The 72089-nt window shown below is 32.4% G+C and overlaps 3 protein-coding genes across 3 annotated transcripts; 2 read left to right on the top strand and 1 right to left on the bottom strand.

The window, feature by feature from the left end:
• Window positions 1–7051: 7051 nt before the first annotated feature.
• Window positions 7052–13170, bottom strand: LOC134719600 (uncharacterized). Its single transcript, XM_063582590.1, has 3 exons — window positions 13070–13170; window positions 8799–10683; window positions 7052–7684 (listed from the first exon to the last, which is right to left on the bottom strand). Exons 1-3 carry the CDS (start codon window positions 13082–13084, stop codon window positions 7518–7520), a joined length of 2067 nt encoding a protein of 688 aa, XP_063438660.1. The 5' UTR covers window positions 13085–13170; the 3' UTR covers window positions 7052–7517.
• A 7324-nt stretch (window positions 13171–20494) lies between these two features.
• Window positions 20495–43358, top strand: LOC134718780 (calexcitin-2-like). The gene is made up of 7 exons (XM_063581501.1): window positions 20495–21256; window positions 23821–23937; window positions 33214–33266; window positions 37582–37719; window positions 40733–40868; window positions 41858–41955; window positions 42997–43358. The coding sequence occupies exons 1-7, from the start codon at window positions 21151–21153 to the stop codon at window positions 43114–43116; spliced, it is 768 nt and encodes a 255-aa protein (XP_063437571.1). The 5' UTR covers window positions 20495–21150; the 3' UTR covers window positions 43117–43358.
• A 2987-nt stretch (window positions 43359–46345) lies between these two features.
• LOC134717880 (calexcitin-2-like) lies at window positions 46346–49397 on the top strand. The gene is made up of 3 exons (XM_063580378.1): window positions 46346–46520; window positions 47824–47921; window positions 49246–49397. The coding sequence occupies exons 1-3, from the start codon at window positions 46346–46348 to the stop codon at window positions 49351–49353; spliced, it is 381 nt and encodes a 126-aa protein (XP_063436448.1). The 3' UTR covers window positions 49354–49397.
• Window positions 49398–72089: the final 22692 nt, after the last annotated feature.

The following is a 72089-nucleotide window of genomic DNA, read 5'->3' as shown; positions in this document are numbered from 1 at the left end:
ATTGAGAAATTACCAGGCTCTATTTTGGGACAGACAGACGCGTATTGCTATATATATTTTCGATAGAGTAAAATGTGTATATGTTTAATGTTAAGTTAGTTTTATATATTGTATTTTTTACATTCGCCTTTTGTCTTTATCTTAAATATAAAATAATTATAAGATAACTTTGTAAAAGAAGCTTTGAAAATGCCTCTCTCCCTCTCTATTGTAAATACTAAAACGTTCGCTTCTTTTGCAGCTGCCAATCATAACAGTATGGGTAGGGGCTTTAAATGAGCAACTGTAGAATGAAATCATGTTAATGATAAAGTTTTGTTATGATTTGATTTACTTTTAAATGGTAATAATTTACAATGATATTCATATTGTATCTTATTAATCAAGTAAAAACTCATTCAGAAATTTCTGTTCAATTAGAAAACTACACATTCACGACTAAACAGCATTTGTCACATACATGACATACATCTTCTCCTTGGAAAAAAAATTAACAAGGCAAAAAACATACTATTTTTTGGGGAAAAAAAGTGTTTTTAATAGACACATACTATGTAGTGCTTGTGCGGCCTTACTAAATTGCGATTTGTTTTCACATTATACCCATGTGTACACAAAGAGGTTTATGTTATTTGACCATTATGTAGTCCCCCCAAAAAATGTTTTTTTTAACAAAACAAACAAACGTTTACTTATATTTTATTATAGTTAAAGCAACCTTGTACCAATTCGTCCCGATCATCAAATTTGTCAACGACAGTCATATTTGAATCATTCCGGTTTCGACGACTACAATTTATTGGCTTAAATTTCCTTTTTAACTATTTATCAATGTGACCTCTAATGTTATTCCAATTTAGAAAATCTTACCCTTCCGGAGCACCTACTTTCATTCCCTGTTTTAAGTGGAGTTCGTGATGTTTCTTAATTATTATTTATAACTGTTGATGTAAATGTCCGTTGGTTTTATTGAGTCTTTGTTTACTCCTTGGTTTTGATTGTTATTGTCTTCGAATTTGATTCCAATGATATCATCGAAATTCGATTCCGGGGAAATAGATAGGGATTGCAATTTGGATAAAATATTAATTTGATATTCGAATTATACATAAGGGGTTATAACGGAGAGACCATGGATTTCCAGTCTGGTAGAATACATGTTGCGATTTGCTCTTTTGTATCTCTGAATGTTTGTAACAAATATCAAATCTGCATATTTAATATCTTCAAAATGGTTGTATGCTACGGAACATAGTAATATGCTGTAAAACAAAACTGTCTGATCACACATACAGATACGATAGATCTGATAATATAAAGATTGTTTTACCTGCTGTGACAAGATAAGGTTATATTGGATGTAATTGTTCTAACGCAGCTAATTTAACTATTGCACCTGCCAATTATTACACTTATAAGGGTTGAATAATGACCTTGACTACCAACGAAGGTCTTGTACAATAGATATTAAAACACTGGTGAGGGTATGATTCCTTACACAACCTGCCTTTAATAGTTCCAATCTGGTTTCAAAATTTGAAATATTACATTATAACGTACATTTGTACTTCAAGTTTAAAAGAACAATGTTTATATTATATTTTCGAACCACAGCATAATTCTATAAATACAAATGTACATAAATTAAAGAACCATTTTTCAGCACTCCAAATAATTCATGAGAGCAAAATTTAATTAAAATTCAAAATAACTATACAATCACGTGTTTTGCACAAAATGGCATCATTAACTTTACTAAAACTGTGTTTGCAATCATCTAAATATCTCACTATATTTCGAGTTATCTATCTGCAATATTTGAAATATAATTAAATGTTAATAGGTTATATGTAAGGACATACATTGTAAGATTGTAAAAGTTATAAGTTCATAAATAAATATGTGCGTATGTTAGTTTTCTATTTTGTATTTCTTGCACTTTTGTCTCTTTCGAGTAGTACACATCTCTCTCAAATACAATACACATCAACTCGTTTTGTAATAGTAGGATTGGATATGGCTCTCCTTCTTTTATAAGTACTTTAACTTCTAATCACTTCTACTGAACCTTTTATAGATAAGATCATGTACCAAGCAGCTGTAGAATTCAATTAGATAGTTTTTATGTGGGTTTTTTTGGTACTTTTTAATGTTAACGATCTACAATGATATTGATATTGTATCTTATAACACATGTTAAAATACTAAATTACCAGGCTTTATTTTTGGAAGATCAGACGAGCATTTCTATGATGAGTTTTTTCTCGTCTACCTAAGACTCACCACTGTCGCTTGAATACATATACTTTGGATTAAAAGGTAATTTCATATGTCGGATACTTTCAAATTTGAAATTAAGCAATTATAATACCCGTCTCTTTCTATTTTGATTACCCTTATTTTTTTCAAACATGAGCCTTCTTAAAAGGTTTTCATTAATGTGATTACTGGTCAATTTGATAATGGAGGACAGTATTATTATTTTTTATTATTATGATATAAAAAAACAATATTATATAAGGAAAATATTATGGTTTTGTGATAACATCTAGCCCCAATGAGGTTCCTCAGTTATATGTCACTGTAAGGCTTTTAACATAATGCACAACACATAATAAATGATAGTCAGTTGTGAAAAGTAAAATCACAAAAATACTGAACTCAGAGGAAAATCAATTTTGAAAGTCCATAATCACATGGCAAAATCAAAAAACAAAACGCATCAAAAACGAATGGACAAGAACTGTCATATTCCTGACTTGGTACAGGCATTTTCAAATGTAGAAAATGGTGGATTAAACCTGGTTCTATAGCGCTAACCCTCTCACTTTAATAACAGTCTCATCAAATTCCGTTACATTTGCATGATGCGTTAAATAAACAGTCACAATCAATAAAATAGTCAAAATATGGGAACATCAGTCATCATCGTATAACAATTTAACAGGACACAACAACATCTACTATCTACGAACACATGGATTGATTTGAGTGTCTGACGTCAGAAAAATTATATACGTCACATAAATTTGTCGTTCAATGTGCATACAATAGTTATGAAATACTCAAACATAACAAAATGTGAAATCTTAATGAACGAGACACACAACAGCGGGATGTACAACAACAGAATTGTTAAAAACAATAAAATGCGATTATGTCAAAAGTAATTAGATGTTTTGCCTTGGTGTAAAAAATGACGGTAGTACATTTTTAAATACTTTTGCTCCTATGACACAGACAAGGGACTGTATTTTTTTTATTCTGAAACTAACACAGTACCTTTTATGACTATTATTGTCATCTTTATATACGTTATTGTTTCCTCTTTGCAATTGATGTTTACGTTGTCAGGTTGTGTCAATCCGACATAAATCAGCAATATCCCAACATTGCTCCAACATACAGTTTTCCTTTTTTAAAGGAATAAACGTAATATAGCAGGTAGGTGTTCAAGAATATTTTATACTCCATGGAATTTCCAATGTCGTTTTTAATATTTTAATTATGAGTGCTAGGAGCATCCAAGTTGTTTGTGGGGTTCGTACTATTCAGTCTTTACTTTTCTATGTTGTGTTTTTTTAACTATTGTTTTTCTGTTTGTCTTTTTCTTTTTTTACCATGGCGTTGTCAGTATCTTTACGACTTATGATTGAATGTCCGTCTGGTGTTAATCCTCTCTCTTTCTCTTTAAATTGTCGATTTCTTATTAATCTTCCGAAAATTTTTATATTTTTTTTTGTATTTGTTTTGTTCATCTAGTGATTTTTAGCCTTCACAATAAAAAACATGCATTTGTTTTTAAACCTTGATAGATTGCTGTTGGTCATCATTCACACTTGCTGTTTTTGTCTACTCTGGATTACTCTGACACTGGGTCTCATTTTGTAGGTTCTTACCCGGTTTTAAGGAAGTAGACATAGGTGAAGGGAAATAACTCTTAAAATCATCAGTACGTTTGTGTCAACCATTTTTATAAATATATTATAAGCTTCTAGGTTACATAGATTATTTTCAATCTGTTTCAGGTAAATGCTTAAAATACATTGATGAAACGTGACTTTTACAAACACATAACTGATTTAAAGAGTTATCTTCCTGAACCAAGGTCTTCCACCTTAATTGAGGTTTTGTTCTCTTCTTTTATGAGTGTTTTATTTTATTGTTGTTTTGTTGTGGTTTTTTTTTTTTTTGTTGAATGGTGGATTTACAATTCTAACATATGACTTTCTCTCCATTACACACTCACAAATCGTTTAAGTTCATTAACACAAAAATAAGATTGATTTTCGTCTCGCTGAACATTTTCACAATTGTGTGCCGTCTCTGTTAATCTGTTCAAACATTGTGACATCTGTTTTAAAATAAGTTTCTTAAATGCTGACTTTGCCATTATATTGTTTATCTAATCTACTGACAGATCATGTAATTGTCCTTACTGAACCGATAAACGGGTTTTGACAGAGTGTTTCATGATGTCGATATTTCTCTCGCATTAGCATGGATGAGTTTGGTATGATCGAAGCATACACAGACACTCGAGATCAAAGAGAGACTGGTACAATTGTCTTTTTCTGTTTTAAATTGTAGGTCGTGAAAAAGATATGAAAATCCTAACATATGAAAGGTCATGCTAGCAATTATTTAGAGAATATTATATTTGATGGTTAGACATCCAAACCTAGCTCATTATAAATAAAACTTTACTCTCAGATACCTGGCATTAAGATTTCGATAGTAGCAATGTGTTGCAGCGGGTTTTATAATTTTGTTAATAAATATATATTGGGTAACTTGCATATCGCTTTTCCCCCTAATTTTCAGGCACATTGTTTCCAGTATATCCCCTGAATAAACTCCTACATTTCATTGCATTAAAGCATTTCTTAGTCATACATATGTATCTCAGGTATTTCAAAGCACCATTATTTTTTTTTATTTGGGGTTTTCTATAGAATATTTTGGAAACATGAAGTTACATGGTTACTGAAGTTTGTACGGAGGTAAAACAAAAGGTTAATATTTAATTGGTTAACTTCGAGTGATCGTTATTTTTGTTTAGCACATGCAATGAAATTTTATGTGAACATTTATCTATAGTTATGAACCGGATAAACCTTACTAATACCAAATATTTCTTTATTTGAAAGACAGATTAGTTATGCACATTTGTTTTAAGTCAAAATACAACGAAGACCTATAGTTGAAAATCGATGGTGTTATTACTATCATTTGGTTTTACTATGTATGTCTACTGTTACTTTATATTTTGAGATGATCCCTTGTTTTCTTTGTATATATCTAGTTTCCGATACTACACATTTTAATTCCTTTTATAGTTTGTACACAAAAGTCCTTTAACAATATCAACACAGTGATAAATGACACATACTTTGGGTTAATCTGATCTTGATCTAAGTAATGAAGCGTTGCGAGGAATGCGATAGACGATTGATTTACAATACTGAAAAAGTGCGTAAATATACACTAGGTGTGTTTACTTGGAATTGGTATTCGTTAGCAGAACTGTTGATATTAATAGAGCAGAACTTTATCAGACACATTTCATTGTACATATTTATAAAAAAAAATATTCCATCAATTTTATTATTCTTTCAAACGTATTCTTTTATTTCCTTTTAACTATAATTGTTATAGTTGACACGTTTGGCATAAGTCACTTTAGTGAACATATACATGTATTAGTCTTACATTGATGTCGCATTATGTTTGTAATCAGATCTTTCCCGATGAAGCTGACGATTTACGTATATGATTTTGTCTTTAATATTCCGTGGGTTTAGTTTAAACATATTTATTTATGGTGGATTGGAAAACAAGTTTTGCAACTTAGATTAATCCCTTTCCAATTTGCGAGTGCTGCCATGTAGCGTCATTAGTCTGCTCTTTTTCGAAATCTACAAGAGTGTCTTCAACGTTCAAGAGACATGGCTCTCTCCTAACACGGGCTAGCCATTTGTCGTCCCAATTCGACTGTCTATCATCGTTTCCGCAAGACCATACTCTCAAATGGTGTGAAGGAAGAGCAGACAATTCAGTCCCTGAAATTTTCATCCCGGAACGGGAATAGAACCAGGAACCTTGTGTCAGTAGTCCGATACCCTAACCACTACACCACAGCTCTCTAGATGTATCTGTTGGTTTGTGGTAATAGCTGTGATCTCTTTGTTGATATAGATAAAGTCGATTAGAGATGTTTTGGCTATCTCTGCCAAGTTTGGGCTCACAAGGAAGCTATTTAACCCAAAGTTCCAGGTGGTGAAGTTGAAACCATCCATTCGGAAGTTTTAAGGACAACAAGATGGTTGACCGTTATAAATTATCTGTTTCTCTAACGATAGCGGATATGCAGTTTTTAGTTTTTTATTTTGTGTTTTTAATATTATTTGTCTGTTTGTCTTTTTCTATTTTAAGTCCTGATGTTGTCAGTACATTTACAACTTATGAGTTTAAACGTAACTCAAAATTCTTTCGGCTCCCTTTTTGTTTTAATATGTACAGTGGAGTGCTGTCAATTTCAAAGCCAAAACTGGCATATGTGTACCAAGGGTATAAACATTTTAAAAGTCATCAGGAGCTAAACCGAATCGATTTTTTGTTGTTTTTTGTACCACATCATAAAGTTATAACCAATAGTGTAATAAATATAATTTGTAATGAAAAAAAACAAATATTTAATTTTTCGCTGAAATTTTTGACCAGCGAGCCTCCTTAAGTAACAAAATATATTGCATATTTCTCTTCTTCTTAAAGTATCAAATTAAAAATAGCAATAGATAAAATATCAAACTCAGTCACTTGTATATTGTCATTGTTACTGTTTATACTTTAATATACAATTACCATCTGATTAAATCAGCTGCATCGGTGAATATAAAATTTAACTCTAGTTTGTGGTGTGTTTGTAGGATAACAAGTCATTTATATTTAATAGCGTATGAATGATTATTTTGGATTTGAACGGTTTGTCTTTCTTCATATAATTTTAAAAATGTGTTCCAAGTACATTTGGTTTATGTTTGTTCCACTGATAATGCATTACATTACAATTACTTTACCAAATTAAAGCATTGAATTACATATTACATTTTATCACATTGTTAAAATTTATTACAAAAAAAGATATATACAACATTTCATATTTAAACAGTTGATAACAGTTTAAAAAAAAACTATTATAGATGTATGTGCAATGTCCAATTAAACCAATTTTCAACTGTTACAAGACTGCTACTAGCTTCTAAAAGGTAATCATATATGTGTTGGCGTATATACTTGGCCTGAGTCTGTATCAATTTAAATGATAAATGTTTTCTGTTTGGCATTTAAAATTTCGGGTCACGTTTTTTCTATAAAATTACTTTCATCTGATGAAAATTAAGAAAATCACTTCTAGTAATATGCTTAAAAGTGAATATATAGCTTTACTTTGATTTGTTTTAGTTTATTTATATTTCTCAATATCGGATTGTTTTTACAAAATTTGCTGAGGTTGATTAATCTTCTGAACCAGTATTTTTATATCTTGCAGTGTACTCCTCATTAGTCGATGACTGCTTGTGGGTGGTCATTGCTGTCCTCTTTTTCCAAATTATATAACCAAATAGTAGCAGCACTAAAGCGGCAAAAAACACCACAAAACCAATTAGAATAGACGTGGAACCTTAAATAAAAATACAATATTATCAAAAAATAAATAGCTGCAAAAGTCACATTTTATTTCATCATTTTACTCTGTTTCTTTTTGAAATATAATTTTCAATTATGTGTTTATAGGAACAATCCATAAATGATAAATAAATTTTGATATTTCACGAATTCTGATTTACGAATTGTCAAAAAAGACGGTGATTGTTCGGTTAAACTAAATGGACCTTCTCATTTTGTTAACAACATATCTAGAGTTATTTTAGCAGGAAATGCCTATCTATCTTAAGCAACTTAGAGCACCCCACGTATTGTATTGGCTTCGTTTTACTTAGTCATTACAATGTAGCTTAATTCATGACAGTATGTGCCTGTGATGATTTCTTTTCGTCTTTTTACTTTTTTTCCATGGTGATGTCAGTTTTTCATCGTATACAGATTTTAGATGCTCCTTTACACATTTTCTTCTTGATACTATCTAATGATCATTAACAAGTTTCTGTCCAAGTTTAGTAGAACTCCAGGGTAGTTTGACATGTTTAAGAAAGGTATAAAAGTTTGAACACTTTAACCACATAGTGAATGTAATCTTCCTGGCAGAAAAACTTAGTCCATTTATAAGTAAAACACGAAAAAACGGGATTATTTTTCACAACATTTTTTTCCGGATACTATCATATGATCACAAACAAGCTTCTGTCCAAGTTTGGTTCAAATCCAGGATGTTTTAAGAAAATTATTAAATTTTAAAAACTTAAATCATAGTGAATATTTGTGGACGCCCCAGACGACGACGACAACGCCGACAACGGAATGTAGGATTGCTATGTCTTGCTTTTTCGACATAATTCGAAGGCTCGACAAAATTGGTGGCCTTAATTGTTTGACATACATTTCATTTATACAATGTTATAGTTATTAACTTTGTTAAATCATGTAATTAGAATTATGATCATAAAATTCAATTGTTAAATAACTACGAATGTAATGGCAGTATGTTTCTCAGATTAACTGAACCTTGAAGTTACGTACTTATTATAATTATGAGATAGTATAGGTCGGTTAAAGCTTGTTTCAAATGACCCAAATTATCTTCCCAGCAATTTTAACGCAAGAAAATACTATCTTACCTGTAGAACTTGCTTGAGGAAACGAAGTTGCGCTGAGTTCACCTGACATTTTCGTCAGATAGCTGTGACATGTTGGTAATCCATTTGGTATTTGTATATGCTCAAACGATTCATTTAGCATTAACGCCATACCTTCTACCATATGTTTATCAATGTGACAGTGCATGAACCACACGCCTGGGTTTCTTGCTTCTATTCTTATTATCACATATCCCCCGTATGGTACCACTATCGTATCTTTGCGCAAAGGGTCAACTGTATTAATTCCAGGAATTTTATTGTAATCATTCCACGACGAGTTTCGCCATCGTGCATTATTACAACTGCTATTCATATTTGGAAGTGTATTGCTGCATTTAATATCTTCTGTAAAAGTAAAGTGTCCATCAATGTTTACCTCAGGAAATTCCATTTTTAGAACTTCGTAGGTATGGCCATGCATGTGAATAGGGTGCGAAATTGCAGCTCCCGTGCCGAGATTTAGTAAAACCATAATAATTGTAGTTCCGGATTTCAAATTGAGTGCATGGCTACAGTGACAAATTTCTTCGTCGGTGCATCCATTACAGTTGGTATCTACCTCAGACGGTTGTGTAAGAGCAGATACAGTTGGCCATCGAAAAATTCGGCCATTTATTGATGAACGATCTTTTGGGAAACCGAAGTTCAAAAAATGTAATGCATTTTCGCTTGATTTTGGTATATTCTGTAAAACAAATTTTCCATTATCTACGTTTCGCCTATCTTTCAAGTCATTAACAGGAACGCAAATTATGTTTTCCTCGAAAGGAAACGTTTTAAACGGACAATTCAGGACTCGAATTTTAATATTTTGTTCGTAAACCTTTGAGTGTGGATTAATATTGTTGGAAACACTAAGAAACCCAAGTCCAATAGGCGATTCAATTGTTAGATTAGGTGATGAAAGGATGCTGGCAGTAATGTTATATATCCCTTCCTTTGCATAATCAAGATCGAGTTCAAAATCATAACGTTCAGCGGGATATATGATGATTTTATCAACGACAGTAGGAACAACCTCAAAACCATCAGTTTCTGTTACATTTAACTTTAAACCAGGTATAGAAAACAAGAGTACGTGCATTGAACCTACCCCTATAAGTCTAAGCAAACATCGATTGCCTTTTGTAACATGAAATATTTCTAAAGGTGCAAGGTTATTTTTAAGCTCTCCTCTTCCATTGATCAAAATAGAATTTGGGGATTTTACCTCATTTTTCACATTTGCATACAATAGGTCCATTGCGTTATATAGATGATTCCATTCTTGTATCTGTACAATATGTTGGAATTCGAATGGTACTGGGTCCCTTTTTCTAAGAACGATAAATGCACCGTACATGCCCATATCTCGTTGATTACCTACATGTGAGTGATACCAGTAGGAACCCCCAAATGTCGGTTGGAAAGTGTAATTAAAAGTCTGTCCTGGAAGTATTGGACATTGAGAAACAAATGCCACGCCATCCATTGCTGGCCATCCGAGTTGGTCAATACCGTGCCAGTGAATAGTCACAGCTTCATTAATCATCTGGTTTGTGACGAGAATCGTTATTTTCTGGTTCTGATAAATGAAAATAGACGGTCCTGGCATGGATCCATTTGCAGTAATCAAATGTCTTGTATGATTCCAACCGTCAGCAGTTATTATATCGTCTATAGGGACTGGGCCATTTATTGCTGGATTAGTGGAATACAGTTCCCGATCCTTTACGTAAACTTGACGGATTTCTTTTTCACCAATCATAGTAAAGGCAGATTGTATAACAAGTGATGTGAAACAGTGGACTGCATTCTCATCGCAATGAAAGCAAACAACGGTACCAATCAATGCATAAACAACACAGATAACAAAACTAACCACCTGAAAATGTTCAGAAAATATATATTTTAGATGTATGTAAATCACCAAAGCGTAATTGATTCTCGAAGTTTAAATTTACATTTGTTGATATATTATGATATTTAACCATGGTGTTTTAAATGATTGTGGGTATGAAAAGTAAAATCAAAAAAATACTGAACGAATGTACCCTTTCATAACTTCTAATGTACTAGTACCCTTTCATAACTTCACCGTTAATTTAGATACACACTAATGATTGGTATTATTATTATTATACTTATGATACACTGTGTTGAACTTAGACGAACTTTGTGTATCGCTTTTTCAAATCTCGTACATCGATTAGAAAGATACTTCATAAACGCCACAATAAAATGAACAAATTTATCATAGGTCTGAATAGTAAATCAACTGCACCAAGAGCAGAAGCAAAACAAAGATACGACATAAAACAACCCTTGCTTAAGATTCTTTGCCTGTGACAGACACGATGATATGTGCCGTGTTAAACCTTCCACTAACAAACTTAAACAAACCATTATTGATTATAATTCCGTATAAAAAAGGCAAATTTATTCGGTAATAACTGTCCTTTCCTGGATTTAGATATTTCGGTTTTAAATGGGAAACTCCACACTAAAATTTACGACAAAAGAGACGATTTTTCGTTCCTTACTGTTAATTTTCCAATTTTTAGATGGTGATGTTTCTTTGGGACCATCTTACGGTGTTTATATTTCACAACTTGTTCGCTTTGCCCGTGTCTGTTGTGACTTTTTTTTATTTAAACGAACGCAATTTATTTATTACTGGTAAATTATTAAACCAGAAATATCGTTACCATAAATTACTAAAAACCTTTACTAAACATTTCCTTAGATATAAAGGTGTGGTATTGAAGTTTGGTTGTATCTGTAAAAAACTTATTTCAAACGGGATAGCACATCCCCATTTTTACGGAAATGTTGTAAACCGTGCCCGGATATTTAGAAATGATCCATGTAAACTTGGCGCTCCTTTAAATAAACTTATTCTAAAAGGTTACCTATACAACGCTGTACTAAGATTATAGAATATTGTATTTATTGGTATAAATATTGAATTTGTTATCAGTAAATAAAAAACTAACTAAATATTACTAGTATGTTATATACATATACATATTCATGGATCTACAATCTGTCGATACCTGTAACTTGGCATTGTACAAGGTCATATCGCTGGCTGTTTATGACGTCTTCACACTAAATCAATTGGATGTTGGATGTTGGATGTGTATGGATTGATTGTTTAGTCTTAGATGCATGATTCTTTTTTATTAGTTGTAAGTGGCTTTGAACTAGCTGTCAGATAACTTCGTGTACTCTCAGATCTATTCATTATGTCTTTTTGTGTCGGGATGTATAAGTACCCGGCCACGTTCACTTCTACTTTTGTCCATCTGATGAGTTAAGTCTTTTTCAACTGATTGTTATTGTTCGTTCTTATGTTGTACTGTTATACCACTGTCCCAGGTTAGGGGGGTTGGGATCCCGCTAACATGCTAAACCCCGCTACATTATTAATGTATGTGCCTGTCCCAAGTAAGGAGCCTGTAAATTCGATGGTTGTCGTTTGTTAATGTGTCACATATTTGTTTTTCGTAATTTTTTTTACATAAATAAGGCCGTTAGTTTTCTCGTTTGAATTGTTTTACACTGTCTTATTGGGGTCTTTTACATCTGACTATGCGGTATGGGCTATGTTCATTGTTAAAGGCCGTACGGTGACCTATAGTTGTTAATGTCTGTGTCATTTTGATTTTTTGTGGATAATTGTCTCATTGGCAATCATACCCCATCTTCTTTTTTTATATTACGCTCTACAAGGTATAATAGAAAACAAAAGACACACTACAAAGTCAAAATTTTATTTTAGGTGGAAAGGTGATGTGTCTATTTAATGTCTACTGGTGCCTTTTGCACAATGTGTTCCTTCTTAGAATAGGAATATCATCGATAATATTAAACAGGAGACCTATCTCGTTATACAGAATGGATCCATTGTGTCGAAAGTCTATCTAATTATTGTGATTGACTGATTTAGCATTCTAGTTTGACCAATGTCAATGGAAATTAGCCTTGTTTATAACTTTTGATAACTATTGCCATTTGATAAGGGAGTTTTTGTTTTTACATTCTTTGGAGCTCAGTACTTTTGTTAGTTTACTTTATGCATAACCATCATTTTATAATTTACAATTTATAATTGTTATATGTATTCTTTGTTATTCCAGAATTTGTCGTTAAAAGTATTTGTATTCAGTTTATTAAATTTATACATTAGAATATTGATAATCCACAATTTTATTCAAGACATTAACAGAATAGTTTAAGAACAAAATTATGAATGTTAAAAGACTGACCTTTAAAAATTCCATTGCCGGATGCTAGCAGTGTCGGATGCTTTTTGTGATTGATAGACATAACATTCCAACATGGGGAAATATATATACTACATTATTATTTTTCAATTGAAATTCCAAATCCTTTTTAAATACTTTTCTAAGAAAATCATTCTTCTTTTAATTTTATTGATATGTAAAACAGTTTGAATTATACTTGGAAATGTGTGCAAAATACCAACTAAAATCAATCGATAAAAAGATAACATGTTGTTAATGCATGTGCTTTCAAGTCATTGTGTTAACAATAAAAGATTAGGAAAGATTTACACTCTAAAAACTATTAAAGACATTTAAATGATAAATAGTTATCAAAAGGTCCCAGGATTATAGTTTAGTACGCAAATACACTCCTAATTCTTAGAAGTGACTAATTAATCTTTCTTGGTGCAAGAAATGTGTATATATAGACTATTACATCCGGCTTTACATGGAATAAAATAGACTAAATATGTCGTATTCAACCGACAATTTTGCACATACATGTATCAGTGTTAGGCTTATGGAACTTAAATGACCGACGCGTTTTGTAGACAACAGTTCATTTTTTAAAAGTTTTATATTTCATCAAGTTTCGTAAACCAACAAGTATACTGTAGATTTCGATATACTTCTACCTGTGACTTTCAATTTTGAGGTTAAAAAGGTAATTAATCCAATTGATTTTCGCTAAATTTAACAGTTCATTGAAAAAATTAAGATCGATAGAAATTTAGTTTCAGAAGTTGAGTTTAAAGGTTTTGGAAAAAAAGGTTCAATCCAAAATGCCTGTGGTTTTCAACACAACACAAACACAAACGTTGTCAAGAGAAAGTGCTGTTCATTGATTCAAGCGAATGTATAATTTATACTATACAATATAAAAAAGAAGATGTGGTATGATTGCCAATGAGACAACTATCCACAAAAGACCAAAATGACACAGACATTAACAACTATTGGTAACCGTACGGCCTTCAACAATGAGAAAGCAAATGCCGCATAGTCAGCTATAAAAGGCCCCGATAAGACAATGTAAAACATTTCAAACGAGAAAACTAACGGCCTTATGTATGTTAAACAGAACAAGTATGTAAAGGTAAAGATAATGGACTTTATTCGGTATCTTGTGTCATTTTTTAAGACTGGCCATATTCTCCCGCGACAACTGGCACCCAAGAAAATAAATGAGTCAACGGTATGATCCAGAACATGCATATTTAAACTTCTAATTAACATTTGTCTTTTAATAATAGTAAGTATTGATCAGTATTGGGAAAAACGAAACGTATAACGTCGCTAGTATGCATAAAATGTCTATAAATATAAAACTAATGCGAGTTGAAGTCCACCTGGAAAAATGTTCAAACAATCCTTTCATAGATTTCATTTACACAAAAACCATACCCATATAGAAGATTAGAAAATACAATATAAATATGGAATAATGTAAACTCTACAACGACAGTTTTAATGTCAATTTAAAACTTGCCTGCTTGTCAACATTTTAACATTGTTTCTGTGTTCCATATGTGAGAAATAAAAATCACAGAAAATTGAGAGCAATATAAGACGAAACATTATCATATCATGTGTAACCTTGTATTTGATATCTCAACCCTACCCCTGTACCTCTACCCAATGTAGAAAAGTAAACGCATAACAATACGCACATTCAAAATTCAGCTCAAGAAAAGTCCGAGTCTTATATCAGAAGATGTAACCAAAAAAATAAACAAATGACAATAATACATAAATAACAACAGACTACTAGCAGGTAACTGACATGCCAGCTCCAGACTTCAATTAAACTGATTGAAAGATTATGATTTCATCATATGAATATCAGGCACAATCCTTCCCGTTATGGGTTAAGTAGCATACCATCATAACATATATGATACACGTTTTAGATGACAACAATTTGACGATGGTTTACATACAGATGTAATCCATTAACTAGGAAAAAAAGGACACAATGTGCTGTACCGGTCGAAGTCCGCGATGAACGAGGACACCGCTTTTTTCAGTAACGGATATTTCAGAAAAGGAGTTATTATAGTATTATTTTACTGTCTACGGTTGACAAAGCTTATAAAGGGAGACATGAAATTAACAGATACCAATTTTATTAAGATCGTCATAAAATAATAAAAATGCTATAACGATGAATAACATATTATTTCAACATTCAAACTGTTCATTTTTATGTATCCCCCTTTTTTATTTATTAAAAATTCACCTTCTTGTTTGTTAACGGACTTAATGTTAATTACTAGTTGGTTAAATGAATGCACAGATTAGAAAATGTTTATTTTTACGAGGCACATCATTTCAATCTTGAAGTATGTATTTATGTTATGAATTCATCATTTACGTTTTTTTTTTGTCGCCATGATTTTGTTGACTAGAATTTACTGTTTATTACACAAATGTTTATAGACATGCTTCCGTTATCGTACATGTTCACTTGTATAAATAAATGTAATGAAAGTTAATGGTCGTATGTGTACTGCATTATTTTCCATTTGCAATTCATTTTCCACAGACTTGAACACAATAAAAATCCGCCAAAGATTAGGAAATTACAAAACTTGCGATAGATTAGGATTGTCAAAGATCTAAGATGGAATGATGTCACATTTGCCATAGATTAGAAATCTGCTATAGATTTGGAACCCACCAAAGATTTGAGTCCTACATATATAAACGTGCATTTCAGTCATTTTGTTAACAATAACAGATAAGGACTGATTAATAGTTATACCCCTAAAACATATATGGGCGTTTTTCAATAAAAACGTATTTTCTTGTCCCAACCACTTTAAAAAATGTGTTTGATCTTTGAAAGTAATTTTTTGTGCAGTCAGTACATTGTATTAGATTTAACATTTTTAAGCAAAGAAACAGTAATGTAAATACAAAATCAATAAAAAAAGAGGTGAATACAAAAAAACATCAGTAGTATGCCGCTGTGAGATTTTAAACAACTTCAGAGAAAACAACAATAACCTAGAACGAAAATCCGCCATTAACAATAATATACACAAGTGAATAAAAAATAGTTTTGTTGTTAGGAATACAGTTTAAATAAAGAAAGAAATATTTTTTACAAAATGGATAATTTTGTTGTTTATATTACGAAGAAATTTTAATCTATAGGCATATCAAACACTTATCAATGCTGGTATACATACGAGATATAACTCTGAATAAGTAAATATTACCCTGGATTATAATTTGTTACGCCAGACGCGCGTATCGTCTAAATAAGACTCATCAGTGAGGCTCGGATCAAAATAGTTATAAAGCCAAACTATACAAAGTTGAAGATTCCAAAATTCCAAAAGGTTGTGCTATTTGTTGGCATGACACGAGTTATGTTCTTCTCATATATGTTATGATGGTATGATACTAAACCCCTAACGGGGAGGATTGTGCCTGATATTCAAATGATGAAATCATAATTTTTCAATCAGTTTAATTGAAGTCTGGAGATGGCATGTCAGTTAACTGCTAGTAGTCTGTTGTTATTTTTGTATAATTGTCATTTTGTTTATTTTCTTTTGTTACATCTTCATCTGACATCAGACTCGGACTTCTCTTGAATTGAACTTTAAATGTACGTATTGTTATGCGTTTACTTTTCTACATTGGCTAGAGGTATAGGGGAGGGTTGGGATCTCATAAACATGTTTAACCCCGCCGCATTTTTGCGCCTGTCCCAAGTCAGGAGCCTCTGGTCTTTGCTTATCTTGTATTATTTTAATTTTAGTTTCTTGTGTACAATTTGGAAATTAGTATGGTGTTCATTATCACTGAACTAGTATATATTTGTTTAGGGGCCAGCTGAAGGACGCCTCCGGGTGCGGGAATTCCTCGTTACATTGAAGACCTGTTGGTGACCTTCTGCTGTTGTTTTTTCTATGGTCGGGTTGTTGTCTCTTTGATACATTCCTTATTTCCATTCTCAATTTATTAAATAACAAAAAGCATTACAACAGCATCAGTATGTCTTCTGCTGCTTGTATGAACAAGATTACTATTAAATTTTTTAGATTTTCCTTCAACTTCACATGGTGAATAAGGTCTTCAAAATTGTTCTTGTCAAAATGAACGACCGTAACCTTGTGAAATGCACTATGCTTAAAACCTTATTCTGATAAAATATTAAATTATACATCTGGCCAGAACTTTTATTTTGAGGTAGTGAAAACTATAACTTGTGTTATCAGATTTATTTTTTATTTTTATTTTTTCAAATATGGACCTAAATCCCTCAGTTTGTTTAGCCGGGCACTATTTGAATTCACTAACCTCTAATTGGAATGTTACATTAATTAATATCATGATGTGCTGTCTGCTTGGTCTACATCTGCAGCATTCCATGTTTCACATACATACAGTAGTACAGGTCTTACCAATGACATAATTATACAGTTATGTTTTAGTTTTCGACCAATTGCTCTGCCATACAATGTTTCTTATGAATATGACAGTTGTTGTCCATTCGTTTGATGTGTTTTGTCATTTGATTTTGCCATGTGATTAGGGACTTTTTGATTTATATCAGTATATTCAGTCATCTTATTGTACAGTACCGTTTTTTATCCTCTCGAACACTTTTCTCAATGCCTTTATTTTTTTCTGGTTGTATTCTTCAAATTGCGCAAGACGTAAAACAGCGGCAAAGTTCATCGTACACCTGCCTTACATTTTACCTTCATTTACGTCTGTTAAAATATTATTTGTGTTAAGGAAAGATTTGTTGTACATGTAAAATTAGAAATATTCGAAATTGCAAATTATTGAGTTTGAATCAAAGGGTACACTTTTTCAAGAACATTTTTCCTGGCTTCTTCAAGTGACCGTTTTCAAATAAGGATGCGAATGTTCTGTCCGCCATGATTTTTTAATTGCGTAACGTCACAAATAATTTCAAGTTGGAACGGCTTATTTATATATAATTAATGTGTACGCTTTTTATTATTTACCGTCAATATACATATAAATAGAACCCCAGTTTTCATATACTTTAAACAAAACAAGGCTTCAATACATGCAATAACAAGTGAAACAAGTGATTGTAACATTCAATGAAAACAGGAGAATGCTACACAATACAATATGTAATATTACAGTACGTAGTATAAGTCCTTTAAAAAAGTAAAATAACAAATATCGAATAACTTATTATTGTACATTCTTCATACGATATTTGTTAAACATCCTGATGAATCATCATTTTTTTCAAACGCAAATTTTGAAGATTGTATGGTATTAAAGCATCCCTCAGCGGACTAGATGACTATTGTCTTGTATACATTATATTGTAAGATGGTTTGTTCGTTTATTCTAAATGTCCTTTGACCGCTTCAAATTCAATTGAATTTGGAATTCCAGTCTCCATTGTACGGTCGTATTTATCCCACTCATTCCAATTACCTATGATCTCAAACTGAAGGTTAAATTCCTCCAATCTGTGACCCAGGTTTTTTTTCTATCTCCTGTACCCGACCCTACATGGATGAAAAAAAACGTTTTTCTCGAAATATCTCGTTTCTCATGGTTTCGGGTCGTACAAAGCATCCATTATCATTACGTTAAATACGACATTTTTGTATCGTCATGAAAATGCATGTAATATTTGCAACTGAACATAAGACATTCATTGATCAATCAAACTTATTACGTGTATTTATTATACTATAAAATTGAGATTGAAAATGGGGTATGTGTCAAAGAGACAACAATCCGACTTAAGAGCAGAAAACAGGCGATGGCCATCAATGGTTCTTTAATATAGCGAGAACAGCACACATCCGGAGGCGTGTTTTAGCTGGCCCCTTAACAAAATTGTGCAATAGTTCAGAGACAATTTATCTCATACTGAACTCCAGTATATATACAGTAAATGATTTTATATTAAATTCATACAGAACTGACAAAGGCCAGATACTCCTGCCTTTGGGACAGGCACACAAATGCAACGGGGTTCGTGTGTAGGTAGGTGAACAGTTAAAGTATTATTACCCATGTATTTTAATCGAATAGATTGTTAAACGTAAAACATGGATTCATTGTATACAATTGAGCGAGTTAACATGTAATTGTGGTATTGGTTTTGTTCATTATTGAAGGTCGTAAATTTGGCCTACAGTTGTTTGTGTTTCTGAGAGTTGGTAATATTTCTTATCGTTATGATAGTCAGTTCAACAAATTCACGCATTGTTATTGTTTCGTAAGTCTATTACTTCATGTGATACAAAATCAAAATGCCTTATGTCTTATGACAAATTGATTTTCTGCAAATGTCCAATTAATATGAATTACAATTTATGAAACTATTTTACAAATTGTATGGCTACACATGCTAAATTGAGAAGACTGTGTCATTCTGATTGACTTTTGTCTATTCCTATTAGTATTTGAGTAAAAATAAAATATTACTCATAGGATAAAAACATATAAATTGCGTTATTAGACATTCGATATTGGGGGGAAATTAGCGTCTTTGACATCAAAAGTTCAATAAGGGATAAAAAAAAAAACTAATTCACATATTGATTTCACTGACCCCCTACCCCCTCTTAACTTAGTTTGGGAAAAAATGATTGACCCATATGAATATATGTAAAAATCAATGTCGGATAACCAAATCTTGCAGCAGTTCAATCCCCCCCCCCCCCCCCAAAAAAAAACTATTTGAATTAAGATGTTTATCTTACATTGGTCTGTTGATGTCGTCCCTAATATTAGATCAAATAACAATTAAATCCGATTATGATTTCAAATGTTAAATTTTGCTAAATATCCATGTATAAACGTGCACGTTGCAAGGTACTCATATTACTTTCTCTTATTTTGTATCATTTTTAATAGAAAGGATGAATTGTTTAATATTTACCTTTTAAAAAAATGTCGTATATAAATATTTTTCGTTGATTTGATTAGGGAGCAACTGTTTAACCTTAAAAAGGGGGAATGGGTGAATTGTGTCTGAGTCCAAAAAAAATTTTTGACGTTTTTCGAAGATATCAATAATTTTTTTCTACAAAATCTATTACTATAAGTTATATTTTGCTCATCGAATTGGGAACCAACATGTTTTTTTTGTTTTATTTTTGGAAAATTATTATGCCCCTCTTCCCCTTTTGGAGTTCACTGGTAGTCTAACGAAAGATATCGATAAATCATGTATCAGTGTCCACCCATAGTTTGATTATTTGTTGAAATCGCTTGAAGCAAGTGAAATGAAGCGTTAAGTTAATGTTTAAAAGAACACTTTTAACGTGTATATAATACATTAAATACCTTAAATAAACAGGTGAACATATTTGAAAAAAATAACATATGAATTAAAGATTTGTCTGGATAACGTACATTTAAATCACTATATTTTATGTGAATTTAGGATTTAAAACACACATAAACTGTCGAAAATTGTTAATGTTTATTGTATTGAAGTATATATAGAAGTTTTCTGTTTGCTTTAATACGATAAATCTAATATTCATGTGCATGGAATATATTCATGAACAGTGATTTAACAGTGCTTCATCAAAAAGATCTTTCTAAAACAATTGTGAATTACACAGATTGTAAAATCGGTAATTGACGGTAAACCAACCCTTTACTTGGGTTCCGTATTGGATTGATCAGTGCCCTGCGCCGAAAGTTCGATTGTTATTTCATAATCGTTTGTGGCAAAACATATGTCCTTGTACTGCATATCTATAATTACGACATTCTCTGATTGACAGGAAGTTGGAGACGACCGATTTTTGGTATTAATTATGATCAATAATTAATGACTTTCTATTTGAATGCTTGCTTTTGAATGTCCTTAATTAAATACATGGATAACAGGATTACAAATTATCAATACATTGTTATGTGGGAAAGTGATAAATAATATTACGATCGAGGACACTATCGATTTTGATCTTTTTTTGTTTAATAACCTCGGGCCGTTTGTACAATAGGTAAATTTGTTAAACTTTTATACAATGACAATGAATTCATTTGATTTTTTTGGATTTTGATATAATCACAAGATAACCATGTGTTTCGAGTTCCTGAAAATATCATCCACACAAAGTGCACGGAACTCGAGCCAAAATCCAAAGCGGACAAAAATGCAAGCAGTTAAAGGATTATTTGCTTCAAGTAAGTACTATATAATATATATGTAAACTAATGATGTAATATGGAAATCATAATAATCTGACAGCTTAAAATCATTTGTGCAAAAGTTGATTTGTATGTATTATATAATACTTAACTTACATATGCACGTACGTTTTGTTATTATGATAATAATATATGTATATATTTAACAGGTATTGTTATTGTTATAGATCTATTTTATGAAAACGAGGATTTTTTAAGACTTATCATAAGTACTAGTATCAAGTTTGTTGCCTTATTTTCCTGTTTCTCTAAAAACAATATGTGTATGGTATGGTATTCAATCATCAACTATTCCATTCATTAAAAGTCCATGATTCTAGGTTTACAAATAATACAATATAAACCAGTACTACTGAAAGACAGACCTACAAAATAGGAATACATATATCTAAACAAAATAAAGAATAAAGAATGATAGGATGTTATAACATTACGAATAGAGTAAACTGGGGGAGGGTACAACAATTGTGAAAAATAACATAGCAATTAAAGAATACAGAAATTCATTACCCCCATTTCAGAATGCTTATACATGTATGCTGATAAGATATCAAAAATATCCTTATTTACGTATGTGTGCCTTAAAGTTGGATGATAACCACAATAACACACATTTAAGAACATTACAGAACGTGTACGGTTTTCTGCTCCGTTTTTTCTGTTAATAACCGATGGAATTTATTACTGAATAATAAAGAAAGTCATGTGGCCCCTTTTTATCCAATAAGATAACCTTATTCTTAACCGATATGAACTAAAATAGATTATCATTTGCTTAACGTCCAGTGGAAAATATTTGATGAGTTTTCAGTACGAGAGGAGAGTAACAATTTATATCCTATAGATTGATTATGGTTATACTGATTGGTCGACCGGGCTAAACGTCGTCCAACTAGACAAATGCTAGAAGTATAAATATTTTTGAAACATTTTAAATATTGTGTTTCGCATAATAACGATGGTTCTGTCTTCAGAAAGTACGAATTATATAATGCATGAAGTATGTTCGAGTGCAGATCGAGACTCCCATTAGTACTACTTTTCCCAAACATTTGACACAGATTTACCCTGTTGATGCATTGCTTGATCTAATCAAGCGGAGTGTAAATAGTCAGAGCATAACATTGAGGAAAAGTTCAACTTAATGTCGTACGATGACCTATATTTACTTACATTCATTTCGTTTCGAATATGGCAGAAATTGGTATATTGACAATCACACAATATCCTTATTTTATTCCACAATGATCTATTTTTCTGATATCTAACATTCTGAATGTGCCTGTACTATTTGCCGCTATACGATAGAGACCCTTCAATTAAATAACAGAAATAAACGTCAAAAACACGTTTTGCAGTATACATTGATGTTGACATAATGTACAAATAGACCACTTAAGCTGTAACTTACGAACAATTAACACATTTTCTATAGTCAGATCTTAAAGGATTAAATTATATCTAATGTTTAAATTTTGTACACGTTCGTATCTGCCACCCATTCAATTATTGCCTTTTTTTACTTTAAAATTAAAAATTAAAATCGGGAATGTGTCGAAGAGACAATAATCCCACCACATATAAATAGACAACAACAGAAGGTCTTCAATGCAGCGAGAAATTGCCACACCCGGAGGCGTCCTTCAGCTGACCCCTAAAAAATCCATATAACTTAGATTAATTAGTTCAGTGATAATGATCCCATACTAAACTCCAAATTATACACAGTATATTCATGTGCATTATTATATGTACATTGTATGTTGCTCTGTAACTTTTTTTAATTGACTAAATGATCTATATATATCTACATGTATATGTAACTACTGCAATATCTCATTAATGCATTGCATTTGTTATTACTATGCACACTTTTAGGTTTTCTGGTTTTTTTTTTAATTGTCTTTATTGATTAAATGATCGAACTTCAATGTATCGTATCTACCTAAAAATCAAAACTGCATTTTTGGTTTATTTCCCTGCGAAATAGAAAATGATAAGTAAACCTATGCAGTGTTCGTGCAAAAGCATAATAAGTGTTATCTATTTTAATCAGTAGTCAAATTTAGTATGAATAATTATACGATTTCTTTTATCCCTTTATATCATATGTTCTTTTTTATGCAAAAAGTATTTTTCATATATATACAATATAAATGAATCAATATTACAACAATAAACAAGACCACGTGACATACCAGATGTTACCCCCTTACATAGGATTGTATCAATATTCAATAAAATAAACGGGGAATTGATGTCTATTTTGATACAAGTGTCATCGTCGCATGCATTATATTCTTTGAATTATTATAAACAAATTTAGCATTGGACTAATATTATGCAAACTGCATGTGCATGTTTGGAGAATTCAGCACCAACTTGTTGTGTTTTTAAAATTCGTCTATTATAGACGAAATTGTTCTAATCCTAACTGTATGCAGTGAACTCTCGTTGCACTAAATCACATTACCGATAATTCCCGTGACTTGATTGACATCTGGAGAAAATAATAAGGACCAAGTTTTCTTTTTTTACAGTAAAATCCGGATTTGTCAGCAAAGGAAAAACCATGGGTATAATCCTAGGAATATTTAATCCAGAACTCTCAGACTTCCAGAAGAAGAAATTGAAGCATGAATTCCACGTCTTCTTTGGTATGTCTTATTTACGATTCTAACGATAACGCACTTTTTAATGCATTTCTGCCTACTAAAAGTGCACTTAGGTTTATGTGCATGCGCAAGCAAGGTGATCTGCCTGTTTGATAGAACGTCGTGCAAAACATCACATCATCTTTAAGGTTCCACTAAAGTCAAAATATAGGACACTTCATAAACATCTACCAATTCTAAACAAATAAAGTCGTCTCGCAGGCCTCCAGATTTGTTTGAAAGTTTAGTGTTCACCCCAAGAACCGGTGTGGCCACAACATAACAATTTCGAGTTTATTTACAATTTACACTGTGTGCATATGTAAAGTATGTTTTGATGAACATACATGTATGTTCTCATAGTTTATGACTTTATTCATTATAGGTTGAAAAATACAGGCAAAGTTTAGATGTTTATGAAGTGTCCTATATTTTGACTTTAGTGGAACCTTAAGCTGTTCCATTTTACTATTGTTCTAAATAGACTCTGTAGTTATGATAAAAAAAATGTGCAACGCAATATCTTAACTGATTGCTGCTTGCTAACGTCCAGTGGCAAGTATCTTTTAATGACGATTGAACGTATTATATGAATTATGTTTACACACCACGTGTTCAGTAAATACCTTTCCTCGTGCATGCCTTAAATCAAAAAACTTTATGGAGTGCCGAATATTTAAAATGTTTGAGAGCTTACATGATAAATCATATCAAAATGGGTCTGAACAAAGCAAACAACCTTCCAGTTAAAAATAAACGATATGCCAACTTGGCTTTTGTACAATTTTATAATTTGACGATGGAAATTATTTATTTAAATCGTTCTACTACCGAAGCACTAATAACTACATGTACCAAGAAGATTAGGTCCGAGACCACAAACGAATATAGTCCCTAGTGTTAACAGTGGGTAACTTGCCATTAATTTTTATACCCCTTTCAAATTTATTTCTCCATGTTTAATGCCTCAAATTGTAAGTAGGGGGTGAAATTACACTGTAAAAAAATTTGGGTCCAGAATTTTACAGGAAAGTAGTGATTTGGTCCAGCTGAAAAGGTTAAAATAAGGACTTCGGAAGCTTTCAAAAGATTTCAAGACACCCTAAACACAAAATTGTCCATATTTTGAGTTAGAGGCGATGAAGTTTTCTATAATTTTGATTTAATTTGTCCCAAAAGTAGTACAACATACTGTAAAAATTTCATTGAGAAAGCGCAGGTGGGATTTTTTTAATCTTCATTTATATTTTAAAAGAAATGCACTACACATTAATTGTGGTCTCGGACCAGATGTGCAATACATCACATCGCCGTCAAGCTGTTTCAAAGTACTATTAATCAGAATAGTCTGCAGTTATGATTACAAAAAGAAAAACAACGCAATATCATGATTGCTTGTTGTTTGCTAACGTCCAGTGACAAGTATATATCATTCATGTTCACTGGACGATTCAACCAATTGTAGTATGATATGTTTACATACCGCGTGTTACTTGTGTACTTAAATACCTTTCTATATGCATGCCTGAAATAAAAGCTTGCAAAACCCAAAAATTAACCATTTAATGTTTAATAGCATACATACCAGATGAACTTGAAAAAACAACCAACCGACAAGTAAATAAACTGAGGAACAACAATATTCATTTTTTTCTACATAAATTAGTCCGTTAGTTTTCTCGTTTGAATTGTTTTACATTGTTATTTCAGGGCCTTTTATCGCTAACTATGATGTAAGGCCTTTGCTCATTGTTGAAGGCCTCACGGGGACCTGTAGTTGTTAATATATGTGTCATGTTGATCTCTTGGGGACAGTTGTCTCATTGGCAGTCATACCAAATCTTCTTTTTTATATAAGCTTAAGAGCAATTTTATATTTTTTGCATTAGGAGTTTTATCATTTAAATCATTCTAATACCGTAACATATAGCTAATGAGAGGGTGGCACTTTAAGGACAGATAGAGCACGTGCAGCGGTGCCGTCCAGAAGATACTCATAAAAAGCTATTACCATTTTTACAGAATGCAGGTTTTCAAAATTTGTCACGTAACATCTAAAAAATAAATATTTAGCTGTTCCAATACATTCATCAAACAAATAAATAAACATGCATGAAGAAGAAATACTAACGGAAATAAAAAGTAAACATTGCAAGTTAAACGCACTTAGTCTGTTTATGTATCGAAACTTATAAGACTTCAACAACTCTTCTTTTTTGGTGGGTGGATGTGGTCGAAGAGGGCAGGGATTGTGTAAAAAAATAATTTATTCTTATTTTGTTTTTGAAAATGAAAATAACTACTGTGTTTTATTCATAAAATATATAATTCTTAACTTCTAACTGAACATTTAATTATTTCTAAATGTTAATATACATGTACATATAAAGCAGTGAACACCGGAGAACCAAAATAGACACTAAATTTAAAAAAGCAATACAAAGCTATGCAATGTCATACAATACAAGTTAACATTTACATACAAGGACAATATAATAATTTACTATGATTCATACAATCTGTAACAGATGTATACCTATCGAATGTCTTTACGATCGTAATTGAACTTTTTATCATTTAAACCTTCACATATTTGTGTATTTCTAGTCAATAACTGCAAATCTACAAATTGTAATTGAACTTTTTATCCTTTAAACCTTCACATATTTGTGTATTTCTAGTCAATAACTGCAAATCTACAAATTGTAATTGAACTTTTTATCATTTAAACCTTCACATATTTGTGTATTTCTAGTCAATAACTGCAAATCTACAAATTGTAATTGAACTTTTTATCATTTAAACCTTCACATATTTGTGTATTTCTAGTCAATAACTGCAAATCTACAAATTGTAATTGAACTTTTTATCCTTTAAACCTTCACATATTTGTATATTTCTAGTCAATAACTGCAAATCTACAAATTGTAATTGAACTTTTTATCATTTAAACCTTCACATATTTGTGTATTTCTAGTCAATAACTGCAAATCTACAAATTGTAATTGAACTTTTTATCCTTTAAACCTTCACATATTTGTGTATTTCTAGTCAATAACTGCAAATCTACAAATTGTAATTGAACTTTTTATCATTTAAACCTTCACATATTTGTGTATTTCTAGTCAATAACTGCAAATCTACAAATTGTAATTGAACTTTTTATCATTTAAACCTTCACATATTTGTGTATTTCTAGTCAATAACTGCAAATCTACAAATTGTAATTGAACTTTTTATCATTTAAGCCTTCACATATTTGTGTATTTCTAGTCAATAACTGCAAATCTACAAATTGTAATTGAACTTTTTATCCTTTAAACCTTCACATATTTGTGTATTTCTAGTTAATAACTGCAAATCTACAAATTGTAATTGAACTTTTTATCATTTAAACCTTCACATATTTGTGTATTTCTAGTCAATAACTGCAAATCTACAAATTGTAATTGAACTTTTTATCCTTTAAACCTTCACATATTTGTGTATTTCTAGTCAATAACTGCAAATCTACAAATTGTAATTGAACTTTTTATCCTTTAAACCTTCACATATTTGTGTATTTCTAGTCAATAACTGCAAATCTACAAATTGTAATTGAACTTTTTATCCTTTAAACCGTCACATATTTGTGTATTTCTAGTCAATAACTGCAAATCTACAAATTGTAATTGAACTTTTTATCCTTTAAACCTTCACCTATTTGTATATTTCTAGTCAATAACTAAAATCTACAAAATAGGAATACTTTGTTTCTCATAAAACTACAATTACATAGTTATAGAGAACATACATAAATAGATGAAATCATAATCTTTCAATCAGTTTAATTGAAGTCTGGTGCTGGCATGTCAGTTAACTGCTAGCAGTCTAGCTGTTGTTATTTAATATATAGATTTTATTATTGTCATTATGTTTATTTTACTTTGGTTACATCTTCTGACATCAGACTGGGACTTCTCTTGAACAGAATTTTAATGTGCGTTTTGTTATGTGTTTACTTTTCTACATTGGCTAGAGGTATTAGGGGGGTTGGGGTTGAGATCTCACAATTATTTTTAACCCCGCTGCATTTTTGCCCCTGTCCTCTGGTCTTTGTTAGTCTTGTATTATTTTAATTTTAGTTTCTTGTGTACAATTTAGTATGGTGTTCATTATCACTGAACTAGTATATATTTGTTTAGGGGCCAGCTGAAGGACGCCTCCGGTGCGGGAATTTCGCGCTACATTGAAGACCTGTTGGTGACCTTCTGCTGTTGTCATTTCAATGGTCGGGTTGTTGTCTCTTTGACACATTCCCCATTTCCATTCTCAATTTTATATTTACATCAGATACAGTTATAACATGACAATACTTTTCATTCATAATGATACAATGATTGTGTTTATGAATCCTGCACCGATGATATTAAATTCCAAAAACCCTATTTAACGATTCTAATCGCGATTTAATGATGCGAGAACTGCAATCTACATAACATATCATAGAAAGACATTTATATTTTTTGCACTATAGAAGCCTCTGTGTTCCAGTGGTATAAGTACATGTAGGTCATTTATGGTGATCACTTATAGTAAACTTTACTTCTAAACCTAGCCTTTCATTACTGAGGTTTCGAACTGATGGCAGGTGCGTTCGGCTTCGATCTTGATTGACTAGGATTCCAAGTATGCCACTTAATGGGCGGTGTTTTTTTATAACTCCGAAAGCCTCTAATAATATAAACTTGGTGTAATGATGAAAACAAAAAAATGGAATTCGGGTTATACATCATCAGTCAATTATGGTTTCCCTTTTACTACAATGTTTCATTCTTGTAAAATTAACCGTTTCAGAATTTCGGGACTATGGATTATTTCCTTGTTCGTACACCAAAATCAAAATAACGTCACGCCATTGGTCGAATATCCATTGTGTTTGACGTTTTTAACTATAAACAACGTTTTGGTTTACACTTTTTGAAATATTACCCAGAATGGTTTAGATCTGAAACGGCGAAATACGTGAAATCAGTCTCTATATCATACCCTATGCAGATCTTGCAAGAACGTTATTTATCTCTCCATACCCATTAAATTTGTTCCTCGAAAAAGTTATTACGCTGACAACTTAATGATGCCATTGTCATTTTAAAATTTATTCAACGTTAGCAGTCAGTTTTGTTACAACATTTATCAATTGACAAAAAGGAGATGCGGGCTATATGTCACAAAGACAGCAATCTAACGACATAACAAACCAAATAGACATCCAGGGGAAAGCACCCAATATTTAACAGGTGTCGATACATAAATCTTAACTGACTCGAATCTAATAAGTTAAAGTCACCAAAAATATAAGAGTTACCATATAAATTAAAATTGAGAATGGAAATGGGGAATGTATCAAAGAGACAACAACCCGACCATAGAAAAAACAACAGCAGAAGTCACCAACAGGTCTTCAATGTAGCGAGAAATTCCCGCACCCGGAGGCGTCCTTCAGCAAACCGATTTCTCCAGATAGCCAAAGATTGTTTGCTTTAAAATACGACCCTCTACATTAATTCGACCCTTATGTTACACAACAAATGTTCATTCAACCGATATAACTTTCCTTGAACAAATTAATTTTTGACGCGTTTTGAAATTATATTAGCATGGATGCCACATACATTGTATTTTATATATTTGTTGCTCATGTAAGGGTCTAACAAATATTAAAAATTTCATTTAACTGTGTGAATACAATGCCGTTCGTAGTTTATGCAATGATTGGATGTCAAAACTCGTTATTTATAACTCAACTTCATCAAAGTAATAGCGCAAAGAGAGATGTCAAAACTAAATGGATGTTTTTAATTTCAAAATGTTAAACTGACAATAATGATTCTCCTCTTTTCAGGCATGCTTGCACATCGGTGGGGTTTTAGAGAGTACTAGTTATGCATGTAAGCGATTAAATAGTAATCTGCTTTGGCTATAGATATATCAAATTTGAATCAAATGGAATTTTAAAAGACATTTTCTCTTATACTGTTTGCTTTAGAATGATTGGTACCAACGAGTTTAAATGCTAACATTACCCTAGATGGCGTACCTCAATCTGATTTCCAATAATTCAGTATTCAAAATTCAGCAGTTAATGAAGCTATTTACGTTTATTGAGATTTATTTATTAAATGGAAAAATGTAGGATACTTTTTTAATGTATAGTCGATCAAATATAACAGCTTTATTATTTTTATAGACATATATTATAAAAGACACATTTAGAAAATACCAAAGCATCGTTGCAATCGTACAAACACAATTTATAGTTTGACAGTTCTGACTTGTTGTCTTGATTCACTACTGGTGCTTAAGGGCGTTCTCTTCTCAGTTTCAAGGAAATGAACTTTTCAAAACACTAGTTTATATAGATAGGAGTAGATAAATTAATCCAAAGAACAAAAACAATATGTAGGTCACCGTGCTTGTATTCGAGATATTAGCCATTGAAATTTTGGCGGGAAATATTCTCTCTTGACTTTTCATAGCTTTATCATTGACAAGTTGAAGTTCTCATTTTTTAAGGCATTCAAATTGGTATTACCAGAGGATCCGTAAATCTGACAAAAAATCTAAAACATGACAAGCCAGCTTCCTAAACTGTACTACGGCTATAAAAAAAGAAAATTATGTTGTACTGTTATACCACTGTCCCAGGTTAGGGGAGGGTTTGGATCCCGCTAACATGTTTAACACCGCCACATTATTTAGGTATGTGCCTGTCCCAAGTCATGAAGGCTGTAATTCAGTGGTTGTCGTTTGTTTATGTGTTACATATTTGTTTTTCGTTCATTTTTTTACATAAATAAGGCCGTCCGTTTTCTCCTTTGAATTGTTTTACATTGTCTCATCGGGGCCTTTTATAGCTGACCATGCGGTATGGGCTTTGCTCATTTTTGAAGGCCGTACGGTGACCTATAGTTGTTAATGTCTGAGTCATTTTTGTCTTTTGTGGATAGTTGTCTCATTGGCAATCATAACACATCTTCTTTTATATATATATATATATATATTGTATTTGTACATGTACTTCAACAGAATAACATAGAATCTTTCATTAAATTATGAACAATTGCATAGTGAAATTTCACAGGGGAGAACCAACCTATGTTCTACTCTGGTAAAGTTCTTCAACTATGCGCGCCTTTATAGTTAACTTGCTCTATTTTCTTTTTTACATTTCACTCAAACAATCGTTTGTACATTGAACGACAAATATATGTGACGTATAAATTTTCTGACGTCAGACACGCGAATCAATGAATGTGTTTGTAGATAGATGTGTTTGTGTTCTGTTAAATTGTTCCTTTTAAGATTGTTACACGATGATTACTGCTGTACCCATATTTTGACTATTTTATTTATTATGTCTGTCTAGTTCACGCATCATTGTATATAAAACGGAATTTAGCGCTATAAAACCAGGTTTATCCACCCATTTTCTACATTTGAAAATGCCTGTACCAAGTCAGCAATATGACAGTTCTTTTCCATTTGTTTTTGATGTGTTTTGTTATTTGATTTTGCCACGTGATTTTAGATTTTCCTCTAAGTTAGGTATTTTAGTGATTTTCCTTTCTTTTTTTCGGTACGGTCCAAAGTTGTAAGGCAACACTGCCCTGAACATAGTGTGTTTTACAAGTTTTGACGCACATGCTCGTGATATATTAATGTGTATAAGGAAAAACACAAACTATGAGACAAGTGAGTGTGATTTGACAGTACTTTGCTACATGTACATAGATTTGTCAGCCGAGAACAAGTTTATTTACACAGATGACATGCTCTGATAGCAAATACTGTCAATACTTAGTCTAGTAGTCCATTTGCCAATTACCGATTTGATTCTATCACTACACATTTTTTAAACAAGTTACTTCCCTTTGTCAATCGTCGACTAGTTCCATACCGGACAAAATTGGCTTTTGCCAATGCAAAGCATGATGAATTGAAAGTGATGTATCGGCGGTTAAACTAATTTTTTTATGAAAATTAATTTCTGATGTCAAAAGTATTTAGCTAAACAAAAAATTAGTGTAATTAAAAGATCTAAAAACCTTATAGATTACTCACATTACGCACAGGTAAATTTGCTCTTTCTGCTAGCCCTCCATTGTAAATAAGAATTAATGTCTTTTTATAAAGGGCGACAACAAAAATAAAGGTCTCTAATAATAGAGTCAATTACGGGGATTGACAAATAACCTATTGACGTTAAATACTTTTGTCGCGTGTTATTTCCCGCCATATTCATTCTGTCCATTGCATCAAATATTTTAAATATCAAAGATTACATTTTTAGAAAAATAGATTATATAACGCTACCAGGATGACTTTTAACAGTTAATCACTGTCGATAAATAAAAACAAATGCCTTAATATAAATGTTGGCAATAGTCCATTTGCCAATTACCAATTTGATTCTGTTATTACACACTTTTTAAACAAATTACTTCCCTTTGTCAATCGTAGACTGGGTCCATACCGGACAAAATTTACTTTTGCCAATGCAAAGTATGATGAATTGAAAGTGATGTATCGGATGTTCAACTAATTTTGTCATATATAAAATAATTTCATATGTCAAAAGTATTTAGATTAACCTAAAATTAATGTAATCAAAAGATTTGAAAATCTTAAAGATCACTCACATTACGCACAGGAAAATTTGCTCGTTCTTCTAGCTCTCCATTATAATTGAAAATTATTGTCCCTCATAAGGGAGACAACTGAAAGAGGGATCTCTAATATACATGGTCAATAACGGGAATTGTCAATTAGCATATTAATAGACGGATTTTAAAAGGCTCAAAGATAAACGTATAGATTTGGTCATAAAAGCAGATGTTGTCAAAGATACACAAATGAAAAATATATAAGTACAATGTACGTTTAAAAACTAATGCATCGTTCACACGGACATTTAATTCGAATTGAATTCGAATCGAATGCGAATCGAATTCGCTAATCGCATTCACACACTCTGCTTTTTTAATTTGAATTGATTCGAATTGACTTATTCGAATTATCCAATTCGCATAAGAAATACGCTTTCGTGAATACGTATTGAAAGTAAACGTCGTTTGGACAGTAAAGTGAATTTGACGCGCATTGTAATTCGAATTAAAATTGACGTTATGACGTAAAACGTATCGAATGCGAAATAAACTAATTCGAATTAGTTAATGCGAATCGAATTCGAATTACGTGTAAACTCAGCATTTATTAGTAGTATCTTTACAATTTTAGATTTGAATAAAGATGGAATATTAGAATGGAAAGATTTTGACTTGGCTAGAACGGTAAGTTCATATTATTATATATACTAGTAATCATTATCTATCCTGCAATCAGCCATCTTTGTACTAATAACAGGTATACAAATAAATTGTTACTTTATATTTACATGTACTAATAAAATCTCCAGTTACCCCGCTTTATGTTGACCATGGGGTTATGGGGATTATCTTTCGTGAACAAGTTCATTGTGGGTGTCCTCATCGCGGTCCGTGTTAAAACTGTCGATTTCTTTGAAACATTAGAGACAATGATTTACATTTGACAACGAAAGTTTCGAGTGTTTGGTGTAAATTTCAGGATAAAATAATATATTTACATTGTCGGAAAATATGAAATTTATTTGTACTCGCTACGAAACAGGAGAAAATCTCGGCGGAGCCTCGCTTTTCGTCCTGTTTCTAAAGCTCATACAAATAAATGTTATATGTTCCGACAATGTACAAAAAATGTATATTGTATATATAGCACCTTTTATAACATTTTCTTCTGGGAAAAGGGGATAGGTGCACCTCTTCTGATCTTGCTCCTGTTTTAAGTCGGATCATTTCAACATTAGTCTGGTAAATGGACACAGACTGATCGGGACATTCTATTTTTTTTAAAATATGTCATTTTCAGTTTGGTACTTATTATTTCTAGCTTGACATTTCATAACTTTAAGTTGACATTTCTTAGTTTAACACAGAAAAAAGACATCATGCATGTCAAGTTCTAATTAAACGACAAAGGTCAATATAGAATGATAGATGTGGGAAAACGTCTAGTTAGAAATAAGAGATTTATATAACATAATGTTCATTGCATGTCAATTATCTAGATCTGAATTTCTACAAAAACAAATAAATTACACACCTTGAAAGTTCATTCTTTTTTAAGCCAATATTTGCACCTTTTTATGGCAATAAAACACTCTAAATTTAATTTAAACGCAAAACGAAAGATGTATTTCGGTTGATCTATCCGCATGTCTGATCATTATGAAAGTCACTCTAAATGTTATGTATATCCGCATGTCTGATCATTATGAAAGTCACTCTAAATGTTATGTATATCCGCATGTCTGATCATTATGAAAGTCACTCTAAATGTTATGTATGTCCGCATGTCTGATCATTATGAAAGTCACTCTAAATGTTATGTATATCCGCATGTCTGATCATTATGAAAGTCACTCTAAATGTTATGTATATCCGCATGTTTGATCATTATGAAAGTCACTCTAAATGTTATGTATATCCGCATGTCTGATCATTATGAAAGTCACTCTAAATGTTATGTATATCCGCATGTCTGATCATTATGAAAGTCACTCTAAATGTTATGTATGTCCGCATGTCTGATCATTATGAAAGTCACTCTAAATGTTATGTATATCCGCATGTCTGATCATAATGAAAGTCACTCTAAATGTTATGTATATCCGCATATCTGATCATTATGAAAGTCACTCGAAATGTTATGTATATCCGCATGTCTGATCATTATGAAAGTCACTCTAAATGTTATGTATGTCCGCATGTCTGATCATTATGAAAGTCACTCTAAATGTTATGTATATCCGCATGTCTGATCATTATGAAAGTCACTCTAAATGTTATGTATGTCCATAATATTTAAATTGGGTCTCCATCATTTCTTTTTTTTTTTCATTTCATTGTCTTTGATTTGTTTTACTTCTTTTCTCGTCTAAATTTTCTCTTTTCTTTCAGCATTCTGTTACCTCTTCTATTTATTTGTTGCCCATTTTCTTGTATGAATATTCCCGATCTATAACTTGCTTTTTGAAATACAACTGCATATAATAGTGTCTATTGGTCTCGTTTTTCAATGTCAGTTAATATTTATATCCTGTATACCAATGTCCACCAATTATAGGGTGCTAAATTAATATAAAAATCTTATTTTTTTTCTCTCCTGTCTAAGTATACATCAAATATCTGTCGCTTGTTGTTAATAATAAACATATCAATCAATCAATCAGTTTATTGTACAAGCAGGATAATCATGAGCGCATTCAAATACATTCAGAAGCGTACATGTACCAGTTAGTTATCCAAATACATTTGGAAAGTCCCAGTCAATTATCCAAATACCTTCAGAAGGGCGTTAGTTAACTGTAATACATACATGCAAATACATTCGGAGGGAAACCATTTGTTTTTATTTCCTGTCATTTATGTTTAACGAGTCAGATATCGGATAAAAAGGGGTTTTGCATTGATGAATACACAAAACAAAACCGCCTGTACCATATATAATGTATTCTAAATACGGTTAAATCTGGACAGGTTTAAAGAAAATTCAACAGACACAACCCGGCACAGATCAGTTCTCATCATGAAACGATAGAGCAGGAAAGATGCATTTGGTCTGATTAAAACATTATAGACTTGTGGAATTCACATACACTTTTTTTTTTTATCTGTATCAACCTTCTGTCGATTATCTAAATGAGTGCAAAACATCAGCATCGGACTTCTCTTGAACTGAATTTTAATGTGCGTATTGTTATGCGTTTACATTTCTACATTGGCTAGAGGTAAAAGGGGAGGGTTGAGATCTCACAAACATGTTTAACCCCACCACATTTTTGCGCCTGTTTCAATTCAGGAGCCTCTGGCCTTTGTTAGTCTTGTATTATTTTAATTTTAGTTTTGGTGTTTAGAATGGCGTTCATTATCACTGAACTAGTATATATTTGTTTAGGGGCCAGCTGAAGGACTTCTCCGGATGCGGGAATTTCTCGCTACATTGAAGACCTGTTGGTAACTTCTGTTGTTGTTTTTTCTATGGTCAGGTTGTTGTCTCTTTGACACATTCCCCATTTCCATACTCCATTTTAATATCAAAAGGGTACAGCGGAGAAGCACTTATCCACTTATGATACATTTGTATGGTCCACTGTCGTTACTAAAACCCCGCCCCTTTTACCCTGAATGTGATCTACCGTGGTAGACTTATTAACGGGTTTGTACAGATCTGTACTAACACGAGCAACACGGTGGTGCCACATGTAGAACAGGATACATGCATGCATTCCTAAGGCTTCCGGATCACCTGAGATCGAGACACTCCCATGTATGGTTGGTTCTATCTATTTTTCTATGTTGTGTTTCGTGTACTGCTGTATCTGTTTGTCTGTTTGTCTGTTTGTCTGTTTGTCTGTTTATATGTTTGTATGTTTGTCTGTTTGTCTGTTTGTCTGTTTATCTGGTTGTCTGTTTGTCTGTTTTTGTGTTAGTCTGATTGTCTTTTCTTTTTAAAGTCATGGCGTTATCAGTGTTTTTTCGATTTATGAGTTTTAATGTTCCGTTGGTATCTTTCGCCTCTCCTTCATTAGTGCAGAACGATTATTATATCTAGTAATATCAGTATAATTTCTTAATATTCACATTGGCAGACTAAACTAATGGGTTATTTTACTGAGAAAGTCATCAATTCTGGAAATGAGAATTTCCACTTGTTCGATCATTTTAACAATTGTCTTGTAGTTGTGTGTTGACTTTAACATTTTTTTCTATTGACTTTCTACACCGTTATTACGTCTGAAGAAATCTTGAAGGAAATTCTGATCCTTAAATAATTAATTTTTCGTAACATGACGTTTCATTCCTATATGACAATATAATACACAGACAAATTAAGTGGTTCTGTCAACATTGTTTAATGAAACATTTCCGGGAATAAAAATAAAAAGTAACACTGAAACATATAAAGCGTGCCCGGTTCATTTTTCTAATAAATCTTGTTTTTTGTTTTGATTGTGTTCAACATTACGACCACGCAACACGCACGTTTTGGATATTTCGGGTGTATGAATTAAATTGAGATTGGAAATGTTGAACAAAAGAGCAAAACATACTGTACTAGTAAATGAACTAGAATTTTAAAAAAAGCATACAAGACCAACAATAACTTGTTAATTACCATCGCATGTTGTGCTTGTAGCAAATAAATTCAGCATATATACAATGTACCAAGACTAGATAGTATACGCCAGACGCTTTTTTGTTTATAACACACAGCGATAGTAAAGGGGCATTATGTTTTCTGGTCTGTGCGTCCATTCGTACGTTTGTCCGTCTGTCCATCTGTCCCGTTTCAGGTAAATGATTTTGGTCAAGGTAGTTGTTGATGAAGTTGAAGTCCGAACAAATCTTCTAATTTTAATGTAAAAAAAAGTCTATACCCAAATTTCACGGTCCATTGAACATAGAAAATGATAGTGCGAGTTGGGCATCCGTGTACTGAGAACACATTCTTGATTAGTTTTTATGGTGATGATTATTAATGTTTTGTTAATTACTTGTGTTTCAGAAAATCTGTGATTTGAGTGGATGGAAAATCGGTACTGATAAATTTCAACAAACAAACGAGCTTTTTATAACAATATGGCGGAGGCTACAAGATGAAGGAGATGAAAATAACGATGGGAAAATAAGTATAGACGAATGGGTAAGGAAAATAACGATGGGAAAATAAGAATAAGTATAGACAAATGGGAAAGGAAAATAACGATGGGAAAATAAGTATAGACGAATGTGTAAGGAAAATATGATGGGAAAATAAGTATAGACGAATAGGTAGGGAAAATAACGATGGGAAAATAATTATAGACGAATAAGTAAGGAAAATATGATGGGAAAATATAAGTATAGACGAATGGGTAGGGAAAATAACGATGATAAAATAAGTATAGACTAATGGGTAAGACATGTATGCCAAATGAAACAATATGTGTCCTTTCTATTACCTCTTTCAAAAAAAAAAGGATGGGTAGGAAGGGATTTTTTTTTTAAATCTACAATAGTTTTTTATTTACACATTGAGCTTGGGTGAAAAATACTGACTTTAACAGTGCTTTTTGAAAAATGACTGAATAAGCTTTTAAGTAGGCTATTTCTAAGTTTACATGTAAAATATAGGGTAGGTAGGGAAAAAGTAAACACATGTATTTTATTATTTGACTGTAAGTATAAATGATGGTCTTCATCGGGAATAGAAAATAGAAAATAATAACATTAAGGAGGCTCGAGGGTAAAAAAAAAAATCCAGAAAAAAATAAACATTTTTTTTTCATTACAAATTTTATTTATTACTTTATCAGTTGTGACTTTATCATATGGTACAAAAATCCTTGAAAAAATTCAATTTGTTTTGGCCCCAGATAACTTTTAAAATGTATATATCAGTATATATCATTGAAAAATCTCCAAATTATCTCCCTTTAGTGCAATAAAAACCATTTTTGGGCATTATAATTTAATTATCTTTTTTAACTCATTGGTGACCTATATTTTTCATAATTGTTTTCAAATAAGCAGTTACTGTACTTAAACTAAACTATTTAAAAATCTGCGCGACTTCTGTAATTTAGTTCTTTTTTTATTTCAATATTAGTATATTACGGTACCTTTCTTTCTCCTATTAGTTCAACAGAAAAAAAGTACCTTTACAAAAATGTATGCTTCTTTCGAAGGCAGATTGTGAGCGTAAATGAACGGTGACCCCATTTTATTATTTTATTTTTCTATTAAGTATAAGATAAAGTTTGTTTTACTAGTATATAAAAATATAGCGAAATCTTGTATTAAGATCTGCGAGTCCCCTTAAGTGTAGAATAAAGGACAAGAAAATTGGACAAAAATAAAGATAAGAGAATAACGAGGTGCTATTATATAAGGAATAAAGAATAATAGACCAAACATTAAAAGAATAGACAGAAATGGACTAACAAATTAAACATGTTAAAGAAAACATTAACGAAAGACCCCATGCACAATCTCGTAATATATACATGAGTGTATATAAAACATGAACATGCTACTTGAGCTCTTCTTGTATTGGATGCACGAGAAGCGTACCTAAGCGTTTATCAGGCCTTCATGTAACGTATGTTGGCGTATGTCTGGCGTTTGTCTAACGTAGATGGAATGCATGTTACGAAGGAAAACAGTCTCTTGAACATATTTGAGACGCGTCCCGGTCGTATCTGGGTCAATAATCCGTGCTTTTGGCGTGTCTGGGACGTTTAATTATGGGGTGTTTGTTACAAACATACCTACAGATGTTTTATACCGGCATCACACACCAGCGCACAGATTCGACGTACGCCGGGCGAAGTAAAAAATCATGCACGCTGCCAATACGCCAGTAATTGTTGGATGCATTCAACCTGTCAATCATATCTGTATCGTGTGTGCACAACGAGCTTTAAGAGTGTATTGCGCGTACGAAGCTAGCGTACATAATGTTAACGACGTTCAAGTAACGTATGTTGGCTTATGCCTGGCATTTGTCTAACGTAGATTGAATGCACGCTACGAAGCAAAAAATGTCTCTTGAAGTATTTGTGACGAGTCCTGGTCGTGTATTGGACGATAATCCGTGCTTTCGGCGTGTCTGGGACGTTTAATTATGGGATGTTACATTCGCATACGTTTTAGTTAAAGTCTAATGATCTTGAAGCGTATACAACGTGCCCTAAACGTGCCTCAAACTTATTTGTTGCGTAGCTGGCTGAAAATTGTTATCTGCATATAAATATCTTGGAGTTATAACATTCACCGAGCGTATATCTTTGCATTTCGACGTACTTCAAATTGATGCAGCGCGCGTTTAACGATTGCTATGCGTTTCTCTGGCGTGCAACTAAAGTATACGAACTTTGTCATTTTTTTCTGGTGCACGCCGGTCTATACGCCAATGTGTGACGCCGGCATTAGTCAATTTAGCTTCAAAACTGCCCAACATGCAAGGCAATTCAACACAAGTATTTTTGTGTGCAAATTAGAACTTGAAATTGTGCTAAACATTATTATATTAAAATCTATACTGTTAGTTAAAGTCTAACGATCTTGAAGGTTATACAACGTGCCCTAAACGTGTCTCAAACTTATCATCAGCGTTTTCAACGCGCTTGTAGCGTACAGTGTATGCATGACGTGCGTGTAGCGTACAGGTATACGCTTGATACATGCACGCTTGAGCTGGAATAAACTATTTATGCTTCATAAAACTTTCCTGGAGTTATAGCGTTCACCAAGCGTATACCTTTGCATTTCGACGTACTTCAAATTTATGCAACGCGCGTATGACGGTTGATTAGCGTCTGGAACATATCGGTATATACGCCCCTGTGTGACGCTTTTAGCGTAGCTGGATAAAAATTGTTATGATGCATATAAATTTCTTGGAGTTATAGCATTCACCAAGCCTATATCTTTGCATTTCGACGTACTTCAAACTTATGCAGCGCTAGTTTAACGATTGCTATGCGTTTCTCTGGCGTGCAACTAACGTATATTGACTTTGTAATTTTGGTTCTGTTTCAAGCCGGTCTATAGTTATTTAATTCCATGCAATGTGGTCTCTTGTGGAGAGTGTTCTCATTGGCAATCCTACCACATCTTCTTTTTTATATGTACACGTATACTAGTTCAGCAACTATAGTTTTTTTCCATTACAGTTACAAATGTGGCAGAATTTTAATGAGCAGTGTATCAAACAATCAAAGAAAGATAACGAAGAACCACCCGAACGGAAGCTTCCAGAATGGTTAGAACAGTATATAGAATATAAATTTAATTTGTATGATAGAACAGGTTGGTTTATTTTACAGTCTTTTATTAGTAAAAAATGATCATCGAATATAACTCTCAAAAACTACCATAAAAATAACGCCTTCTTATTGCACTCATTTAAGCCAGTACCAATTGGGTTTTCTGTTTCGTTGTGCATGACCTTTGTGTAAGAAATGACGTCTACTCGGACCCTAAACTTTAAATCGAATTCCTCGTCTAGGGAGAGTACCACATGTAGTCAATATTGTCCGTACATATCATCCTTTGCCTTCTAGTGACAATTTTAATAATTCGCCCATGTTTTATGATCTTAAACGAACCAAACCTTGGCATAAAGTTCGGAGAGGATTTAACATTCGCACAATGTTTAAAGACAGTTCATACCGAATATGCATTTACAAAGTCAGAAGCCTGTGATTCTTTGATACATGTAGTCATGCGTAGTTGTCTGGCATATTTGTTTTACGTTTATTTTGTTAGCAAAATGCAGACCGTTTGTTTTATCTCGTTTGAAATATTTTACTTTTTTCGTCATTTCGCAGCCCTTTTTTAACCAAATGAAACTTGTAAAATTACTGAAAATGGCATTAAAGAGCAAGAATCAATTGATAGCTATATTGAAAAGTCTTTATATTTTTGTTTCCTTGAATAAAATTAACGGTACCAATTTTCTTGCACCAGATGCGCATTTCGACAATACATGTACCTAACACTACAGGGAGATAACTTTGTAAAATAAGCTAAACGTTTTATTTACGTCGTGTTGTTAAGGGAATATAAAGCTTCCCAATGATCAAAATTAGTGTTTATCAAACTGCTATAAAACCAGTGTAATTTTTCTAATAAAATGGTTGATTCAAATTTTTTGAAATTTTAATATTTTTTCAAAGGGGCAAAGTAAATACTTTGTCAACATTTTATAAAAATTAAACGAGCAAAATTTATTTTATCGAAGGTGTTGGGTACCATCTTCATGTTTACAAATTCAATATTATTATTACTACTTTCAGGTGATGGGAAGGTAGATGCCGAGGAATTTGAATATGTCTTATCAGATTTCGGTGTTCCCCCTAAAGATGCAAGGTGTGCATTTCTGATGTTTTCATGTGTAAGTATTTTCAAATAAATATAGGAAGACGTGGTATGAGTGCCAATGAGACGACACTCCATCCAAGTCACAATTTATAATAGTAAACCATTACAGGTCAAGGTGCTGTCTTTCAACACGGAGCCTTGGCTTTCACCGGACAGCAAGCTCTAAAGGCCCCTTAAAATTACTAGTATAAGACCCCTCAGCCGTCTGTATGATTGCTGGCTGTTATACCTCCAAATTATTTGAATATTCAGAACGACAATGAATATATGCGATAATAATATTAACCATGCGTTGTATTAGTCCTACAAGCTGAACCGAATTTTTAACGTGTTGTTTTTCGTGATGTTACAATCCGCGGCACGCTACCATGCGAATAGCAATGCGATTATTATTCTATGTTCAGTTCTTCTCTTTTACCGTTTCTTATGTACATATGTATCAAACCTATAAATCTGCCGGTAATATCAGTGGCGGATCCAGAAATTGTTATAAATGGAGGCCAAATGACTGTCTAAGAAGGGCTCGCTCCCGTCACGCTTCAATGATTCTCTATAACTAAACACAATTTTTCAACAACTAAAAAAGGTTGGGGGTTATCGTTTCTCTCTAAATCTGTGTCAGAGTATGATATAACAAAGCTTATAAACGACAATGTCACAGCAAGTCAAACTACAAACACTACACAAGACATCTGATCATTGCAAGTACAATTGCTACAACTTATTGATAATTTTGAAGGTTTTCGTAAAAAAAAAAATGTTTAACACAGTCTTATTTTTGTTTAAATTATTTACATAAAAAATGTTTTGATTTTCCTGGTTTCTATGATGAGTAAATTGGTAAAAAGAACACCTAAAAGGACGATAACTGTATACTTCGTCTGGTTGTTTAGTTTTGAATATAATATGGAAATTATTGAATTGTACCCATTTATTTATTTAACTCCTGTGGAATATGATAAAATGCTATATGCATCTTTTTAACTCCTGTGGAATATGATAAAATGCTATGTGCATCTACATATTAACGTAAACCATTGTTTCTCTCTTTCAGAACAACACAAAGAAAGTGGATTTAGATTATTTCAAAGAGTTGTGTATAGACTATTATAGATCTGATGATATTAGTGCCCTAGGCAACTTCATCACAGGAAAATTAGATTTCAATGACTAATGGTTATAGACAGAATGACTTTATTGTGCAATTGTTACTTCACATACAGCAAACACACATGTTCTTCTAATTGATTTTGATACATCTTGGTGTATATTCAAATTGGCTATGACTGTATGAGATACTTCACATATATTATACACATGTTCTTAAATAATGAATTTTCATACCTCCTGTTGAACATTAAAACTGTCAGTGACTGTATGAAAAATATTTGATCATTAAATTGTAAATATTTTAAACATACATTGATTTAATTGAAGTATTACCATTTCTACGCAAAAGAGGGGCGAAAGATACCAGAAGGGCAGTCAAACTAATAGATAGAAAATAAACTGGCAACGCCATGGCAATTAAAATGAAAAAAAACAAACAGACCAATAATAGTACACATGACAGAGCGTAGAAGAATAAAGACTAAGCAACACGAACCCCGCACATTATAGACAATCTTAACTCAATCTCCAAACATATGGTAATCTATGTTTCAAAATGTTCTTTGTAAAAACGAAAGCAAAACTAAAACTTAGGATAAGCACAAAGAGAACTGTCGGAGTTAAACATATCATACATAATCTAGAAAAGACTAGAAAATGCCGACACAAACTCTTAAGTCAACAAGTCCAGGTTTGAGAATATGTATCTAAGAAAATTGTTTGAATACTTATTTTAAAAAAACCTGGAAAGAACTGAGTGTTAGTTACCTGCAAAAGTATTGTCACTGATGGAATTGCTGTACATTTTAACATTGAGTTAGACTTCTGTTCTCATTATTCCTTCATAGATCCAATATTGTATTAGAGTCTCACCACTTGTAATACTTATAATATAATCATCATTATATACATGCATACATTGAATAATACTGTTATTTTATAGATTTAAATTAAAAAAAAAGTGCCATTATATAAAGAATTATGAGAGACTATAGAAATCATTATGTATAAATTATAACATGCACTTTTCCATATTGGCCCTGGTATCATCTCGAGACTCCCATATTGGCCTCGAAGCTTTACCCCGCTTCCGGATGCGCTATTGTCTAGCTATGCTGAAGGCCTTTGGCTGTTATATACATTTGTAGTCTTTGGCTCTTTAGTCGGGTTGTTATCTTCTTTGAAAAAATCAGGTTCAATTCTTAATGGGTTTTTTTTAACACAAATATATAAACTCTATATATTTCCCCCCGTTTTTTTTAAGGGTGCACACCGCTCAATCGATAATTTTGTAGTTTTGTGGGGAGCACACTGCTAAATCTGTATTTTTTTGGGGCGAGCACACTAATGAATGCCATTGATGGTGATGATTTATTTCCCCGAGGGTATCAAAAGCCCAGTAGTCCGCACTTTCTGTACTGACACGATTTGATTTGATTTTTTGATTTTAAACATATTTTATTCATTAAGATATGAAAAGGATTGAGCAACAGGCACAGCCTATACATAAGCAACACGACGGGTGCCGCATGTAGAGCAGGATCTGCTTACCCTTCCGGAGCACCTGAGATCACCCCTAGTCTTTGGTGGGGTTCGTGTTGTTTATTCTTTAGTTTTCTATGTTGTGTCATGTGTACTATTGTTTTTCTGTTTGTCTTTTTTCATTTTTAGCCATGGCGTTGTCAGTTTGTTTTAGATTTACGAGTTTGACTGTCCCTTTGGTATCTTTCGTCCCTCTTCTATAAAAGCTCTCTCCATAATACATGTACAAGGTATGATTCAATTACAACAACTGTATTTAAAATAATGCAGTTTAGGAAAATAACGATTCGAAAATAAGTATAGACCAACGGATGAGGTGTTCGTGCAATCCGGCAAGGTATGACCGAGGCTTAAGGAAACAGTTATAATGGACCAAATATGTTGTTAGATAAAAATCACTAAAAGAAAAAACTCACACACACACAAAAAATAAACTATAGCAGCTTTTTTTCACCTTTGTTAAACCATCTAAGTACACACAAATGTAGAAACATGCCTGCCTCGTTCGTAAAAAAAGGTCTTTGGTTTGATCCCTAGTCGATTATATCTGTAAACATACACATTAGAATATGCTGTGTGTCTTGCAAGCATTTGTCCTAACTGATAAACGAGCAAAGTCTGATCTTCTCGGATTTAGAAAACACGTACTATTAGTGAGAATGTCTTCCTGTGGACTGCCTATACCTTATCATCGTGCACACCAAAAACTCCAACGGTGTTTAAGTCTTATATAAAGTAGAGTGTCTATAATTCATGTCACTGTATTACATACTCCTATTCTCATATCCATGTAATATTTGCTACTGTTATCTCTTAATTTTTTGTTTCGTAATAATTTTCTCCATTCTGAAATAAATATTCATGACGAACTATTTTCTTGTTTGAGTAGTATTTGTTACTTTGTGACTCTAACTTAAAAGTTTCTAGAGTTTTTGTGGCTGTCCTGTCAAACAAGTCCCACGCGCAGAAAAGTTAATTCCGGGAATGCGTTGCATGTGGCTGTAATTGATCACCTCCTATTAGTGTTTTTCCCTTATAGAATATAAATAGTTTTGGTAACAAAAGTTTCAAACAGATCAACGATTGAAGTTTCTATTTTCACAATTAACAAGCACGATCAATTCAGTTTTTAATGCCAGGTATATTGATAAATATGTGTAAGATTTACTAATTTTGGAATCTAAAGAAATGTTTATTAAACAAACAAATTTGATTGTCTTGACAACAGATTTACAAGATCCGTGTATAACAATGCTTGTGTCATTTTGGTATTTTGAGAATAGTTGTTTCATTGGCAATCATACCACATCTTCTTTTTTATATTAGAATGGTGTGTGCGTGTTTGAGTTACGAATTGAAACACAATATCATTTCTGTTCTGTATATATATCTTCAACATGTTTACTTTAAAAACAGAAATTGGATACCATTATCATCTTATCCTGAATTTTTAATAAACTACGTCTTTGACTGATCTAGCTCAGATAATCGAAATGTGGAATAAGTCAAAGAGACGACCAAAGAGCATAACATAACACAAGGCCGGCCATCAATCGGACTTCAACGCAGCGAAACTATTCTCCATTTAAAAGCAGACTCCCTTTCACAACTAAACAATTTTGCGGTATGACTATGAAGTATTGGCTTTGCTCATTGTTGAAGGCCGTACGGTGACCTATAGTTGATTATTTCTATGGTCTCTTGTGGAGAGTGGTCTCATTGGCAATCTTACCACATCTTCTTATTTTTATATGTATACTAGTTCAGCAACTGTAGTTTATTCATTACAGTTACAAATGTGGCAGAATTTTAATGAGCAGTGCATCAAACAATCAAAGAAAGATAACGAAGAACGACCTGAACGGAAGCTTCCAGAATGGTTAGAACAGTATATAGAATATAAATTTAATTTGTATGATAGAACAGGTGGGTAAATTTTACAATCTTTTATTAGTGAAAAGTTATCATCGAATATAACTCTCAAAAACTACCATAAAAGAACGTCTTCTATATAAAAAAAGAAGAAGATGTGGTATGATTGCAAATGACAAAACTATCCACAAAAAAACAGACATTAACAACTATAGGTCATCGTACGGCCTTCAACAATGAGCAAAACCCATACTGCATAGTCGGTCATAAAAGGCTCCGATAAGACAATGTAAAACAATTCAAACGAGAAAACTAACGGCCTTATTTATGTAAAAAAATGAACGAAAAACAAATATGTAACACATAAACAAACGACAACCACTGAATTTACAGGCTCCTGACTTGGGACAGACACATACATAAATAATGTGGCGGGGTTAAACATGTTAGCGCATGTGTGTGCACCCACGCCAGTACCAATTGGGTCTTCCGTTTCGATGCGCGTGACATACAATGTATGTGTAAGAAATCATGTCTACTCGGACTCGAAACTTCAAATCTTATTCCTCGTCTAGGGAGAATACCACGTGTTTTTAACGTCACACAATCATTGCATTAATTATGATTGTCCGCATGTAGTCAGTATTGTCCGTACATATGATCCTTTTCTTTTTAGTGGTTATTTTAATTATTCGCCCTTGTTTTATGAACTTAAACGAATGAAACCTTGGCATAAAGTTATTAGAGGATTGAACGCTCACACAATGTTTAAAGACAGTACATACCGTATATGCATTTCCAAAGTCAGAAGCCTGTGATTCTTTGATACATGTTGTCATGCGTAGTTGTCTGGCATATTTGTTTTCGTTTATTTTGTTAGCAAAATGCAGACCGTTTGTTTTAACTTATTTGAAATATTTTACTTTTTTTGTCATTTCGAAGCCCTTTCTAAACCAAATGAAACTTGTAAGATTACTGAAAATGGCACTAAAGAGCAACAATCAATTGATAACTATATTGAAAAGTCTCTTTATTTTTGTTTCCTTGAGGTGGTACCTAACACTACAAGGAGATAACTCTGTAAAATAAGCTAAACGTTTTAATTACGTTGTGTGTTAAGGGAATATAAATCTTCTCAATGATCAAAATTAGTGTTTATCAAACTGCTATATAACCAGTGCAATATTTCTGAAAAATGGTTGATTCAAATTTTTGTTATTTTTTTATTTTTTCAAAGGGTCAAAGTAAATACTTTGTCAAAATTTTATAAAAATTTAACGAGCAAATTTTATTTTATCGTAGGTGTTGGATACCATCTTAATGTTTACAAATTCAGTATTATTATTACTACGTACAGGTGATGGTAAAATAGATGCCGAGGAATTTGAATATGTCTTATCAGATTTCGGTGTTCCCCCTAAAGATGCAAGGTGTGCATTTCTGATGTTTTCATGTGTAAGTATTTTCAAATAAATATAGGAATAGTTATCAAAGTTACCAGGATTATAATTTAATAAGCCAGACGCGCGTTTCGTCTACATAAGACTCATCAGTGACGCTCAGATCAAAACAGTTAAAAAGCCAAACAAATACAAAGTTGAAGAGCATTGAGAACCCAAGGAAGACGTGGTATGAGTGCCAATGAGACAACACTCCATCCAAGTCACAATTTATAATAGTAAACCACTATAGGTCAAGGTGATGTCTTTCAACAATGAGTCTTGGCTTTCAACGAATAGCATGCTATGAAAGCCCCCTCAAATTACTAGTATAAAACCATGCAACGGTATGTATGGTGGCTGGCTGTCAAACTTCCAAATTATTTGAATATTCAGACCGATAACAAATATATGCGAGACTAATATTAACCATGCTTTGTATTTGTCCGACAAGCTGAACCGAATTTTTAAAGTGTTTTTTTCGTGATGTAACAATCCGCGGCACGCTATCACGCGAAAAGCAATGCGATTATTATTCTATGTTCAGTTCTTCTCTTTTACCGTTTCTTATGTACATATGTATCAAACCTATAAATCTGCCGGTATTATCCGTGGCGGATCCAGAAATTGTTATAAATGGAGGCCAAATGACTGCCTAAAAGGGGCCCACTCCCGTCACGGTTCAATGATTCTCTATATAACTAAACACAATTTTTCAAGAACAAAAAAAGGCTGGGGGTTCCCGTTTCTCTTTTAATCTGTGTCAGAGTATGATAAGAAAAAGCTTATAAACGACAATGTCACAGCAAGTCAAACTACAAACACTACATAAGACATCTGATCATTGCAAGTACAATTGCTACATCTTGTTGATAATTTGGTGGTTTTCGTAAAAAAAAAAAAAATTTAAAACAGTCTAAATTTTGTTTACATTATTTACATAAAAAATGTATATCTGGTTTCTACGATGAATTAATTTGTAAACAAAAGTTAAAAGGACGATAACTGTATCCTTCGTCTGGTTGTTTAGTTTTGAATATAAATATGGAAATTGTTGAAATGTACCCATTTATTTATTTTAACTCCTGTGTAATATGATAAAATGCTATATGCATCTACATAACGTAAATGAATAAACTCATCACAGATACTCGGACTAAATTTAGTATATACGCCAGTCGCGCGTTTCGTCTAAAAAAAGGACTCATCAGTGACGCTCGAATCCCAAAAATTTTTAAATGCCAAATAAAGTACAAAGTTGAAGGATATTGAGGACCAAAATTCCTAAAAGTTTTGCCAAATACAGCTAAGGTAATCAAACAATTGTTTTTCTCTTTCAGAACAACACAAAGAAAGTGGATTTAGATTATTTCAAAGACTATTATAGATCAGATGATATTAGTGCCCTAGGCAACTTCATCACAGGAAAATTAGATTTCAATGACTGATGGTTAAGACAGAATGACTTTATTGTGCAATTGTTACTTCACATATGTTACTGTGGATTCATTTATTTTCGTGGCTATCAATTTATGTGGATTAAAAAAAAAATTGCATGCTCGTGGATATCTAATTTCGTGGTATTTCCGAAGCCTGCATACAAGCCTATAGAAACTTTGTTATTCGTTGAAAAATTAATTTCGTGGTTTGACTCTACCCACGAAATCGACGAAAATTGGTATCCAACGAATAATAATGAATCCATAGTATACACATGTTCCTCTAATGAATCATCATACCGGTACCCCCTGTTGTACATTAAAACTGTCAGTGACTGTATGGAAAATATTTTATCATTAAAATGTAAATATTTTAAACATATATTGATTTAATTGAAGTATGACAATTTGTACGCAACAGAGGGACAAAAGATACCAGAGGGGCTGTCAAACTCATGCCCGAGGGGCAGTAAAACTTCTTCCGGGTGCGGGTATTTCTCGCTACATTGAAGACCTGTTGATGACCTTCTGCTGTAGTTTTTTTCTTTGGTCGTGTTCTTGTCCATTCGTTTTTGATGCGTTTTGTTTTTTGATTTTGCCATGTGATTATGGACTTTCCAAATTGATTTTCCTCTGAGTTCAGTATTTTTGTGATTTTACTTTTTTTTTGACACATTCCCCATTTCCATTCTCAATTTTATCATAGATAGAAAATAAACTGGCAACGCCATGGCTATAAAAATGAAAAAGACAAATAGACAAATAATAGTCCACAAGACGCAACATAGAAGACTAAAGACTAAGCAACACGAACCCCACACATTATAAACAATCTTAACTTTCATTGGCAATCATACCACATCTTCTGTTTATAAAAACTCAATCTCTAAACATATGGTTATCTATGTTTCAAAATGTTCTTTGTAAAAATTAATGATTTTTTATACCAGGTACTTCCTATATCTACCTAACGACATCAAAACCAAAGAAATCAAGCAAATTGTGACTAAAGCTAATTGGACGAGTATCTTTTTATTTCTAATTTGTAGTTTTAGTAAATGTTGGTCCCCTAGATTGGAAAGTGTAATTATCACAGTAACATTTCAAAAATACGTTTTGTCACCAAAATCCTAATAGGCACGTATCATCATATTGTGTCTCTTGTCTGACCGTTCAACCGTCAATCCCGCACTTGGTATATAAGGTGTGTACGGCTACGTATTTAGCACTACAGTCTTTTTACTTCAAGTTAAAATTATGTACATGGTGTTAAAACAATTTTAAAGCTGTGCATATCGTCTGTATTTTCTTTATTTTTTGTTTATAACAGGTTGCTAGATTATAGGCATTACATCTCCGACATGTGGAATTTCAAGCTGTATCCTTTATATTTCGCAGTTTGTTTTACTTAAATAGAATGCATATCTGATCTCAAGATTTGTTTTGTAAATAATTTTCCACAAATAAGAGACTGTTGAATTTTGTGAAAGCTTGCGTACAGTTCGCTATGTTTGTCCGACTTGCTTAGCAACCATCTGACAAATTTACACCACGCAGAGTACGCTATACTTATGTGTGTAGAAAATCAAGAATGTGAGTTCTGAAATTTCCTTTGAGTTTTGTTATTTTATTTTATTTTTTAGAATGTGTATTTTATCAGGATAATTACTTTCACTCATAATTTTCACAACTAACAGAATGTTCAACCTTTTTTGACTGGTGCATTAATTGTGTCTTTTATAAACAGCTGCAATATTGTATTGTATCGTCACGAACATGCATGAACTATTTGCCACTGAACGTTAAACGACCACCAAAAACCGTGGCAGAGCAATCATAAAACTGTTAACTGGATCAATTTTTTTTTTAAAGTACTCTATTTCTGCATAGATGAAGCGATAATACCATCTTTGTCTTAAAGGATGGAGATAAAAACTCAGTTGTTCAAATCACACGTGATTTTTTTCATGTTATTTCTACGTGAACTTTATAAAAATTTGAAGGTATTTTTCATGATTTTAATTAAATTTAGAATTAGATCTTTTATCTTTCCGATGATTTATTCATAACCTATTATCATAAGATTCACGTTGAACCAACCAGTTCAAGCAAGTTTCAAGTTGATATAAAAAAGAAGATGTGGTATGACTGCTAATGAGACAACACTCCACAAAAGACCTAAATGACACAGAAATTAACAACTATAGGTCACTGTGCGTCCTTTAATAATGAGAAAAGCCTATACAGCATAGTCAGCTATCAAAGGCCCCGAAATAACAATGTAAAACATTTCAAACGAGAAAGCTAACGGCATTATTTATATAAAACAACGACCGAAAAACAAATATGTAACACATAAACAAACGACAACCACTGAATTACAATATGCTAGTACAATATGCTCGTTTGGTGAAAATCAGACAAAATTAATGTTTATTTATTTGAGTGAAATTTCCATGTGCAAGACAAAATATTTCATATTGCATTACTAGGAAATTTACGACACCGGACAGGCGAAATGAAAATGAAATAAACACCATTTAGATTCCGACACATATTTTGTTTTCCATTTCTCTATGTACAAATAACGTTACATTCTGTATTCAATAACGTCACACGTTTTCGGCCAAATTCCAAGGGTATCAATCAACTTTGAAGCCATTTATCTCAAAAACAAGGATGGTGACATATAAGTTTCTATACGTGTATGGATTCAGAATGCAATCCTGGATATTATGTTATTTTTTTGTTTTTCTCCGTATATAAGAACATAGCCATCCATTGGAAAATCTAAAAAGGCAAGCCGAAAAATAGGCATTTCCCCTATATACCTAAGTAAATCTGTCGCCAAAATTGACGTTTTCTTATGAAAATACCAAGAAAACAAAAATGGTGACCCCCATTTTTTATTACATATTCCGATGTAACTTGATTCAAAGAACACGTGTGCCAAAAAGTTTGGAAATCGGGAGATATGCCATTCGGTATCGTGTTACCTTAAGGACCTTGACTGTCTATACAGCCCTCGCACGGTCGGTAGACAGGATAGAGAGCAAATAATGTAAACAATTTAAACTAGAAAAAACTAACTGTCTGATTTGTATAAATAAAAAAAACTAAAGCAAAACTAAAACTTGGGATAAGCACGAAGAGAACTGTCGGAGATAAACATATCATAGGTAATCTAGAAAAGACGAGGAAATGCTGACAAAAACACTTAAGTCAACAAGTTTAGGTTTGAAAATATGTATCTAAGAAAATTGTTTGAATACATGTACACTTGTTTATAAAAAAAAAAAGGAAGAACTGAGTGTTAGTTACCTGCAAAAGTATTGTCACTGATGGAATTGCTGTACATTTCAACTTTGAATTAAACTTCTCCTTTCATTATTCCTTCATAGATCCAATATTTTATTAGAGTCTCACCACTTGTTATACATATGACATAATCATCATTATAATATATGCATTAAATAATACAGTTATTTTATAGATTAAAATTATAAAGTGTCATTCTATAACGAATTATGAGAGACTATAGAAATCATTATGTATAGATTGTAACATGCACATTTCCATATTGGCCCTTGTATCATCACGAGACTCCCATATCGGCCTCGAGACTTTAGCCGAGGGCTTATTTGGGTCGAGGGATGTTACCAGGGCCAATATGGAAAAGACATGTTATAATCTATTTATCACATATTTAAGTTCTACAGAATAGAGAATACACTTTAATGAAACATAACAGGTAAAATCTTAAATTTCGTATCACAAAAGTGTTGTCAATTGTCGTTATGGACACAAAGACGTCACGTCATTTGGAATCAGGACACAATATCAATATACTCTTTGTTGCCCCGGGCAATTTTGAGGTTATTGCATATGCAAAACCTAAGGTATTCATAACAAATATGTAATACTATAGTATTAATGTATGGAATTTTTCATATTGGCCCTGTAACATGCCCGATGTATTAATAATGGCCAAGGATGGTTGTAATGGCCCTGAGGCAACGCCGAGGGCCATTACAACTGTCCGAGGCCATTATTTATATCAAGGGCATGTTACAGGGCGAATATGAAAAAGTCCATATATTGATACTTTTATTAACCAACAAGGCAACTTCATTCAACTGTTCAAGAACAGTCTTCGAGTCTCGGATACACCTATCCACAAACTTAACAGCAGGTTCAATACAGAAAAAGCCCGTTTTATTACATTTTTATTAAATTGTTTTAATTCTTCGATTAAACAAAGAGTAAGAAACTTACCGTGCAGAAGATACAGGAATTTCATAGCTGAACTTTCAACTTGTCTTTTCGCATTCAATTTCGCATGAAATTTTGGTCAACATTGTGACTGTCAGATGTAATTTCTGATTTCTCATCCAAGTACTTAATTTTATGCTATTAAAATTCATTTCATCTAGCAAATATAAAGTAGCTGGGAAGAATAAATCAGACAGTTCAACTATTTCTGAAGTCTGCATTCTGGAGATTGAACAACGGAAATGAAACAGTGATAATAATCGAAAGTCGTACTCGAAAAAGGCTGTGAAATATTTCCGTTTCAAGTCGTTACAAAACAATGAACATCATTTAAAATTGTTTCTATGATATTAAGTTTAAAAAAATATTAAAAAAATGTCACACTTATCTAAAGAATTAAACGACATTTTGATTTAATCGATGTCCCGTTTCATCTGTTCATAATGCATGACTCTGATTTCGTAATGCACGGGTGTGATTTTGTAATGCATGACTGAGATTTCGTAATGACTGGCTGTAGCAAGTTCTCCGTTCATAATGACCAGATGTCGAAATTTTCCTTTTATAAAGCATGGGCATTTCTATACATATTGTAGTAAGTTGGTTAATAAAAATAATTATTAACCAACTTACTACAATATGTATAGAAATGCCCATGCTTTATAAAAGGAAAATATCGACATCTGGTCATTATGAACGGAGAAATTGCTACAGCCAGTCATTACGAAATCTCAGTCATGCATCACGAAATCTCAGTCATGCATTACGAAATCTCAGTCATGCATTACGAAATCACACCCGTGCATTACGAAATCACAGTCATGCATTATGAACAGATGAAACGGGACATCGATTAAATCAAAATGTCGTTTATTTCTTTAAATAAGTGACATGTTTTTTATATTTTTTTTAAACTTTATATCATAAAAACAAGTTTAAATGGTGTTCATTGACATCGTTTTTGTAACGACTTGAAACGGAAATATTTCATAGCCTTTTTCGAGTACGACTTACGATTATTATCACTGTTTCATTTCCGTTTAGTTGTTCAATCCTCAGATTGCAGACTTTAGTAAAGTTAAACTGTCTGATTTATTCTTCCCAGCTACTTTTTATTTGCTAGATGAAATATATTTTAATAGCATAAAATTAAGTACTTGGATGAGAAATCAGAAATTACATCTGACAGTCACAATGTTGACCAAAATTTCATGAAATTCCTGTATCTTCTTCACGGTAAGTTTCTTACTCTTTGTTTAATCAGTTAATAGAAGAATTAAAACCATTTAATAAAAATGTTATGAAACATGCTTTTCTATATTGGTCCTGTTGTAGTTTATGGATAGCTGTATAATTTTGGATCCGAGACTCGTAGACTGTTCTTGAATGAAGTTGCCTTTATAGTTGGTTTATAAAAGTATCAATACATGGACTTTTTCATATGGGCCCTGTAACATGCACTTGATATTAATAATGGCCTCGGACAGTTATAATGGCCCTCGGCGTTGTCTCAGGGCCATTACAACCATCCTTGGCCATTATTAACACCTCGGGCATGTTACAGGGCCAATATGAAAAAGTCCATACATTAATACTATATTATTATATATAGAGATTAATACATGGCATTTTCCATATCAGCCGAGGGATGATACCCAGGCTGATATGGAAAAGGCTATGTATTAATCGCTTTATCATAGACTTCCGACAATAATTTTATGTAAGATAAATAAACAAATGAAATAAAACAGTAAAAAAATGTATAAAGAAGTTATATTATGAATCAAATAATTGTCCAATAACAGCATCACTACCTCTTTATATATGTATGGTAACATTTCCTATAGAGGCATTTTGAAACATTGAAAGTTTTATGATCATTATTACTCCATTTTTGTTGTACTATAACATGATTCATAATTGTTAATGGCATTTGTTAGCAAGTACTAAACTATCCCCACAAAAGTTCCCGTAAATTTTGACGTCACAAAACATATCTGACATCACAATGGAAAAGTAAACAACAGATACCGGAAACACCGGAAGTAACTTGCACGAAAAGTACTATTATTGGTTTTGTCCACGAGATGCACCTGCTATGGGTTATCCGCCAGGGTGGGAAATTATGGCTTGTGTACTTCCGCTCATAACACATATGCAAAAGCTATCATAACAATGCTAAGTATATGATAAATATATTCATCATATCTATAGAAAATTTTAGATCCTTAACAACATAACTATCAATCAAGCATATAAAAAACTATTTCTTCTAATTAGACTATTATAGTAGGTCTTGGCAACCAAATCAAAACAATTAGTACTTTTAAGACGATATATAAACTTATCAGATAAAATATTAAAGTCACCATTACTTCTTTTTTTATTGTTGATCTATTTGTGCTAATTAATTGTTGAAAATATGGAAAATTAAATGCGTAATAATGGGGTTTGTTAAATCATTATCTGGTAAATAAATATTGAAATTGAATAGCAAGAATACCTTGAAGTTAGTTCTTCTGATTTCAAAGATAAATGTGCTAGAGTATTATACGTTTAATGTGACATTTTCTGATGTTTAAACTTTTATAATAAGTTTATTTAAAGGAGCGACAGTTTATATGGAGCATTTCTAAATTTCCGGGCACGGATAACAACATTTCCGTAAAAATGAGGAAATGCTATCCCGTTTGAAGTAAGTTCTTTACAGGTACAACCAGGGTTTCCCCTGGGTCAATTATTTTTTTCGCCACCTCTTTCGCCAAAACAATATTTTTTTCGCCACTTTATTATTTTTTTCGCCAAGTTACACAAATATATTTTTCATTTACAATTTTACTTTTTTTTTCCAGCCCCCTTCCCTAAATAAGAAGTGGTTTTTACAACAAAACAAAACATCTTTTCACTTGAAATTGATCCCTAGTGCAAGGTGTAGTCATTACATTGAATGGTTACTCTCATGCCAACCTATTGAATAGATTTCTTCATAACGACAGTTTTCTTTTCTACTTCTAGACCATCGTAAATAAGTAAAACTATGTTTGAAACACGTGTGTCTCTGAAACAACTTTAAAGTACCCACTCAAATCAATGATCTATGTGAAAGTTAAATGACAGATTTTTTTATCAGAGACCTTCCTTGCTTTTGAACATTTTTCGTCATAACAACAGTTTTCTTTTCTGTACTATCATTAAAAGGAGGAGAGGAAGCGTAAAAAATTTGCTTCTAACACGTGCGTCGCAACTTGGTTAATAAATCCCTTTTGTGATATGTGTCAGAAGCCAATTAACCATATCATACAACAACATCTTTATTAATTAGTCCTTTGATGTCAATAGCTGACCATAGCTTTAAATGCAATCAGCTGATTATTGATTTTCTGTCAAAATCTTAACGAGGTCAAGGTGAATTTCGAGTCGGTTAAGTCCGAGAAACCCGAAAAAAAGTAAATAAACAAGATGGCTGAAAATAAATCGTTATATATATTTCTTTCGCCAAATTCTTTCGCCAATGACGAATTTTAATCGCCACAATTATTATTTTTTTCGCAAATTGCGAAAATGACGACCGCCAGCGGAAACCCTGGGTACAACCAAACTTTATGTCTATGGAAAAAAATAGTTAAGGTTTAAGTAATTTAAAAGTTATAGATACTTGAAGACATGCGATTGTTTTTCTTTCAACCCCTCATCCTTTTCCCAAAAACTCCTAACTTTGTGTTTTCTATTTATTTTAATATGAACATACGTTTAGTATCTTATCAACTTACTACAAAGTTTGTTTGCTTTTTACTATCAATTCTCACTTTACTAATGAATCCACGGCGGTCATTGATATACATGTATTCTATGCACCCTCTCTATTAAATATACTTAGTGACTCGATGCATTTTTGTAAGAAATTTTATGACCGGAGAATTTCAGAAAAGGTATCAAAAGTCATAGGAACTTTGGAACATGACAATTGTTTTTTTAGCCCGGCTCCTCATTTTTTTCCTCCCAAATTTCCATTTTTTTTACTATTAATTTCAATGATGTTACCGTTTATCCATATATTAAGAAAATTCATTACTATAAATAAAGTGTATTTGCTTTTTACTATCAATTCCCAGTTCACTAATCGATACACGGCGGTCATTGACATATTATATAGACCATCTCTACTTGATAAACTATGTGACCGCCGTGGATAGTTAGCTTGAAAGTGATAGCAGATAGCAAATACACTTTATCCATAGTCTTTGTATGTTCAAAGTATAGAAGAACGCAAACCGGAAGTCTAGTCTGACTCAACATTTCGTCCAATGACGGGCAAATATCCGGACGCATTGGTTTTCGTTCTTCTCCCAAAATAACACAAAGTGAATGATCATAAGAATGGATGACAAATGCGACTATAGATGGTACTTATAGGCCGCAGAGACATGACGATTAATATATTGTTGAATGAAGAGAATCGACACATAATATGAGGTCTTCTCGTTTAATAGTATAGATACTCCAAAACTGCTAAATATGCCCCCAGAAAATAATCGCAACAACTCCATTATCGTAGACTTACTAGTATCTGGCATTCCAAATGTCATGTTTATTTTCTGGCTGTTAATGACGTCTTGACACTTCATCTTTATGATTCTTGATGTTAACTGATTGATATTTTCATACCAAACATCTCTTTATCTTTATCTTGTATTGATGATCAGTTTGTTGTTTTGTGTTACAGTTTTCTCACATCTTCTTTAGTTTTCACCCAAAACAATAACAACAAAAATCGTCATTTAAGAGCAATCACACTGAAGCGTTATAAAACAATTTTTGGAAATTTTTACTTATTTGTAGATCTTATTTCTTTGATTAATTTTGCAACTCAAATTGTCGCCTTATGTGTTTTTGTTTTCAATGTTATAGGCAAACAGGTTAAACATTGGTATAAGAGTCATATGCTTGCCCTTTGTTTTTATCGCCAATATTCTATCTCAAGTGTATTGAATGATATTAAAGATTATGACTAACAAAACGAAAGAAACAATACACAGCATGCCGATACATGTAAAATTTATATGCGCATAAAAGTTATAAACTCTTTTACAACACATCAAAGTTTAAATTTCAATCTGACAAACTAGTATACAATACTGTACTTATTTGTATGTCTCATAATATTGTTTTATGAATAAATAATATATATCAGCACTCTTTTGACAATAGGGTAGTTTTAGACGAGACATGTCATGCTGTCTGATTACATCTTACAATTTTACACACTGTTTTATGAATCTTCCAGTTTTTCCTTTGACATTGTTTCGAACAATATGTAGATATCTTACACCTGCTGCATTTTTGTAGTTCTACTTGACTGTTATTAAAACACTGAAAGCAGAAGTGGACGATAGACGGCTTCCTAGCAAACCATGTGTTGTACAAAAGTACCAAAGCATGCAACTTTGCTGCATTATATTGGTTTTGTAATATTTCTGGCGCAAAATATGAATATGAACTCATTATTAACCATGACAGTTGTAAATATTTTAGTGCATAAGGTTTTAAACAATCAGAGCAGAACGTCCAGACCAATAAATTGCAAGCTACGTCCCGATGTTGGACGTTTGTTCCCAAAAGCAATGTAGCGATACTCAGTCTTGCATACGCAGTTGCTTGGTATCTTTTTAATTTCCTCTGAATTAGATATTTAAGCAAGAAAAAGTAAATATTGCAGTCAACAACTGCTCTATAATTCCACTCGGTATACATGCTAGATCGATCGTTTTCCTCCGACGAAATACCGAAATGTCGAAACATTTCATATTGTAGGGCATCCGGAGTAATTGATTGTTCAGAAGGCAAAAACGTAATGCAGGTGCACACCTTTGAATGTGAAGTATTAAGAACCTTTCTATCTGTTAAATCATAGTTTGTAAATCTACAAATACAAACTGATGAATTATTCCGTATAAACTGTTCGTCTTCTAGTTCTAAGAACCATTCACAGTCTCTATACAATCCGAGAGCGTAGAGTACGGATATAAATTTCAGACGTCCAGATAAATCTCCTTTGTAAAAATATGGGACAGATCCCAACAAGAGGAAGGATCGAACCTGTGGATTATGTTGTTGGATAGCCATTGCAGAAATATTACTTGCCAAACTCGTATATATAAAGGGAAGAAGTAAAGATAGAGCTCTTTTTGATTCTTCTATTTTGTGTTCAGTAATAATGATATCTTGTTGCATAAAATCTAGCCTTTTCCACAACAGCTTAATGAATGCAATGATGTATTCATTGGATCGTTGATAGTCCTTAGAAAGTATTTCGACATTGCATATATGACCGGCTTGTTGGATCATTTCTGAGTTAAAGTATGCAACTACTTGTTTGAACAACATTCTCCCGTAATGAACACGTTGGTACCATGTGTCGTTTGTTTGTGAATATTGGTTAGAACTTAATAATTTATACAAATAAACGTCAAGTCGGAATCTACCGTTTGAAAGATGCTTCAATATTGTTTGTGATATTAATTTCTGTCTGTCATTTAATTTTCCATTGAACAAATTGTCTCTTGGAATAAAGTAGTTAGGACAAAATCCACATTCAACCCACTTTAACATTTGCTCAATGCACAGTTTTACACTCTGACATAGAAGTTCTTTTTTCCAAATATCGTTTTTATTCTCTTCTATGACATGCAATAAACATGTCTTCCAAATATAGGAAGTTATGTAGTCTATTTTTATGAAAGTTTTATTAAGCGTTTTCAGAGCATAGTAACATTTATGTTGGACATCTGTAAAACTACTTACAAGTTGCCGCTCTTGCAAAACAAAAGATATTCTCCATTCTATATCTATTTCTGCTGACAAGAAGTGACCTTTTTTGACAACAAAAAATCCTAGTGACTTTAGCTCTTGGATGGTTTCTTTTGAGGGCCACCCAAAATGTCTTTGTCTGGTAAGCCATTCACATGCCGTTGATGGCCATGTTGTGCATCTAAAACAGATAACCATATCACCCTGCCCACGTTTAAAAGCAGGTTTATTCTTAGACCTAGAACCAAGCATAACAGTGTATTTTGTCGGTAAATCAAATAAAACTATTCGTCCGAAACCATCAGTTATCAAAATATCTTTTGTAATTTCAATGTTAGATACTTTCGGCCAGTGTATAGATGTGCATGGTTTACCATTCTTAACGAGCTGTAGTTTGACGTATCCAGCAGGTGTTTCTATTTCTCTGACAATTAACAACGATAAAGGGATTTTACCAGCCTCAGCTATGTCTTCAATGACAGGGAGGTCTTCATCACAAAAAATCATATCCATGTCATTCTGTATATCTGAAAAAAATAGACCGATTATTTTAATACAAAAAAAAAAGTTATTGATTTAACCGTCATTTCAAACTTGTTCTTACAAGACATCATGCCATTCGATAATAAAGGCACCAGTAGTATACCGCTATTCAAAACTCATAAATTCAAGGACAAAAAATAAAATCAGGGTAACAAACTATCATTTTTTACATAAATAAGGCAGTTTGTTCTCTCGTACGAATTGTTTTACATTGTCTTATCGGGGCCTTTTATAGCTGACTATGCGGTATGGGCTTTGCTCATCGTTGAAGGCCGTACGGTGACCAATAGTTGTTAATGTTTGTGTCATTTTGGTCTTTTGTGAATAGTTGTCTCATTGGCAATCATACCACATCTTTTTTTATAAATCAGAGGGAAAATAAAAATACGTCAGAGAACATTATAGAATAATTATTGATAGATGTTTATGTACAGTACGAGAAGAATCATATTTCTGAAATGCTAGAAACAAACTATACAACAATATAGAAAATAAAATGAATGTATTATTCTAAATTTTTGACTGAAATAATTGATACTTTGAAAATACCACAAGACTAGGTGATCAACAACAGTTACAAACTTATCATACTAAGCTTAGATCACATCTATCATTGTCTATGAATGATTATTCACTAATGTGCCACTTCTATTAGCAGTATAACAGTAAACACATCCCTCATTTAACAGTAATTAAACCTGTTGCAAATCATTTTTGTTTTAGAAATGTCAATTCGATTTTTGTTTAAATACTTAAATTCACGCCAAACAAGTGCATGTCGAACAAAATTGAAATTATAAACTATGTAAGGAAACAGAGTGTCTCAGTTAAACAAAGAAAATTAACAAAAGGAAAGGTTGTGATAAGTTCATACAGCGAGTTTCAGTGTTTTTTTTAAAACACATGTATCACCACATAAGTTGTTACCTGTTGTAAATATGCCTTCTGATCGACTACCAAATATATATACATGTACCGGTGTTTGGCCAACATAGGCATGTAGAATTTCAAACATCATACATTTTCTCTGTACTGTCATTCTATACTCGTCATTCACTCCAATATAATCAAGTACGTTAAATAACAGCTTGCTATTATTTTCCTCTTCCTCGTCAGAATGCATTTTACTTGTTGATGCCTAAAAATATTAACGTTATTTTTATCATATTTATCGGCTGTTGCCTGCCCTTTGGTCGATTTGTTGTCGTTTTGACACATTCCCCATTTTCTTTCTATCTTTATCATCGTATAACAACTATATTAAGAAATAATATTTGACTTTATTTAAGAGGCAGTAAGTAAGTGAACATTTATGTATATTGAGGTTCTAAGATGACACTAATTATACACAAAAAATGAAACACGTTGTAACATTTTTGGTTAAAGGAATATTCCTATCACATATTCCTATCGAATGGTTTTCCATAAGTCATCACTATTTTTCTTAATAAAAGATTCAACATATGATTCCTAAATTTTATCTTGGACGTTGTATGGGTAATACATGTAATATGTGGATCAAATTATTACCTTGTACTCCTCTTTTCCGTTACAATTTAAAAATTTGAAAATTCATTACGAAACAATACTGTGCACATGTTATTGCAAATTTGTCATCTGGATATGGGTCAGACCTACGAAATAAACATTAGTTTCTATCGTTTTGGCAAAATAAACTTGTTAGAAAAATTTAGTTTTAACTAAATTACCGAAATCCTTACTCTTTGAAATAAGAGCAGAAAGATAGTTTCATTTAAAAAAATGTATAAATAATATTGTTCTCTAAATCTTAGTCCAGCTCTACAGCAAACAATGGTAAACTATACGATCATGGTATACTAAAAACGCTGAACTTAACTGCTTATTCATTATTTATTCGGATATCATTCGATTCTTGTTGTATACCAAATTATTTCTACGTTCAATTGTTTTTACATAATTATCTTCTACAATATCTATTTGAAAAAAAAACTTTATGTAATAATCATGATAATATAAGTATTATCCGATTAACCAAAAACCTTAAATAAAACTTTACCTCCTAACAACCTATGTTTCCAGTGAATGTCTGCCTAATAGACTAACGGTATGAAGTTTCAACACGTACGGTGCGGTACGAAACGAATTTTATCTCAATACTATAAACAAGGCGGACTTAAAATATTTGACCGTTGATTATATCATTTTGAAATACGCATAGTTCAAGGTGACACATGAACACTTAAACCTGATAAGCTGAAACAGATAACGGTTCTTGTATTAGTAAATCGGTCAAATAAATAGTATAGTGTATTTCAAGGTTTGAATGATAACTAAGATATGGTAAATTAAAACTGGTCATTTCATTCTGTGTATGTTCACACGCAACAAATACTAGCTTCTATGCCGTATTCAAAGCAAACCCCGTTTTGTAGTAAAATTGAGAATGGTAATTTGAAATATGTCAAAGAGACAACCACGTGACAGCCGAAAGCCACCAATTAGTCTTTCATGCAGCGATAAAAATCCCGCATAAGTACGTTCTAGCTCCTTAAAAACAATGTGTTTATGTTCGTAGTGGTAATGGAATTTCGTATGAACTTAAATGATTTAAATCACGTCTAGTCGGACCCGGATTTTTGAATCCAATGTCTCGTCTAGAGAGAGTACCAATTCTCTTTTCCACGTCATACAATCATTCTTATAATTATGAATGTCCACATATAGTCAGTTTTGTCCGTACCTTTCATCCTTTTCTTTTTAGTGACAATTTAATTTATTGAATATTGATTTATTGAACTAAAACAAACTAAATTGAAACCTTGGCATACTTAGGAGAAGTTTAAACGCTCATACACTGATTATTGTCAGTGCATTCTGTTTATGCATTTTAATAGCCTGTGCTTTTGGTTTATTGTGTTAGTAAATGCAGACCGTTAATTTTTCTAATTTGAAATATTGCAACTTCTTTTTCATTTCAAAGCCTCTTATTGTTAACCATACGGTATGGGATCGCTCATAAAAAAATGTTAAGGGCAATATGGGAAACTAACATAACCCAAAACATGCATTTTGACTTTGATGGATAGGTACCTTTTTGATAATCATACAACTACATACATACCAGATGTGTTTCCAGATTTATATAACTTTGCTTCATTAAAATTATCTTACTGAATGATTGAGAATCTAAAACATCAAATCGTGTATGTTAACGTTATGTTATCTTGTTTCTCTTACTTATTGAATCTGACATATACATGTCACTTGGAGTTGAGTTAGCAGTAACAGTTCTTGTTAATCTGTTAATGATTCAAAACTCAATAATCCTAAATAAACATGCAATAAAAGAATAAAAAAAAGAATGCATACTCTTGCCGACTGGATAGGTGACTCCTACTATCAATGCGCCACTTAGTTTAAACATATTTATTTACAATGGATTGGAAAACAAGTAATTGCACCTTATATAAAAATCTTTTTCCACTATGCGGGTGCGAGTGTTGCCTTAAGCTTGTAGCGACATTAGTCTGCTTTTTTTAAGGTCATACCATAGAGTTAGAGGGTAGGTAATGACGTTGCTAACGTAAAATGTTATGTTTGCGACGTCAAACTGTGAAATATTGGAACAAGATATAGTTTTCGACTAATTTTTATCATTCAAACTGATTTAATTTGAAAAAAAGAGTGCATGGACCCCCATTTATTAAACAGAAATATCGTTTAATTTTGCAGGAAAATTACGTGGACCAAATTTTATAAAACTGTGAATAGTGCATTCTTTTTTTATTTTAATAAATATACAGCCGAACATTAAGTTTTTTTTAAATTTATGACCATTTAATAAATATGAGTTATTTCTGAACAAAAAAGGCATACATTTTTAAAATACTTATAAAATACAGAAATTACAAGTTATTTAACAAAAAACAATTTGTGTTTATCTTTTGAAACAAAAAAGTTCTGTAAAAATCCGATTTTTTAGCAAATATACAAAATTCCGACCACATTTAACTCAAAAAGTAGCAAATTATGCAGGTATATTTTTTATTACATATTTGATTCAATCAGGTAAAAATAGCCTATATGCAAATTTTCATCAACTCCTCAATACGGAATCAAAACTGTATTGTTTGCCATAAAAGCGGCATTAGTCTGTTCTTTTTTTTTTTTAAATCTACAAGGGTGTCTTCTACGTGCAAGAAATATGACTCTCTCTTAACACGGGTCAATTATTTGTCCTCCCCTTCCGACGGACTATCGTCTCAAAACCATACTCGCAAATAGTGTCAACGGATAGACAAACAATTTAGTCCCTGAAATGTTCTAATCGGACCGTGGATCGAACAAGGAACCTTGCACACTTGACATCTAAACCGATACTCCGTAATACATTGACACAGGAATTTTGTAAAATATCAATCCCGACGACTGTTTTTGTATCTTAAGGTCTCAGATCGTTAAAACTTGTCACAACCGAGTTGGCAAATCGTATCGGCAAATCAATTTTGTATAAATCCCTGTGCATTTTTTTTAAGCTGAAGTGATGATTTCACTCATAAACATGCGAAGACGTAATTTTTACGTTTTCATTTAAACATGCTTGTATTAAAATGTTTCGTACACGTAGGTCATGTAAAGTTGTCACTAGTTTATCCACACTGAGGTCGTGATGAGGTGAGTAAGGGTTTTAACAGTTTTCTTTCAGAAAGTCGCTGATTCTTTCCAACTCATGGGGCGTCCAGGACGATATTAAACTAGCACGAGTACTGCCAACGGCGCGTAAGAGCAGCACTCAACTGATTACTCTACCGAAAAGTTATTTTCTTTTCTTACTTTAACGTTTGCAAATTCCATGTGAGTATTACTGCTAACAGGTGACGGTAAGGTAGATGCCGAGGAATTTGAATATGTCTTGTCAGATTCCGGTGTCCCCCCTAAAGATGCAAGGTGTGCATTTCTGATGTTATCATGTGTTAGTATTCTTTTAAGACTATATGTGTCTGCTTAATGGCTGGCTATTAACCCTCAAAATTATTTAAATATTTAGAAGACACGATGCACTGTGGATTCATTTATTTTCGTGGGTACCAATTTTCGTGGATTTTAGATACATGTATCTTGCATGTTCATCGATTTGTATTTTCATTGGTTTGTCGAAGTCTGCAAACAAGTTTTTAGAAAATTTTATTCTTTAAACATTAAATTTCGTGGTTCATCCGTAAATTCGAAATCCGTAAAAAAAATTGTATCCAACCAATACTAGTAAATCCACAGTATATGCTATATTTGTATGAACCATGCTTTGTATTAGTCGAAGAAGTTGAACCTGAGTTTTAACGTGCTTTTTCGTGAGGTAACAGTCCGCGGCACGCTACCACACGAATAGCAAGGCGATTCCGTATTTCTATTTTACGTTTTCCTATGTACATATGTATCAAACTTATAAGTATGCATGAAGTATGATAAAAATAGCTGATATACGAAAATGTCACAGCAAGTCAAAATACACAAACTACACAAAACATCATTGCAAGTACACTTGCTTCAATTTGTTGATATTTTTAAGTTACATTAATTAACACGGTTTTAAATGTTTTTGTTTAAACTTTTTTTCAAATGACGGATGCGTCCTTTTCTGCCTTCAATATTAAAAACAGCACAGGTCGGAATCAAGATTATTTTTCAGTTTTTGTCTCGCCTACGATGAGATTTTTTTTTTTCTTAATTGTATGCTGACAGACGAGACATATACTTTTGTCAACAGTTTATTTTTCATATACACTGTATCCTCCATTAGAAAGACTATATTATGAAACGCTAAGTTTTATTTACACAGCAAACCTTCATAAACACTATGAATAACATATTTGCAATTTGTAACATAGGCTTTAGATAAGTTACAATTTAGAATTATTTCCCCTAGGTCGATATGTGAAACGCTGGAGTTTTACTACAGTTTTTACATATTTTGAATGGAGATGACATACTTGTTTTTTGTAAAATTGAAGGAATCTGTACAATACAAAGTAACTAAAACTCCTAACAATAAAACAAACACAACACAACAAAACCAAAACACGAAAATCATGGCTTTGACAATGTTGAAACGTGGGATAAGAGGAAAACACATAAACCATTTGTCAGTTCAGCAGCTTTGGACAGACTAATACCTTTTCCTTTTTCAACGCAAAACTTTTCACATATACTTGTATCACCCACAGTTTTTTAAATGTTATGTCTCTTTCATTATATTTTGTGTTTACAAATTAAAAAAATAAATTTGGAAAAAGTATGAAAAAAAGTTATTCACTGTCGACACTGGTAACCGGATCTTAACAAGTTTTGGACCTCAATACTCTTTAACTTCGTACGTTATTTGGCCTTTTTAACTTGTGTGGATTCGAGTGTGACTGATGTGTCTTTTGTAGACGAAACGTGCGTCTGGTGTAAAAACAAAATGTATTCCTGGTTTCTATGATGAGTTAGTTTGTAAACAAAAAATAAAAGGACGATACCTGTTCCTTCGTCTGGTTGTTTAGATTATACATATGGAAATTATTGAATTGTACCCTTTTATGTATTTTAACTCTTGTGGAATATGATAAAATGCTATATGCTTCTACATAACGTAAATAATTGTTCCTCTCTTTCAGAACAATACAAAGAAAGTGGATTTAGATTATTTCAAAGAGTTGTGTATAGACTATTACAGATCAGATGATATTAGTGCCCTAGGCAACTTCATCACCGGAAAATTAGATTTCAATGATTGATGGTTAAATGATATAAGTGGCCTAGGCAACTTCATCACAGGAAAATTAGATTTCAATGATTGATGGTTAAAAGATATAAGTGGCCTAGGCAACTTCATCACACGAAAATTAGATTTCATTGATTGATGGTTAAATGATATAAGTGGCCTAGGCAACTTCATCACAGGAAAATTAGATTTCTATGATTGATGGTTAAATGATACAAGTGGCCTAGGCAACTTCATCACAGGAAAATTAGATTTCAATGATTGATGGTTAAATGATATAAGTGCCCTAGGCAACTTCATCACCGGAAAATTAGATTTCAATGACTAATGGTTAAGACAGAATGACTTTATTGTGCAATTGTTACTTCACATATATTATACACATGTTCTTCTAATGAATCTTCATACCTCCTGTTCACTGGTATTAAAGAGATAATAGTAACTGCAATTACGATTATCCCAATATGGCGACGGCAGATATAGGTTAAATCTTTACATTCATTTTACTCAAATGTAGCATGTTTTTGTCTCTATTTACTCAGCTGCAAGGTTTTTCTAAACCATTACATCATATTTGAATCGTAACGGTGCACTGGAATTGTCTAAGCGCTTTGAAAATTGCCGTTGATAAATTCGGGATGATAATTGTAACTCGGAAAAAAAAGATAATCGTAATTATGGTATTAAAAATGCGAAGATAATCGTAACTGGATAGTGTTTTATTGATATTGACACTAAAAACGTATATCTGATAGCACATGATGAAATTATGGTGATGAATTAATCACGTTTCAACATCTTATGACATATCTTTTTGTGCATATATTATTAATGGTTCTAATGAAAACAGCAACATACTATCGTAAAATTGGAAGGGTGAACAAGCTTTAAGAAATTTGGATATGGGAAAACACGAACTATGTTAAAATACAGAAAACATCCAAGAACTAGGAATGTCACAAAATATGGGAATAAGCGATGAGCAATTGTATAGGAAGTTATCGGATATATGGCAATACTTGTCAGGGGAAACGCATGTGTCACCCTACATCAGATTTGTGATAAAGGAAAATGAGAATGGAAATGGGGAATGTATCATCGAGACAACAACCCGATCATAGAAAAAACAACAACAGAAGGTCACCAATAAGTCTTCAATGTCGGGAGAAATTCCCGCACCCGGAGACGTCCTTCAGCTGGCCCTACGACTGTTAAAGAACATTGATTTATCCGGAATAAAAGCATAGTAAATAAAGTAATTATTGTTTTAAATCATTTAATACAGATGGCTATGTGTGCTATTTCTTCCTCCGGGAAGCGACTGCTGGTTCAATTCTAGTCCATACCCGTTATGCCATAATGAAGTAGGAAAGACGTTTACTATTCGCCAGAGACAGTTTGACGAGAAATTAAGAACAACAGTTTTGCACTTTTGGGATATGAGATATTGCTTATCCCCCTCCATTTTCTCCAAAAAAAAAAACCACCTTAAACGCGCACATACCATTGAAACTTTGAAAACAATTAGAATATCTACTTACCACAATAACAGACCCGACAGCTGCTTCATCATGTTCATTGTCAATATATTGAACAGTTACATAGGTATAGGAAGATGCGGTGTGAGTGCCAATGAGACAACTCTCCATCCAAATAACAGTTTTAAAAAGTAAAAAATACTAGGTTAATTTACGGTTTTCAACATGTTTGCATTAAAGGGTCATGCATATTGTTGTCTGTTATAAGGGCATTTTTCCAAAAAAGTGTGAATTTCAGACCTAAACTTATTTCAAGAATTATTTTGAATAGCTCTATTGTAGACCTGTTTGTAAATAAAAAGTGCCATCTTAAATACTCTTTTAAAATGATATCATTTTCATAATGTATGTACTGTTTCGCAGGGGACATTTGTCCACTACGAAACTGCTTTTAAACGCGCATCTTATTGCATTTTAATGTTTCCTATAGACATTCTAATTTGTTTTACTTTATAAACTAGAAAGATCTCATTTTTTTCTGAATGTGAGAACCATTTTTTATCGATAAATATTAGACAGTACCTCACATATGAACGTATGCATCTTATGTTACGTAGTGGACATTTTCATGAGTGTCGAGTGGAAAAAACCGCTTGGATTGTAGTGGACAAAAAGTTTCGTAGTTGACATCAACCCTATATATACTATGTTGATAACATACTGAAACTTACATGAGACTTACTCTTGCTATTTGTTTTGCACGAATAGAATTGAAAAAGATAAAAATCTCAAATACTTGTTTCATAGGTGACCGTTTTGTAGTGGACATATTTACATGTTTACAATCTCCATATTGCAATAGTGACAAGAATGATTATATTCATCAAAACACATATCAAGCTGTACACTAATTTTGTTTCATAATTTTAAAACCAGATACTGAAGGAGATTCGAACCGTTTCGAAGTGGACATTAACAAAAATACGGTATCACTCTGGTCCATTTGATGTGCTCTTTTTTGGCTACAATTTAAGTGCCGTTATTAAAACATCATTTCTTTTGTAAGACCCCTATGTTTATATCTCTTGCAAACATTGAGCATAAATGTTGAATAGGGCGTCTAGGGAAATACCAGGAATCCATAGCTTATTGGTCCCTCTAAAAATAGTATGTTTCTTTGCTTTAAAATGTTAAATCTAATTCCATGTACTGACTGCACAAAAAAATACTTGTAAGGATCAAAAACATTTTTTTTTAAAGTGGCTGTGACAAGAAATTACGGTTTTGTAAAAAAAAAAAACGCCAATAAATCAAGAGATATATAAGTAAATTTGTCTTAAATATTAATCTGTAAGTTTCTTCATTTTTTTTTAATTTTCCGTTAATGTCATCAATTAACAGTACATTTGCATTTTATTACACACTATCTTCTATAATATTAAACGAGAAGACCTCATTTTGGGTGTCGCTTCTTTTCTTTCCACAATACATTAATCATCATGCCTCTGTGTCTTATGGGTACAGTGCATAATCGCATTTGTCATCCATTCATATGATTATTCAGATTGAGTTATTTTGGGTGAAAAACGAGAAAAAAGACGTCCGGATGTTTCCGTCATTGGACGAAATTTTAAGTCACATTAGACTTCCGGTTTGCGTTTTTCTGTATACTATGAACATACATTAATACTACGAATACAGTGTATTTTCTGTCTTATATCCGTCATTGGACGAAATTTAAGTCAGATTAGACCTCTGGTTTGCGTTTTTCTATTTACTTTGAAACAAATACATATACTACGAATAAAGTGTATTTTCTGTCTGATATAATTTTCAAATTTACTATCCACGGCAGTCACATGGTTTATTTAATAGAGAGAGTCTGGATAATATATCAATGACTGCTATGGATCAATTATTGAACTGAGAATTGACTATAAAAAGAAAATACTCTTTCGGGACGTCTGGAACGGGTGTTTTTAAGATCGAAATTTCAGGATTGACCATTTCTGGATCCATGATTTCTTTTTCCCAGAAAAGGGGGGGGGCGGGCCCCCTAAATCCGCCTCTGACTGGACCCCCCTTTAATGAATGTTCATAATATACAGATAAGCGTTAAAATCATTCATGTGACATTCAAATTAATAGAGAACAAAAACAAAAAGGATTTTTTTGGTGAAAAAATGAGGAGCCGTGCTAGAAAAACAATTATCCTGTCCCAAATTACCTATGACTTTTGATACCTTTTCTGAAATTCTCAAGTCACTTAATGTTTTACAAAAAACAGAAGATGTGGTATGAATGCCAATGAGACAGCTCTCCACAAGAGACCAAAATGACACCGAAATTAACATTTAAACGTCACCTTATGGCCTTCAACAATAAGTAAAAGCCGATACTGCATAGTCTGATATAAAAGGCCCCGAAATGACAATGTAAAACAATTCAAATGAGAAAACTAACAGCCTTATCTATGTACAAAAAATGAACGAAAAACAAATGTCACTGAACCACTGAATTTCAGGCTCCTGACTGGAATGTTCATTATATATGTACACTAAATGTATGTTCATAATGAAATTGATCGAAAACAAAAAATGGGAATTTTGGAAATAAAGGAGGAGGGTTAAAAAAAACATTTTCCTGTCCCCAAGTACCTATGACTTTTAATACTTTTCGTGAAATTTTCAAGTCATTAAATCATTTACAAAATTCTTCCCACAACACTTTACATCCTTTCAAACACGCTCTGAATGCCCGCGATTTCGCGAGTGTGTCTAGTACCATTAAAGTCTGAAAGACACATTTAATTTTTCAGTTACTATTATCCGATGAAGAAATCTATTATCAAACAGGAAAAATTCCATAGAGTTACGATTATCATCCCGAATTTTTCAACGGCA

The sequence above is a fragment of the Mytilus trossulus genome, chromosome 5, assembly GCF_036588685.1.
Source record: "Mytilus trossulus isolate FHL-02 chromosome 5, PNRI_Mtr1.1.1.hap1, whole genome shotgun sequence".
Taxonomy (NCBI): Eukaryota; Metazoa; Mollusca; class Bivalvia; order Mytilida; family Mytilidae; genus Mytilus; species Mytilus trossulus.
Note: the sequence above shows the minus strand (reverse complement) of the source record. Positions and strands in the feature narration are given on the sequence as shown.

Coding starts and splice junctions, on each gene's coding strand:
- LOC134719600 (XM_063582590.1), bottom strand. Junction 7,685..8,798: donor TCCTCAAGCAAGTTCTACAG/GTAAGATAGTAT, acceptor TTTTTATTTAAG/GTTCCACGTCTATTCTAATT.
- LOC134718780 (XM_063581501.1), top strand. CDS start 21,151: ATGTGTTTCGAGTTCCTGAAAATATCATCCACACAAAGTGCACGGAAC. Junction 23,938..33,213: donor TGAATTCCACGTCTTCTTTG/GTATGTCTTATT, acceptor TTACAATTTTAG/ATTTGAATAAAGATGGAATA. Junction 33,267..37,581: donor ATTTTGACTTGGCTAGAACG/GTAAGTTCATAT, acceptor CTTGTGTTTCAG/AAAATCTGTGATTTGAGTGG.
- LOC134717880 (XM_063580378.1), top strand. CDS start 46,346: ATGTATACTAGTTCAGCAACTGTAGTTTATTCATTACAGTTACAAATG. Junction 46,521..47,823: donor TAATTTGTATGATAGAACAG/GTGGGTAAATTT, acceptor TACTACGTACAG/GTGATGGTAAAATAGATGCC. Junction 47,922..49,245: donor CATTTCTGATGTTTTCATGT/GTAAGTATTTTC, acceptor TTTCTCTTTCAG/AACAACACAAAGAAAGTGGA.